Raw genomic sequence first — 72,089 nt, forward strand, 5'->3', positions numbered from 1 at the left:
TATGAAGCAAAAAAAAAGCCTAGCCAGCTCACTTCCTACTTAAATCAACAGAACTCACAGATCAGCAGAGCTTTAAATATTTTGTATGCTTCTTCTGATCTGTGTTTTTTTTAATAGTTAACCCCCGACTTGCTTTGAAAAAGATTATAGCTTAAACATTGCTTGTTATCCACTACCTAACAGAAAAAAAGACTTATGAACAAGTAACATGAAACAATCCACAGACACCCCATTGCAATTGTACATTAAATTAGCTCAAGCCATATTTACTTCCTATGCACACAGCAGGTTACATTAATTAAGTTATACTTTTAAGTGTAAAACAAGCTATAAAACAGCATACAGGATATTTCTGCAAACCTCTAATTCGTGAAAACTGCTGTTGAGACAAAGGGCTGCCTTTAATTAATACTTGTTTCTTCCCTACAAAAAGAAACAAAATCCCTAAACACCATTGTTTTTATTTTTAGGGTTTTTCCCTACTATTTACTCTTGAGTCTCAAACTATAGTAGCACTAAGTCTTGGAGCAGGCCTTATATACCCATAGAGGGGAAGGCCCTACACGTTTTCACGTGAAATTACTGGGTTAAATTGGTTTGCTTCTACTGGGACATTTGTCTCCCTCTGGTGGCTAGAATTGGAACAGCGCCTGTTTATACAATTGGCTTTCTATGAAGCTAGAACTTTTTCATTTTGTGCTTCGAAATGCAGTACATAATTGTAAATGAATGTATTACAAAACGTATAACCTTCAGTAGGTGATAATAACATCCTACATCTTTTTTCTCACAATACTTTCATTTTAATTTTGTTGTTTATTATGTAATGCTTTGCATTGATTTATGTAATATAATTTCAGCCATATCTGCAGTATCAAAAGCACATACAAATATTTTAATATCAATAAAAAAGCAAGCTCTCAACTAGTGTGCTACAGTTTCAAAAAGTCTAAGAAAATTACTTTGTCTTTAAAATATGTGTTCCCCAATGCAGAACAGCAATTAGGCACATTTGTTTCAGGGTAAATGTGAAGGAGACAATTTTGATAACAATGACTATTTTCATGTTTTTTTAAGTATTGAACATGTTAAATTACTGATGAATAATGAATAGAGGGTGATTTGCAGAATTTGGTAAATGATTATTATCTTCCTGTTACCTCTAATACAGTTATACAGTTTCGTGATGAATGGAACCAAACAAAGCTCTCAACTAATGTGTTGTATTTCCAGAAAATTCAAAGAAAATTACTTAATTAATCTGTGAAGGAGCAGCAATTCTGCACATTTGTATCAGAGTAAATGTGAAAGAGACAATTTTGATTATTAAGGGCTCTTTCAATAAAATATTGAAAATGTTACATTTCTGACTTCTTCAAGAATAGAAGGTGATTTGTAGGAGATATTGTCTTCCTTTGAACAATAGACTCAGGTCTAATAAAAATATTTTCATAACATAAGGCAAAGAATTCCAGGAAGTGGAATTTCTAAACGTGGTACATGGTAAACATTTTTATTCATTTTAAATGATCAACAACAGGACAAAGCAAGAAGACAGCAGTTTAACAGAATAAAGAAGGTGGTAAATTAAGGAATGTGGTTATACAGAACTATTACTGGCAATGTACAGATGCAGCCATTCAAAACGCGTGAGGTACACCACGGTACCATCCAGTGGGCGTGTCGCACCCTAACGCGGCATGACGCAGTATCACGCGTCATATGACGTCATATCCGGAATCACCGTGTAAAACCTCCAGGAGGTGCCAATAAAGCTTAACCTCTCATGTACAGCATTTGAGCTTTTAAATTTAAACTGTGTATTACAGCATGTTAATCATCAGTCAATTAAAAGTTGGTATATTTTATGAAAGCATTATTGCTCAGTTGGGCAAAAGTGCACAACCTACCTTTATCATAAATATTTTAATTATGCAGAAATATTTTATGCATCAAAGCCTTTACCGAAGATATTACTAATAGTATTAATAATGAATGACCTTGGACAAGCATTACGCTTTTCCACATTATTTGTAATCGTCATTTTAAATGAAAATACTTTATTTTTTCATCGACAAAAAGTAACACCACAGCATTTCGTTGATCTAACTAACAAGGATGGGACATAAGCTAGACAATAGGATAAAGGAATAACTTACTTTTTTTGTTTATTTCATTAGCACATTTATTTGAACATTTCCATCGATTGTACAAGCACTGAAAAACTGTCCAATCTCTAGTTCGTCGGGCATTTTCTTTTAGTATAACAGACATAAAAACTCCTTTGCTTTAATCATTCAACCAGAGCTAAAAAAATCACATGGATCCTCAAGAGCACACCAAAGACTGTATTAAAAGATACTTGTATCAGATACATTAGAATCCAAGCTTTTTTATCTACGCTTTCTTATCTACGCTAAGAATTAGTCTTTAAAATTTATCACACAGTAAAAAGTCAAATTTCAGGGGCGTCCATATACCAGAGATTATGGTACCGCTTCAGAACTGTGCCAGCTAGTCGGATTCCAGGACCAGAATTATCTGTTTTATAATCGAGAATATGTAATCACGTATCTAAAGAAATTAATAATGATATTAATTTAAGGATCTAAATATCTAAATATATGTATCTATATAGCTGGTAGTATTACTGTATTTCACTTTCTTTGTAAACACGTTTTGTTAACACCTGAATTGCAGGTGGATTCTGTTTTTTGGTCTGTTATGGTCTGTAGCTCAAATCCTGCTTAACTAAAAATTAGACACAAGAAGAGTATTATTGGACAATGTTGTGAGGCTCCGGCGGAATTTCTCTGTAAACTGAAGAGTTATAGAGGAGACAGGTTGTGTATCGCTTCTTTTGATACTTGTAAAAAAAACAATCCAATGTTAATGCGACACGGAAGATAATGTGGTGTATTGGTCATTAGTGAAAAGATTTTATCATTTAATCTCTTTACTGTGCACATTTTAATCTGCTTAGTATTGAATATTTATATGGAATTTTACCACTAAAGGGAAATTTTAGTAGTTAAGCATAAAATGCAGAGGAGCATAACGAAGATCATAAAGGTCATAAACGATATTAATTTAGGAACATAAACATAGTATGTAAACTGTATGTTGCTGTTATTGGTATTTTAAAGAAAAATACACACCAATACTCAATTTCTCCTACAGTATATTGACATTTTTTATATTTCAAAATAACACGTTCGTACTGTACTGTATGTACAGTACCCAGCGGTACCGCAGGTTGAACTGTAGGGCGCAAATCCACCTGAACCCAAAAGCCCAACATATTAATGTGCATTCGCCTGGCGCTGCGCGGTTTTCATCACTCTCTGCAGGAGTGCTGGCTGTGACGAATTAAACCGGTTTCACAGGTATTTTCAAAGTAGAAGGCATTTCCAGCGAAAGACACCTCCCCCCCCCTCCAAAACTCATTTTTTTTTGCTTACAGTACTAGTACTTAAGTACAGTACTTACGGTAGTACTTCTCGCTTTAAGAAAGCTAGGTGTTAGCATAAACTGTTAGTAATCAATAATATTAAATTTAGCACTGTTACAAATTGTGCTAATAATAAATTCTATTCTACTCTGAGAATCTAGGGGGGAGGAAGAATGCCTGTGGTCTTTTCACTGGTAAACTTGTGTCAAACTGTCAACAAAAACCAGCTGTCAAAAAAAAGTTTTTTTTTTAAAGTCAATTGTTTGTCCATAATATTGCTATTTTGATATTGCTAATTGCTATTGCTACTGAGTCTCTGTGTAATGTAAATACATTTTGTCTCCAAATCCACCACCACTTGTTTGAATCATAGCCCTGCCAAACGATGCAAATTCCGCTGCAATGGTTGTGTGCAGGAATTATTCAGTATGGCATCTCCATGTTCAAGTAAACACTGCTCTGTGTGCAATGCAAATGCATTTAAAAAAAGTTTTTTTTTAAAAAAAGCCACCTTTAAAGGCTCTATGTAAAATAAAGTTTATTATTATTTATAATATCGATGATATTCTTCCTCCTAGGACTTGTAAAATTGTTGTTGTTATTGTTGTTATCCCGTAAAGCACTTTGAGAAGCATACTGTCCAGCATATTGTATTTCATTGCACTTTGACAGATCGTCTTATAATCACTTGTTGTTAGAATATCCCCCAAGAGGACATTCCCCCCAAGAGGATATAGATGATATCCCCCAAGAGGTATCCAGGTAACAGTGAAACGGGCATACAGTCTGGGAAGATCGCCCATTTTCAATGTAAATAGTTCCCTGGTTACGCACCCCTTGGTGTCTCTCTCTCTCTCTGTCTCTCTCTCTGTCTTTCTCTGTCTGTCTCTCTCGTCTGTCTCTCTCTCTTGGTCCTGCGTTCTTGGCGGGCTTGTCTTGTGTCTCTCTCTCGTCTGGGCGCGGGAGTGCTGCTGGCGGGTGATGACAGAGAAGAAATAAAGCGCAGTTTTCAACTCCTCAACGAACCCAAATTTATTACATTGGTGTCAGAGCAAGAGGATGGACAGTGAACGGCCGATGATGTCGGAGTCAGAGAAGCTCTGATTCCCCCAGCAGTTGAGTGACCCCCTAAAGTGCCTTTTGGGGGCGAGCAGCAGCCGCCAGGGGCCGGGATGCCATACTGAATAATTCCTGCACACAACCATTGCAGCGGAATTTGCATTGTTTGGCAAGCTATGATTCATACAAGTGGTGGTGGATTTGGAGACAAAATGTATTTACATTGGGTTGCTGTAAGTGGAGCACTAATAAGCCCAAAGCTCTACTTATTATTTTAAGAGAATGCACCTGATAAGCTGGACAGTATACTTCTCAAAGCGCAACAACAATAACAACAACAATTTACAAGTTCTGACAGGAAAAATATGATCAATATTAAAAATAATAATAATAATAATAATAATAATAATAATAAACTTTATTTTATATAGCACCTTTAAAGGTGGCTCCTCAAAGCGCTTTACAGAATAACAACTGATGAAACAACAGTGGCTGGGAGTTGAAAATTCCTGTGAAACCGGTTTGTTTAAAATGTACTGTAGACACAGAGTGTTACACCAATGCATTAGCATGTTAAAGCGATTCCATTGATGAGCCAGGCACGATAATTGTTTTGTTCCTTGATATCTGATCTGCAAGGCCATTTGGCTGCAGCGAATGTGAATTCTGTCTGAAAAAATAAAAGTATTTTAATCAAGATTCCCTTATAAAATTAACGTGAAACAAAACAAAAATAATAATTATAATAAGATACAATCTACAGATATTCACAACATAAACATATCTTAAAACATTTACATATATTGTTAAATTATTACTTTAAATATATACTTTAAGTTACTGAAACAGCGAGTTATTTTGTTCTTGTTTGGAGGTGGGGATATTCTGAAAACAATTGATTTAAAGACTCTGTCAAAGTGCAATGAAATACAATATTACGGGGGTACCTTTAAAGTGGAGATGACGAAAATAAAGTTTATTATTAATTTGCTGGACAGAGAGGTGAACATTATTATGCAGACAAAGATAACAATTTACATTGCATTGCCAGATTGTGAATCAATAAAAATATTAAATTAAACACGGATGTGCGATTTATAGTGGACATAAAAACAAGAGTTTGCTGCGGCGTTATTGGAAACACAATTTTAACACAAATCGCCGGCATTATACCCTAGAAGACACAGAAAGAAAATGCAGATGAACTAGGGATTGGACAGTTTCCAAGTGCTTGTACAATCGATGGAAATGTTCGAATAAATGTGCAAAAGAAATTAAAAACATCATTTATTCCTTTATCATATTGGCTAGCTAATGTCCTCTCTTTGCTAGTTACCCGTGGCTGTGTTTCTGCGTTGCGTAGCATCGAGTGACTATATTCTCAGGCGGAGGAACGTAAACAGGTTAATTTTCGTGTTAAATATTTTTTTTAATTAAAATTCAATCTATACAGCAATCGCATATGTGGGCACCGTTTCATAAAACTTTGATGCTTATATTGTTTAGGGAGAAATTGAAGACTGCTGTGTATTTTTTCTTTAAACTACCAAGACCAGCCATATACAGTACAGTTTACATACAGTAATATGTTTATGTTCCTAAATTAATATCGTTTTTGACCTTCAGATGTGTTATGCTCCTCTTCTTTTTATGCTCAGCTACTAAAATTTCCCTTTAGTGGTAAAATTCCATATAAATATTCAATACTAAGCGGATTAAAACGTGAACAGTAAAGAGATTAAATGATTAAATCTTTTCACTACCGACCAATGCACCACGAGTGCCCCTGTCGGTCATTTTGGCCAGCCAATCACTTACTGCGGTAGACTACGGTGGCTTGTGGGTAGTTGCCCGCAGTACGGGTTTGTACCGTGCATTTTGAATGGCTGCATCTGTATTAATCTCCCATATTCTACAAAAGACTTTTCTTGTAGAATATGGGAGATTAACTCTTTGCCAGCACCTGTATTACAGGATGAAATGATCTGCGACAGGGGGAAGGATTTGGACAAAACATGCTGCTTTATAAAAACAGATCATGTTTATAATAAAGAGCTGATTATTAACAGTCCTTATGCAAGAAAAGAAAGTATTCAGTCAATATTGTATATACTGTGTGTATGATTTACACAATACTGTTATACAATTGATCATAAAGAAACATTGGACTATACTAGCTATTGATCCAGAACTGATTTTATTAGTATCCTCTTTTCAAATATAGTGTAGCGGCAAGGCTTATTAAAAATACAGGAATTAAGTTTGCTGCTCCCTTGCCAGTCTCTCTCTCCCTCATCTCAGTGGTGCTGGATATAGAGAGGCCATTCCATTTGGTTCACGTTAAAGGTGTTTTTCTATCTGATAGAGTTTCCTGATAAGAAACAGCTCCCAAAGCTGAGACTCACCAGCCACCCTAATAAATGGTCATCTCTGGCGCCTTACTGTCTGGGAGATTCCAAGGGACAGTCTTATCCCAAGATTTACAACCCTAAAGTCAGAGTGCATTGTTACTCATCATCAGCCAATCAGGAACTGGTAGGGCAGGTTAACCGCACGTGGGTCTCAGATGCCCATGAAACTTTCAACCAATGAACAACCGTAGTTCCTCCAGGTAAAACAGGCAGCACAGGGCTTCCTTGGTGCGCCTCCTGGACATTCTCGACTCAGCGCCTCCTGTACATCCTCAGCCTCAGCTCAGACCACCACATAACGGCCAGTGTGTCCGAGTGCCAGGACTTTCCTTTGTTCTAAGAGTCGAGAACAGAGGTCGCCAGCGCGTAACCAAAGGATCCACCCGAGGTTAGCCCAGCAGCAAGCCTCGTGAACCCACCGCGAAAGCTCACCTGATCATCGGGTGAGTTTTGGTTGGAACTGTCGATAGCTGATTCTCAGTATTCAGGACTAGCGCTACATTGGGAACGAACCGGTCTTCTTCCCGTCTAAAGAATAGGACTTGCTTGGACCCGCAGTCACTTTCCATGTGCATAAACTCTCACTAGTTCAGCCAGGACTAACTAGCCGGTCTTTAGAGAGCCCACTGCCAGCGCATCGCAGCAGAAATCTCTCCCTCCTTCTCCCCCACTCCACGCCGAACCAGGACTGCCTGGCACCGGGCCAGAGGACGCCAATTGGACGCAGCAACAGCCTGTCTCTTGTGTCCACGGGAGATCTGAATCCACACAGATTGGATGAGTATTCAACATTCTGCATTACAGCTCGAGAATTCAATTATTACCTCAACCTCAGTTGATATCAATTTAATTCCTATTAGTGATGTACTTGCCTTTGAGAATCTAGTGTAGATGGAATCAAAGTTCATTTACGAAACAGTATAAATGAATGGTATACTGAATGTATGTCCCTCTTGGTTTGTAACTCTTCGTGATTGAATATATACCTTTTGTATTCTGCTAACCCTCACTCTTAAGATCTGTTATGTTTATATGCACATTTTATGTATTAATAAATGTATTCTCGTGTATTAGTATCCGTGCGTGTGCGTTGCTGAGTTATCCCGCAAGGTCGGTTTTCTAAAAGCCATCAAAGAATCATTTTGTGACTTACTGCTACGATTAATAATTGTCCCAGTAAATGCACAAAACCCCTACAATAGTAATTTGAGGGAATAACGACTTCATGGTAATTTGATCCATGAGCTGTAAATTGAATTTACTATACAGTAATATTGTTCTTTTGTGTAGTTCAGGCAAAACAAACAACAGCATTCAAATAAATTCAGCTGTGAAATGCCTTCGTGCATTAAAATGGAAAAATCATATGGTTTAAAGCCAGTTCCATTTAAACTGTTCTCTATGTTTGTGTCACTATGTCAGTGGAAATACACACAAGAGAAAGCAATAATAGTCTAAATGCCCTGATCAAATGTATATACATATATTCTGCATTTTAAGTAAACCTCATATGCTTTTTCAATAAAGTAAATTGAAAGGAAACCAATAACTAAATGTGTGGCCTATACCTGTCATATTGACAATATTTAGGCACCTAAGAGGTCTAGACGAGATTTTTAATTCATCATATCCCACTGAAGAAAACAGGTAGTGTGCATAACACACAGATTTCGGTTGTTCAGATTCATCAGCAAACTTGCCCATGTTCAGTGTCTGTATGAAATGCCACCAGGTCAAGCAAAAGGAGACTAGAAAGCCTGCAGAACTGCACAGCTTCTCAAACTGTATGTGCTGGAACAGACAGAACAGAAGAGAAAGTATATATAGTTCTCATTTCCCCTGTTAGCATCACTGAGTCAGGGGAGTGTGAAATGCTTGCCAGTTACATAATCTTGGAATGTGCCTGTGTACACTATTACATGCATCACCGAGTCAGGTTATGTAATTAATGTGCCTGTGAAATATGTACAATGCCAAATAAATTCCACATTTGAAGTACAGGCTGTCTTTTTAAAATGGCCACAGCATAGTGAAGAAAATATTGTGTTTGGTACTTACAGAACCATTGGAATTTTGTTATAAAATTAGGGAGGGGAAAGTGACCGAGTCCAAGATGTTGATATAGAAAATGTTTATGAAGAAGGTGAAATACTGTACCATGTTTTTTTATATTTTAGCTACCACTATCTACTATATATGTACACTATTTTTCTTTATTTATTATTCATACATTAATATTATATTGTTAATGATATACAGAGACATTATACTTCTGTTGTTTTGATTTTTATCTACGAAAAAGTCCCTTTAGTTACAAAATTCTATATTAATATTCCAAGTTAAGTGGATTTAAAGATGATCAACAGTAGGGAAACAGATTACACGACGCAATCGTTTCACTAACAATAGTCCCAATACCATTGCTGTTCTCCAGAAACCACTCATTGTTTCCTTCCACCACAGCAAAGAAACTCTGTTGTCCTTCAGTGGTCTTAAGGACTTGCTGTCCGAAACAAAGTAGTTGATCTGGTTTTGGGTAGGATGGAAGAAGAAGATGCCGGGGCCTTCCTCCACTACTCTCTGAGGAGTCCCTGGTACTGGAGTCCTCTTCTGGGTCCATCACAGCTATCTATTTCTCCCTCAATTCTTCCCTCTCAGATCCTCTTCCAAAGCCTCTTGACTGGGGCTTATGAAGGACCCCTAGCTAGGGTTCAGAACCAGTTTTAGGATGTACAGTACAGTATGGAGGTGACCCATTGATATTGTGGGTGTGAGCAGCGCTAACTTCTTGATCCTCATTAATAAACTTCTGTATGCAGATGGTCAGGTCTAACAATGCATTGTCTTACTGATCAAGGGGAAGCTTGAAGAACAAAAATGAATGCACCAGACCTAAGGAAACACTGGCCATTCTATGACTTAAAGTCAGCTGAGTCCCTGACACCTGTTGCGCACACAGACTTATGTTTTTTTTAATTCTGTGACCCAGATTTGACCCAGATAATAGATATCAGGTATTAGATCAGGTAAGGAAACTCGTTGTGTTTAATGTATTATTACAAAATTCCAGATCACTGGCTCCAGAATTGGCTGCCAATTCAATATGATCACCCACATCCTGAATGTTCAAAATCTCCACGGTTTGAGTTAAATGATGAGAAAGTACTTGCTTTTGTTCCTCATTTTTTTGTTTTTCTTATAATGATAAATTATCACAGGCATCCGTTGCCTGTTTCTGCACCGTAATGTCTCTGTAGCAGACTTTTTTATTGTATTAAGTAGTGGAATTTCACATAAATATTGAATTCTCTTAATATATTCATAGATATATTCATATATGTCAGCTTTGGCTTCATTTTCATATTACAAAATATAATTTTAAACAGTTTTATATAGTTTTCAATAACTTTGAAAAATGAAAAAAATCCCCTCCAGCCATTAGGCTAAAGCAGTTATGTAAGGTTAAATTTATCACCATAATTTTTCTAACACTAAATACATCTTTATGTGTATTTCACTGTTACGTGCTATTTAATATATTGTGTCATTCAGTTTTATATTATTTGTTCATAAAAATGTCTTGACAAATATGACTCCAACTTTACTAGTATTTCTCTAGCACTATGCACAATATTGAAGGACTCACATGCCTCAAAACCAGGTTTATTCATTTCCTGCTGCTCCCTCCTTACATTTGTATCAATATTTTAATGGTAGGTAACAAACACATTTTTTCTTCAATGTGCTGTGACCATTTTCTTCAGAGCTGTTTAAAGAAAGATCAATATGAAAAATATATTAGACATTGATTTTTCAATGGACAAGTCCCACAGAGGGTTAAAGAAACAGAAAAATAATAAATTGCATTACATAAAAACACCTAAATTGCATTGAAAATATACTATTTTTTTCATTATGTTTGCACTATTTTGGAACTTATGAGAACATATTGCAATTCTAATATCCTAAATGGATTTAGGATATTATTGTACTAAGTATCACCTATATTTTGAATTTTCTTAATGTATTTCATTTTTCTGAATGGAATTCATCAATTCCAGCTTTGGGTTATTCATTTTCCTATACACTTTATTAACATTTAAACAGTTTAAATAGTTTAATAAATTGACTAAATTTGCAAAACAAAGAATCACAACTTTACACCTTCCACCCACTAGGCTAAATCAGTGTGAAATGAAATGTATCAGCATAATTGTTCCAACAGTGAAACACACATAAACACGTGTAGAGGTTTGATGGGTTTACTGAGACAATTATTAATTGTAGCAGTAATCACGAGGTGGTTCGTTGTGGCTTTTAGAAAATCAATCGTCAGAACAACTAACAACGCACACACACGGGTTCAATACACGAGATACCTTTATTAATATAAATTGTGCACCAAACATATACTAGTCTGCCTGGATACAAGCGGCAGACCTTACTGTGAGGGTTATCAATATTCAAGGTATATAATCTTGAAGAGATGCAAACACAAAGAGATACACAACAGAGAATATATGTCAATATATATCGTTCGGTTACCAAATCGCTAATCAGTGTTATTACCCACTGTTACTCTAAACTCGGAAGTAAATACATTACTCATGAATTAAATTGATAACAACTTGTGTTGAGGTACAATTGAATTCTCGAGACGCAATGTAGAACATGGGGTTTACTTATCCACTGTCTATGGATTTGGAATTTCCCGGCACGAACACCAAACCAGCTGACAGGCTCTGTTGCAGCCTCTGTTCCAGCGGTTGTCCAATGGGTGCTGTCCCGGCGTCCTCTGGCTACCGGCCAACCAGTCGAGGTGCAGCTCGGAGTAGGACGGGCGGAGGAATCTAACTGCGGCGCGCAGGGCAGACGTTGCTCTGAGGGGATCTACCAGCAGTCTGGCTGGCTAGTAGAAAGTCTCTATGCACAGAGTGTGAACGCGGGTCCTCGCAAGTCACTCTTTTGCCCGGGAAGAAGCTGGTTCGTTCCCGGTCCAGCGCTGCTTCTGACTAAGCTATTCAGGTTGTCGACGAGGGTCCAACTGTAGGCTGCCGTTGATCAAGCGGAGCATTCATGTTGGTAGAATTCTGAGTACGTACGGGATCCTCGGCCTCGCGCTTAGAACAAAGTCCAAGTCCCAGTGCAGACAACAGCAGTTGTCACGTGATTGTCTCTGAGGATGCGCGAAAATGGCCAAGGAGAGCCCCGATCTGAGCTTGCGCTCCCTTTTTGACCAAGACACAGATGTGTGCTGATTGGTTGAGAGTTTGGCGGGCATTGGAGACCCACGTGGTGTTCCCACACCCTGCCAGTCCCTGATTGGTTGATCAAGGTGAGATATGAGTCACTTACACCTGACACTTAGGAATGCAGTCCAGATGTCCATTTGGCACTCCATAGACAGATAGGCGCCAATGGATGACCGTTGATCGTGATAGCCAGGCTTAGCTAAGTGCATCCCCGTTTGGGAGCTGTCCCTTATCAAAAGAAAACATCTTAAATCAGCCTGCATGAATACTTTCTCTGTGGCTGCACCACAGGGATGGAGAGTGAGATGGGGCCTCATTTAGGAAAGCACAGCAACGCTTAATTCTGTCTTATTAACAAGCATTCCTGCTACACATGTATTTATTTAAAGCAAATCAGTAAGGTTTCCTATTACATCTCCTGCTGCATGGAGTTCTGAAGTTCTGTTTCAGAGGTTATTGTTATTCTGTTCCTGTTCCTGTTGGTAGATCCGTCTATAGCTATTGTAGTGGTTAATGTAGAGAGATATCAAATAGTTGATCCATCCATCATCTAAAAACGTCTTCCAATACGGGGTCATGAGGAAGTTGGACTCTATCCCAGCAATGGGCGTAAGGCAAGATATCCTGGAAGAGATTGAAGTAAGATGTGAAGACGGGGTAAATTTTAAGTACTTTCTGCATGAAGATTAGACTTCTATGGCTGGAGTTTATGGCAGGAAGGGGGTTAACTGATAAGGATTCCAGATGCAAGCTAGGAGAACTAGGGAACCCCCTAGAAACTAATCGCTGACCATTTGGCCAAAAAGCTGTAAACTGGTCAAACACTTGACCTCCCCCCTTTACCATAATAATGAATGACGAATCAGAGCATCAAGGAAGGACTATATAAACTTAAGTTTGTACCTGCACTTTGAACAATACTTCGGTTTTGTTGTTTCTTGCGGGAAACAAGATTTCGGCTTTATTGTTCCTTGCATTCAACAAACTCATCTGTTTAACTTCATCTCGGGATCCAGAACCTTATTGTTTCTGTTACTACAAGATGCAAGTACATAGTAAGACACACACACGCCGATACAAAGACAGACACACACTCACACCAGGGCCAATTTTCCCAGGAGCCCAATTAAGTAACCAGTATGTTTTTGGGTATGGCAGGAAACCAGACTGGGAGCACAAATCCACACAAACAGCACCCCAAGTCTGGAATTGGACCTAGGGTCCCAGCATTGCAAGTCACCAATGTTAACCAGTACACCTCCATGCTGCCCAGTTCAGTGTGCTTGAATTACCCCTCAGGGTGTAAGCAAGCTATGTCTATCAGTGTTTAAACTGGATAACTTTTTTTCATAGGGTGACAGATTGGGTGGAGCCAGAGGAATAAAAACAGTGACAGCTGTTTCCTCCTAAGTCATTCTTAAGCACTTGTTGAAGGTGAAGGTTGAGGTGAGTTTTGTCTGTGTGTGTGTCCTGTATTCATTATGTATTTACTTCAAAAGTTGGTTCATGAGGAGAGTTTATGCCTTACAAATCTGATTTTTTTTTCTGTAGTTTCTAATGTTTACACACAGATTGTAAAAGATTGTATGTATATTTTAACACACAAGCTCATATGTTTACCACATATACAATGTGTACACATGAGCTTGTGTGTCCTGATGTACATTCAATGTTATATTGTTCTAATACATAAGGTAAACTAATGTTACACACTAATCAGCTAGGGTTTTTATTATCTTTTCTTTGTGTTATCTGAATATATTGCTAAAACACAAACACCTTGCTAGGTGAGCAAAGTTTCTCTTTCTGTTTTTGTGTTTGTGATTTTACAGTGCCTGGTTAAAAACTTGTGTCTGACATACTGCAGGTTCAGTTCATAGAACTGGCTTTCTGTCATGAAAGACCAGCCTGCTTCTCCACTTGTGACATTTTAGGTTGAGATTTGTTTTTTTTTAATTATCCAAGGCACTCTGGCAAAGAAAGTGGTTGCAGATACACTAGAATTTGAGTCCAAAACATTAACGTAGTACATTTTCTTTTTAACGTTGAAGTTTCCTTTTAATGTTGAACTTATTTTCAGTTCTAGCTTGTAAGAATAATCTGTAATGCTGTCCATATCTGAAGTTTAGAGACTAGACTGTAACAAGAGACATGTATATTTTAAAATTTTAAATATTTCCTGTGTTTATGTCAGCACTACTCAAAAGATGAGTCACTTCTTATACAGTTTGAGTCACCAAAACTAAAGGCTGTAAATCACAATACACACAATACTAAATAGCCTTTAGAGCACAGCCAGTGAATCTACCACATGAAACTGGGTATTACAATACAAATAATTAAATGAAAAAACAGTGGGCACTAAATATATATAATATATATAAAAAATTAATATATAAATAAAAAAAACTAAACAATAACTAATGGTTACATAGTTTCAAAATAACAAATCCACAAATAGATCAACAAAGTATTTTTTTTTTAATTTTAAAAATAATAAAAACAGAAAAACAAATGATTGTAGATCACAAGTGATGTTTTGGTATGTTGCTGAGCATCAGGGATGAACCTGTTCCTTTGCAGTCTATGCATACTGATGCAGTTCCCTGCTTGAACATTTTCCATAAAAAAGATTGCACCGTAGAAAATTGAAGAAAATTGAAGATAAAGCTTGAGAGCTACGAGTGAAAACCTTTTTTAATCTTCCTTTTTATAACTCATTGTCCAGTGAATGTGCTGATGCTGTATTTCAGCCAGGTATAGCCTACCTGTAATGGATACATTGCTTGGTCCGTTGCTTTTAAATCTTTGTTCCTAGCACTGTAGAACACTTGCAACTTGCAAACAATATTGTTTTTTTTCTCTCATTAGATAAAAGAAGGCAGCACACAGCATTGCAGTTTGTTACTATAAAAGGGCAACTTGGATCATAATTAAAAATTATTTAAAAATTAATTTAAAAATATTTAATGGCAGGTCCCCTTATGCTTGACAAAACCTTTCTTTTCTTTGGTATGACCTGCTTTTGCACTTCCCAAGAACTGAAGATATTATTAACTTAATGTAATCAGGTTCTCTTCGAGCTCAGTAAAACTTTCCTGAAATGTTTATGGAAAACATACACTCCTTTTTCCCATCTGGAATAGTCTTGTAGATTAAGCCGACTCAGGGACGCCAAATAATGTAGTGAAAAGTGGCTCTCTGAAGGCACCAGTTCTGTAGGGTTTGGGCATTTACTGAGACAATTATTAGTTGTAGCAGTAAATCACAAAGTTGATTCTTTTGATGGCTTTAGAATCCAACCATGCGACATAACTCAAACAACGCGCACACACAGGTACTAATACACGAGGATACATTTATTAATACATAGAATATGCATATAAACCTAACAGATCTTAGCGAGAGGGTTATCAGAATACAAAAGATATATATTCAATCAGTTACAAAGAGTTACACATATCAAGAGGACATACGTTCAGTATATCATTCATTAAGACCGTTTCGTAAAGTGAACTTGGTTACAACTTCTACATTAGATACTCAAACAAGTACATAACTCTTAGGAATTAAATTGATATCAACTGGTTGGGATAACAATTGAATTCTCGAGCTGTAATGCATTGAAGTTGAATACTCATCCAATCTCTGGGGATTCAGATCTCCTGCGGGCACAAAGGAACAGTTGCAGGCTGTTGCTGTCCAATCCGCGCTCTCTGGCTGTGTGCCAGGCTGTGCTGTGCGGCTTGCGACGGTGCGCTGCTGATGCTCACTGTTGGCTTTAACTAGCAAAGTTTGTGCACAGGAGAAAAGATGACTGTGGGTCCCAGCAAGTCAGGAAGAGGACCGGTTCGTTCCTGATGAAGAGCTAGTTCTGAATAGTAATTCAGTTGTCCACAGTTCCGACCGGTTCACGAGGCCTGCTGCTGGTTACTCTCTGGCAACCTCCACTCTAGACTCTTAGAACAAAGGAAAGTTCTGGCACTCGGACACACTGGCCGTTCCGTGGTTGTCCGGGCTGAGTCTCAGGATGGTCAGGAGGCGCGCTGCGAGAATGTCCTGCCCTTGGGATTCTCCTTTGAATTCCCTTTAGAATTGTTGAATCTGAATCTCAATCTCAATCTCCCAGGCTCTCTGTGTTGCCTGTTTTTACCTGGAGGAACTTTAGCTCATTGATTGGCTGAAAGTTCCATGGGCATCAGAGTCCCACGTGGGTTACTCGGCCCTACCGGTCCCTGATTGGTTGATCAAGGTGAGATATGAGTCACTTACTCCTGACACTTAGTAATGCAGTCCAGATGTCCAACTGGCACTCCCTAGACAGATAGGCGCCAATGGGTGACCATTGATCATGATAGCCAGGCTTAGCTAAGTGCATCCCCCTTTGGGAGCTGTCCTTGGACCTTAAATCACCTTGCATGAATGGTTTCTCTGTGGCTGCACCACAGAGATGAACAGAGAAATGAGGCCTAATTTGGGAAAGCTCAGAAACACTTAATTCTGCCTTATTATTAAGCCTCGCCGCTACATATCCCCCCTTTTTGAAGGTCACGAGGTCCTGAGGCGTTGTTGCCTTCAAAACAAACAGAGTTAAGTGATGTCCCTTGTCATTAGAACATTAATCTTAAATGTCTACATTACTCCTCGAGAATTCATACCAGAACCAGCATTGGGAACAAAGAGGATGAATAACATCTGGAGTATGTATAAACACGGTAGGAGACATTATCTCAGTCTAGGAATTACACATGAGGAAGTTCACTGTCAATATCTGATACCTCTGTAGTAGATATTTGGGGAGAAGTCACTTCCTTTCTTTTGACATGCTACCTTTGACTCATTCATGCTACCCAGAGTACATCTTGATGTGAGACTACATCATTCAGAGTACACTGTCAGTCATGATCCGGCTACTCGACAGTAGTGTTACAATAACAACAGTTCCTGTTCCCAGCCGCCGATAAACCACAACACCTGTGTTGGGTATCTGCTAGGGTGGTTTGGAGGTTTGTTCCATTAAAGCAAACTCAACTACCTGTACCTCTTCAGGGCTTACTGTTTCTTGGATTTCTATCCAATTCAATAGTGTGGCACCTGAAGGCATCCAAGACCTCAAATTTGGTCTTATATTGTCTGGTTCCAGACCGTACAGTGTTAAGTTACCATGCTGTACTATGGCCTCCTCAGGAACTTACAGGAAAACTATTGGTTAGGTAGCTGCATTGTGGTAGCTGTATCATGCCCGTCACAAGTCATAGTGTCAGTTAAATGTGGTGTGCTGACCAGCCATTTACTTCCCACCTGCTCTTCATGGGGTTCATTAACCTCCCTCTGCCCATTAGTAGCTTTACACCCTTCATTGGTGAATCGTTTAGACACAGCCAATGGATAGCTTTGGTAGCCATACCCATCTCAAGATTTGGAACCGAATTCAATCTCGGATTGCCTTCTGGGTGAGCTATGAGCGATGGGGTTAATGTCACACACCCCTCTACTGAGAAGAGTGGAATCAAGTGGGTTGGGATTTGTGCCGTGGTTAGACTGGCTACAGTGGCACTAAACTCCCTTAACAGGTCTTGTGTCAACATTCTGGCCTGTTGCACACAAGCATAAACCCACTGTATAACACCAACAATCATGTCCACTGTTTGGGGAATAAGGTTTAACCCTGTTGCATAGGAAGTTGCCTGTAGGGTTTTCCCTAAGCTTTCCAACTTTTGCTGCTGTTGATACAGTCTGTCACTACCCTCTGGCATCTCTGACACCTGCCTTCTTGGGGCAGTCAGGGTGAGAGTGCCAGTAGCACACAAACCTACCAGAAATAGCAAATGCACAACAGTGGCGGCAGCAATCAGTCCTCCCAAAAGTCTTTTCGGGTGGCTGATCCCAGTCATCTCCTTCTGGGTGACTGTTGCCTTTCTAAGCTGGCGCAGCGTGTACATGGTGTCTTTCTCAGTATGCCATGTGGCATCTTGGGCACCAACATCCTGGAAATCTGGGGAAATCTGACGCAGCGGCTGATGCTGCTCCTCCGTTCACTGCAGGGGGCGGTGCAGCGGTGGAGCATGCCTAACCCTCGGCTGAGTGGTCATCTGGAGCACCTGAGTGATCTGGGATTGTTATCCCATTCTCACTGTTCAGGTCCACCGTGCACACTTCCTGATTGAGGAATCCCTCTATTGGCATGTTTACAATCGTTCGCTGGGCGTGGGTGTAGGACACCTGCTCGCTCCCCCCTTCCCTCGCTAGGGGTTCAGGGAGCTGCCCCAGCACTGGGATAGCTAGTTCACTGTCTTTGAACTCACTATCACTCACCAGGCCCATGTCAGTGCAGGCGGGGATTCTGACACCTCTCTTTGCGATGTCCTGCACTGGCAGGCGGGTGGCTTGACCATCCAGCTCCAGTCTGGGTGAACCACTGTTGGTCAGACTCAGACTGACAGACTGAGCTGGTGGCTGTAAGAAAACCGGCTCGGCTTTCATTCCCTGTCCCTTCTGGGGGACTGGGTGTGTTGGCAACCCTGCCGTTGAGGCAGGACCAATCAGGTCAGTCTCACTCACTACCTGGTAGTTGTGAGAAATAATGTTACCTGCCTGCAGGTTCCCTGGGTCACAGCAGAGGGAATCGGCATCTGGGATCAGGTGTGTCCACAGTGCAGTAGTCTCAGCGTCCAGCTGGACCTCCTGTCTAACCTGTGAATGTTGCACTAGGGGCACCTGGCGGTGGCCCTGTGACAGCTGCTCAAGCAGATCCTCACTAATAGAGGACCTCTCAGGGCTAAGGGTGAGGGCTACATCACCAACCTGCTCTCCTGCCATCTGGATCCCTTCCACCACTGCAGGGTGGTGGTCCTGACCCCTCTTGGGTGCCAGGGTGCACAGGGAAAGCTCCTTTTCATCGCCAGGTGGGGAGATCTGCTCCTCTTTAGGGACGTAAAAGGTGTGTGCTTTACCTGGTGGATCAGGCGGCTGCTTGGAGCACCGCTTCTGTGGCAGGGAGGCTGTTGGAACCTCAGCCGGGACACGACTTCCCTGTATATCTGGGGAACAAGGAAATATTTTTATTTCTTGTCCAGAGGGAACAGAAGGAATCTTCACATAGGCTTCTGTGTTCGGTGGGCACTGTGTGAGCACAGTCTGCCTCTTGGCCCCCCTTTCCTTCTGTACAGAAGGCTTAGGAGCCTTGACCTGTTTCCACACCTTGCCTTTCTGGTGATCCACCAAAGGTTCCTCTCTGAGTCGCATGCCCTTTTCTTTTTCTACCCGTTTGAGCTTGCCGTGTGACATCAAACACCTTTCAACCACAGTGTCAATCAGTGTCTCACTGGGTAACACATATCCCATGGCAGCCTTGAGGTAAAAGCTTCTTGCTTTTCCTCTGCGTTTTACTGCCTGCTCTTTGACTTCAGGGGTGGAGTCAGTCAGATAGACTAAGGGAGGGAGAGGTGGCGGGTCTCCGCCTCCTCCAGTGGAGAGTATCAGCTCATTCATGCTTCCGGCAGCCTTGGGGAGCGGTTGTCCCTGTCCTAATAAAGCTTGTTCAAGCCTGGCCAGGCGGGCGGCTACTGAATCCTTTTGTTCAGCTTTTTCTAGCCCTTTCCCTCCCCCGGTGTTCTCATGGCACTTAGGACGCTGGGTGCGGTCCTGTGTGAGTGCTTTGGAACGGGGCTTAGCCAGCTCAGGAGCCTGTGCTCCTTCGAGCAGGGGGGAATTAACCCTGCTGGCTCTGACGGCGGACGCAGTCGCTTTAGCAACTTTTTGCTCAGAGCGACTTTGGACATCATACTCCCAGGCTTTCTGCACGAATCTCTTGATATCAGTCATTTTCATGGTCTGTGCATCTGTATGCATTAAGATCATCTTTCTGACTGACGGGTGGAGATTCGCAATGAATAAACCCTTGAAATGTGTGTTCTCTTCGCACCCCTCATCATTTCGCCCTGCAAAATAAGTTCGTCTAAGTCTCTCGTAATATTTGCGAGGGGACTCTGCTCTCTCGTGCTTAATGTTAAGAGCGGCGGCTATCGCGACAGTCGGGTCAATAAACGCACTGTATTCTTCGATAAGTGCTTGACAAAGCTGCTCAAAGTCATTACAGACTTTCTTCATCTGCCTAGCCATCCACTCATGTACAGCTCTGCTGGTAGTTTTCCTGACCAGAAACACTTTCTCCTGTTCTGTGGCGTTTGGCAGGTACTGCAGGTTATACCTGAGGTCCTGAATATAACTCTCGATATTATTCTCTGACACTGCGGGGTCAAATCTCTCTATGTCCTTCGCTAGCTCTCTCAGAGAATGGAGGTTTATTCTCCTAGCTTCTCCGCTGACGGAGATATGGAAGAGATCGTGGTCAGACCTGTCGCTGCTAGAGAGAGTGCTTAATAGCGACTCGAATTCAGACCTTTTAGCAACCATCGTTAAACTTAAAGAGTATTACTTTTAAGTACGAAATCACAGTTTTACCACAGAAAACCACAAGATCAAGTATGCAATCAACCCGGTAGATCGCAAAAGATCACAAAACAATCAAGCACTGCTTAAAGAGCAAGGGGAACTTTTTTTCCTTTCGGCTTTCAGCACACTGTATTGTCGTGTATGAAACCCCCGGCGTTTTATATGAATTATTCCGCTTGGTTGACTCATTTCAGTCTTGCCACGCCCGTGCCAGGGACGCCAAATAATGTAGATTAAGCCGACTCAGGGACGCCAAATAATGTAGTGAAAAGTGGCTCTCTGAAGGCACCAGTTCTGTAGGGTTTGGGCATTTACTGAGACAATTATTAGTTGTAGCAGTAAATCACAAAGTTGATTCTTTTGATGGCTTTAGAATCCAACCATGCGACATAACTCAAACAACGCGCACACACAGGTACTAATACACGAGGATACATTTATTAATACATAGAATGTGCATATAAACCTAACAGATCTTAGCGAGAGGGTTATCAGAATACAAAAGATATATATTCAATCAGTTACAAAGAGTTACACATATCAAGAGGACATACGTTCAGTATATCATTCATTAAGACCGTTTCGTAAAGTGAACTTGGTTACAACTTCTACATTAGATACTCAAACAAGTACATAACTCTTAGGAATTAAATTGATATCAACTGGTTGGGATAACAATTGAATTCTCGAGCTGTAATGCATTGAAGTTGAATACTCATCCAATCTCTGGGGATTCAGATCTCCTGCGGGCACAAAGGAACAGTTGCAGGCTGTTGCTGTCCAATCCGCGCTCTCTGGCTGTGTGCCAGGCTGTGCTGTGCGGCTTGCGACGGTGCGCTGCTGATGCTCACTGTTGGCTTTAACTAGCAAAGTTTGTGCACAGGAGAAAAGATGACTGTGGGTCCCAGCAAGTCAGGAAGAGGACCGGTTCGTTCCTGATGAAGAGCTAGTTCTGAATAGTGATTCAGCTTTCCACAGTTCCGACCTGTTCACGAGGCCTGCTGCTGGTTACTCTCTGGCAACCTCCACTCTAGACTCTTAGAACAAAGGAAAGTTCTGGCACTCGGACACACTGGCCGTTCCGTGGTTGTCCGGGCTGAGTCTCAGGATGGTCAGGAGGCGCGCTGCGAGAATGTCCTGCCCTTGGGATTCTCCTTTGAATTCCCTTTAGAATTGTTGAATCTGAATCTGAATCTGAATCTCAATCTCAATCTCCCAGGCTCTCTGTGTTGCCTGTTTTTACCTGGAGGAACTTTAGCTCATTGATTGGCTGAAAGTTCCATGGGCATCAGAGTCCCACGTGGGTTACTCGGCCCTACCGGTCCCTGATTGGTTGATCAAGGTGAGATATGAGTCACTTACTCCTGACACTTAGTAATGCAGTCCAGATGTCCAACTGGCACTCCCTAGACAGATAGGCGCCAATGGGTGACCATTGATCATGATAGCCAGGCTTAGCTAAGTGCATCCCCCTTTGGGAGCTGTCCTTGGACCTTAAATCACCTTGCATGAATGGTTTCTCTGTGGCTGCACCACAGAGATGAACAGAGAAATGAGGCCTAATTTGGGAAAGCTCAGAAACACTTAATTCTGCCTTATTATTAAGCCTCGCCGCTACAGTCTACTGCTTAATAATGTAGCCCAACCAGTATCAGAGCCTTCAAACTTCAGGTCCTTGCAAATCTGCCTTAAAATGTCAATTTGTCCAAAGCAAGCTAGAGCACAGTGACACGGGTGATAATACTGGGGTTCTGCAGATGATCGGCAGGCCATAGTGGCTGCAGATTACTGGATGGCAAACCAAGGCTGACTTGGGTGAATACTTGCATGCTGACACTAGGGGCATCACGGGTAAAGCTTGCTAAAGATGAAGCTCAGATTGTTGGGCTTATAGGGCTTAGCCTGTACTTTGAATGTCACTAAGGCACTAGGATCCTCTTGAAAGTTAAAGTGTATGCACAACTCTCATGTTTGTGGATACCATAACAGGATACAGTAAAGCACTTGAATACTTGCTTTTCCAAAGATGCCCTTGGTTTGTTGAATAACAAATCATGTCTACCCATATTTGTTAAGTGTCAATAAAAACTACAGAGAGAAGGCCTTCTGCCCATGTAAGGAACTCCTCCAGCTATTTCTGGAAGGCTGTCTGAGCAGGAAATCTGAGTATCCTATCCTAAATCTCATATACCCTCCCTGTGTGTTTGTCTGTGTCCTCTGGTTAGTGTTCCGTTTTAACAGTTTGGATTACCACATGTATCCTTATGGGCCTCCCCACTTATGACTGTGAAGCAGTGAAGGCAGGATGGCCTAAAGTGTCTTTCTGCATGAATAATCTAAAATAATATCCTCTGGAAATACCAGGAAAAATTGAAGATATAGGATTATAGTATGAGACTTCAGCCACCATTATATCAGACAGCCTGTGTGTGTCTGTGCAGTACATCTTAAGTGTGATGTCTTATTATGCTGCATCAGGGAGTTCTTCTGAAGTTACAACCACCATTTTCCAATATGAAGACTGCCGACTGGATTCATTTCAAAAGTGGCCTGATGGGACAAACACAGAGCCCCAAATGCTTGCAGAAGCAGGGTTTTTCTACACAGGTAACCTTGTTTTTTTTAAAGAAAAACAACATGACAATCACTAGCAGGAAAGATCTTTCATTATTGTTCATTATTTTTCAAGCAGATCCCACAACAAATAATATTTTACTAATTTGTTTGTCTAATGCTGTTATCCAAAGCACCTTATATTTGCATCATATACAACGAAATTGGAGCCATTCAGGTGAAGTACTTCTTTCAGGGATAGAGCTGGAGTATTTTACTTGGGATTTAAATGGACAATCCTCTTGTTACAAGTCCATAAGACTAGCCACTGCACCACACTACTACTCTTTATATGAGCCATTTATCTCAACAGTATCTTATTACTTTATTTAAGAAGCATTCTGATGTAGTGCCCAACTATCTCATTATTCAGTGCTCATGCAGTACATTTCTTTGAAGTACTATTATATGCAATTGAAGGGTTTCAGGAAAGCAGAGAAATGAGAGATTAAAAGTGTTATGAATGAATAACTCAAGTGAGAAAGCATAAATGAGGACTGTAAGAAACCAGACAGAAGGAACAAGTTTCTTTGAGTATCAAAACATTATTCAGAGAAGCAATGTCAGAGACACTGGAAAATTACAGAACGTGCCTCCTCCCTTAACTAACCCGAGAAACATAGCTGTGGAAAACTTGCAATCTCCTGCGTTGTCTTAAAGTCCTTGTGAAGTGGTCAAGTTTGAGAGCAATTCTACTGAGCCATCATCTCTCCAGGGCGAAAAGCCAGTTGAACTGTCTCTGAAATACTGTAGGTGTAGTATATAAAATAAAACCTGTTCCTGATTCCTGTTGTCCCTTTTACCACTACAGTAATAAGCAAGTTTCGTTATACTGTAGGTATCGCAGATGCCGTCCAGTGTTTCAAATGTGGCATAGTCTTAAGTCACTGGAAGCCAGGTGATGTTCCCTGGGTGGAACATGCCAAACATAATCCTAGGTCAGTACTTTGAACTTATATCATCCTTGAGATATATTCTGAAGACTTCCCTTCCTTCTTCTTAACACATTGGGCACCTAACCTTTGGAAAGGGCCTCACTGTTGTTTAACAGTGTGTTAACAAAGCGGTATGGACATTGTGTTCCTTCGAAAAGAAAAAATACATCTTTTAATCACACAACAATATCAAGTGCTTTGAGAGGTCACCTTTAAAGGTGCTATATAAAATAAAATGTATAATTGTTATCTGCTAGTTATTTTTGCAACTTGCCTTTATCAACTTCACCATTCACTTTTCCCACTTAAGATTTAACTGGGCCAATTTAACTATCCTGAACAGATCTGAAGAAATTATGATTTAAGGAGACCCTGCTGGACTGCTGCCCTCCATAGTTAAAATTAGGAAGCCCTGCTTTGGTGGGGTTCCCTTAACATAAAAACACAAGAACAGCAACAAATAGAGGAGGTCATTCAGCACATCCAGGGCATTTGGTAGCTAGTAGTTAATTCATCCAACCTTTCCTTAAAAGAAACCAGGTGATCTGCTTTAACAACTTGTTCGGGCAGCTTCTTCCATATTCCTACCACTCTTTGGGTAAAGACGTGTCTCCAAGATTTCAGCTATTGAGGGAAGGATCTTTTTGAAGCTACTGGTTGAGTAAATTCATGCTACAGTTTGCCAAGTAATATAAACTTTCTCTTTCAATTCCAGTTGTCCTTTAGTCATACCTATGAAAAACAGAACTGAGTCCCCAAAAGATGAAACACCAGTGAATAATGTAAGAGTGAGCCCATCACTGACTTTCTCTAGATAACAGTATTTTGGGTGATTTAAATATTAATGTATTAATGTAATACTTTGGCATTAGGAGCAAGTCTGATCATTAATCACATTATTTGTTATAATATTCTATTATCACATTTCACATATGCACTCTATAATAATGTTCTAAATTAATTTTCTTTATAAAACATTCATGAATACCATTTTTGAGTGACAAACAAATATCTACGGTCCCAACCTGTATTTTACAGCCCCTGCAGTGAATGATTGTCACTGTTCATTGAGTTACAAATATAAATTCTAAACACCAGAGCAGGCTATCAATGTTGCCATGACATAACTTTAGGACAGACAGACATTTGAGTATCAATGAACATTAAATAGGGATGAAGTAGTTCAATTAGGTAACTGCGTCAGCATGCGTGGGCTGCAAACGAACAAGTAATAGGTTTATTCCATACTGAAAAGAGAAGAAAGGAAAAACCCAAAAGGAGGCTCCACAGCCAAAACATTGTGTTTCCTTTCTTCTTTTTTCACCATGGAATAAACTTTTACTTGTTCCTTAAATAAGGATGTGATGTCACTCCTGTGTACCAGGAAGGCTATGCAGCTCCAATTTTGTTCACATACACATGCTTTACAGTACAAGTTAACACCCAACACCTTTTCATTTTTTCAAATAATCTGATGCAGGTCTGCACTACTTTGTAATACCGCCGGGTTGTGCAGTGAATGCTTAGCATGGCATGTCTAACATATTGTACATTAAATCTTATTCTACAAATAAAACTTAAATGGGTATTAACTCATTAGTGCTTTCCTGAACTAGTAATTCTGTACATAACACTAATAGATGTATTTTTACTTTTTAGGATAAATACAGTATCTAGTATGTGTAGAGATATAGTAATTAGAAAACATAATTTTATTTAAAATTTTGATTGTAAAATATATGGAGTTTTTAATGAAAGTTCGGGAGGAATGAAGGCAGCCGCGCTCATTCGACACAGCTGCTGCAATTCTCACTAATCCCGACGTAAGCAACCGGTCTCCATAAATATCAAACGTCACCCTCTCCTCTTCCTCGTTCGTTTTCTGCATGGTTTGTTTTTGCCTAGTTCGAATCCGTGCTCCCTTCTCATGGATCTACAAATCCGCCGCTCCGATGAAGACCTTTTCTGCAGCGCAGGAGACTCTCCTACCCTTCTCGTCCAGTCCACCCCCCACAGCTCCCCTCACCTCCGTCTCATCGCCTCCTTCAGCCGCCGTGCCACATCAGCGCCGCTCATCTCCCAGCCAGTCCTCACAAGATCCAGCTCCTCGTCGAAGACCGCGTTCCGCCGTCGTAGTCCCTCTCTCATTACAAACCCAGCCTTCCCGTTCCTCCACGGCGAAATCTCCAAATAACCCCCGCTTCTCTTGAGGATGTCCCTGCCGCCGCGCTTCATGCACATCGGCTCCCCCTTCTCCTGGATCATCTCTCGCGATTTCCAACCGGACCGTAGCAAGCCTCCAGAGGATACTTCGAAAACATGGCGTCCATTTTAAAAGAAACGCTTCCAAAAAAAAAAAACTTAACCGCAGTCTACACAAGGAAACATCAACTCCCCAGCTTCCCCCCTTCTCCGCTTAATCTAATTTCTGCACTCTCCTGTCTCTACCTCCGGCGTCCAACATGGCTCAAGCTCCGCCAGCTTGGTGCCTTCGGCCCCGGTTTCTTTTCTTTTGGCCCATGCTGCTGTCTCCACGGCCCGAAGGCCAGCTAGTAAACGACCCCCAGCTCAGCTAGCAGGCGGCCCCTTACCCTCCCCCACCCCCTGGCGTCCAAGACGACTCGGCAGCCTCCTCAGTCCTTAACGCAGCCTTCGCTCCTGCTTCAATTCCCAGCAGTCTTCGGCTTCCATATCCCAAGCCACCGAGCTTCAGGCCCCAGATCCGTCAAACCCCTCCTACCACAATCTGCTTTCCGCTCTTCTTCTCTCCTCATCTTCTCCCTTCCCCGGTGTCCAACACGGCATCCGTCATCCCATGCCTTCGGCCCTGGATTCCAATCTCCCCTTTACTAAGGACTTTTTGTCTGAACAGCCGTTCCTCTCCCAGCTCCTCCTAACACACTAAAGTTTAGTCCTCCTCCCATTCCCTTTCCACTCCGGCAGCAAATTCTGAGGTGCGGACGTCAATCTAGCTCACTTTCTCTCTTCCTCCACTTACAACTCCGATTCTAGAACAGTCGACTGCGGCTCGATTTCCATTACTCAAATCTTCTGACCCTCACTCTGCTTCAGTCCTTCGAATTTCCGACTTCTGCTTGGCTTTCAGCATTTTCCACGACATCACGTGCTCCGCCTTTCCCCAACGTCGTCAGGAACTCGACGATTACATGCACAGCATCCCCGATCTATCCGTCCTTTTCGAGGGCTCCCTGTCCTACGATTACCATAAGCAGTTCTTGGCCGAGGCCGCTGCCCGCCTACTCCAACGGAACCAGCGCACCTACTGGGGAGCCCTGGACATTGAGCTTTACTGTCGCACTTTCACTGGTGTCCAAGCTCTTTCCTGCGACTTCTGTTCCTCTTGGACACATTCATCAAATCTTTGCCCAGGTACCGTCCGCAAGCCCAACCTTGACTCCGCCCCTTCTCCCCCACAGCATCTATTCTCCCGCCAGGTCTTCTTCAAACCTTCCCGGTCCAAAGATGTTCGCAGTCGCCCCATCGTGATGATCAGAGGCCAACAAATTCCCAACATCTTCAATTCCTCTACACGTACCTCTCCCCTTCGTCGCTTCCTTCACATTCGCAGCTTCTGCGGCGAAGCTCATGCTCGCTCCACCTTCAGCGTTCCCAAAAGACTACTGGCTTTTCTGTCTACCCCAATTGACATCCCCGCTCTTGTTTTTCGGCCTGCTCCATCACCCCGACCCCTCTTCCACCCACATCTTACTCGACGGCCTTTCCTTCAGATTTTCACCAGGCCCGTGCACACTTCCTTCTTCCTTTGTCTTTTGCAAAAAAAAAAATTTTGCAATCTGCCACCGCCGATCCCCAGTCCGTTGATTCCTTGCTAGCATCCAAAGTCGAGAATGGTTTCACGATTTGCCCACTTGACTCTTCCCCATTCCCTGCATACCACATCAATCCCATTGGTATAGCGGTTCGTCTGGGCGCCTGGCTCGCTAAGGCCAACATCTCCAGTGCCGTTAAAATTATGCCTCCTGACCCAGACCTCTGGCACCTCTTCGGAGTTCATTGGCAGAACAAGTTCTTTGCAGTCCGCCTTACCTTCGGACGTAGGAGTAGCCCAAAAACATTTTCGGTACCTTAGCCAAAGCTCTCGGCTGGATCCCCTCGAATAACTATAAGCTTCCTTTTCTCGTCCACCTTCTCAACGATTTCCTTACCATAGACTTTCCTCACACCCCACTTGCAAGAGCCTCCACCACACTTCTTTCCGTTTTTAGGAAACTAGGGGTACCCCTTGCCATGGACAAAACAACTGGCCCCTCTCATATAATCCAATTCCTCGGGATCACCCTCAATTCCATCAATTTCTCCGCTTCCCTGCCTCGCGACAAAATCGACAGGATCCAGATGTATATTTCTATCTATTCTTCTGCCAAATTTCGCACAAAGAGGGAACTTCTCTCTCCGCTCGGCCACCTCAATTACGCCATGCGTATCATCCCTCAAGGACGGTCTACCTTCTCGACCTCGCCTCTTCCGTGCCCTCTCTTTACCACCACGTAAGCCCTTCAGCCAACTGCAAATCCGAGCCCAGGCTTTGGCAGCTTTTTTTTGGCCAACTCGAATGGCATATCTCTTTTCTACGATGACCTCCTCTCTGACACTGAAGATATCCAGTTTTTCACAGACGCAGCCCCCTCAGTCGGTTTCGGAGGCTATTACAAAGGCCAATGGTTTGCGGCCCCTTGGCCTCCTGATTTCTCTCCAATCCCTCTCGCCAACCAGTCATCAGCCTTGTTAGAAATATTTCCAATTGTCGTTGCTGCTTCTCTTTGGGGCCACAATTGGAAACATAAACCATCCTCATCCATTCGGCCATCCATGCAGTAGTTCATATAATCAACAAAGGAAGGTCTTCGTCCCAATCCATCATGAAATTCCTCTGCCGCCTTAAATGGATTTCTCTCACACATCAATTCATTCGCGTAGCTGCTCACATTCCAGGTCACCTTAATGAGATAGCTGACTCTCTCTCTCGCTTCAGGAACTTGGCACCAGATGCAAGACCGAACCCGTGCACAGTATCTCCCTATTCGGAACTCACGTTCCTCCGAATTATCCTTTCCATCGCTATCTCCAGCCGGCCCAGCAAACTATCGCCCCTTGAACTATCGATTCTTACTGCACTGCCTGAAAGGGCTTCCAATCCTTCCACCTCTCTGCGAACATAAAATTCTGTTCTTTCGACATTCTCACCGCATCATCCTTCGTTCGCTATCGTAGAAACTCACTCAAGGTACGAGCGTCCACCACCAAAGTATACCTGTGCGGCATCCACTCCTTTTCGGCACGATCCGTCCATCCCTTATCCACCCTCGAATCACTCTCCTTAAAGGCTTTTCAGTGGCTTGAAAATCACTTCCGAACCTACGCGCACCACTTACCTCAGACATCCTCGAATCCTGCATCAACGTCGTCCGGTTACCACTCACCCTGGGTCGACCGCCCTCTTGAATCTTTATTCTTGTTAGCCTTCTTTATCTTCCTAAGGTGCTCTGAAATTACCGCTAATTCCACATCCTTCGATCCTTCTCCTCAACCCTGCTTATCCAACATCTCCATCTCATCTTCCGAGACACTGACCTTCTATCTCAAGAAAAGCAAAACCAACCAACTCAGATCTGCCACTCATCTATTATTTCACACTCTGTTCCTACATAAGCCCTTACGAGCCTCTATCCCATTACGCACATCTTCGCACCTCTGCCGGAGCTTTGCCTACTGCCCCTCTGTTCGCAAATGAGAAGGGCCGTATCATGATACCCTCCTAAACAATTCTCCGGGCACTCCTTTAGATCAGGGGCCGCATCCTCCGCCGCTCGCCAAGGCATACCTGAGTATCTCATCAAGCAACTCGGCCGTTGATCCTCCGAGGCTTACCATGCATACATTAAAACTAACCCCGGTATCCTCAAGCAGGCACTTTCTCCCCTCAGCTGAATTGGTCCAATAATCTTTTGTTTTTGTTTTTTCTGCACTGGTGACTGGGGGTCCCGCTTGGTTCTTTTGGGGGTCCTATCCTCCCCGTCCAACGGCCGGGAGGTTGGCCCTCAGCCAAGCGGGTTACGCCAAATCTCCACATCACAATAAATGATTCTAATTTCTCCCAAGCTTTCAGCTGCTGTCATTCCTCGTGAAATAATATTGTATTGTGTTGTCCCTGTTTGGGATGAAACGGAACTTGGCAGACTTCATATGCAATTCATTTTGGACTTGCATCTGCTGTGTTTATTTGCCTGTCCACAGTGGGCCTTCCACTATTTGGCAAGACACATCTCTTCCACAAACGGCAACTGTTACAGGGCCATCAAGCTAATTCAACTCCAAACCTTGTGGGTGTCATTAAAGATAGCTCTCACATGGCAAAATGGTGCTCCTGAGTGAACCAAATTGGTTGCTGGATCACCATTTTTTTCAGACTTCAAACTACCATTTTCTTGCAACTATTGCACCAAATTGCCTGGAAACTTGCAAAGAAACAGGTCTCACTTCGGCTCCAGAAACTTCACATGGTGCATTTTATAGTAGGTCATAGCAAACTTGGCAAAATGTGCCCTGTAACCCTTGATCTCTTCTTTAAAAACTCCATCATTTAAAAGTATCAACCTAATAAATCTGTGAGCTAATGGAGAACTTGTTTAAGAGAACTTGGTCACTTGATCATCATTTTTATTTTCTTTTTTGTTGATGTAACAAAATCTTAAAGAACCAAAAATTTAACACCTGTTGTTTTAGAAAGTGTTTATTCTCTAAACTTGATGGAAATAAATTTTACATTTCAATTTAGTTAACTTAAGTTCATTCACACTAAAAAACTACTTACTTAGAAGCTTTAAACACTGCTTTTGGGTTTTCAAGTTTATTTTTCACACATACGCTATCTCATACTATATATTCTAAAGTTCACAAATGAAGACAAAAAGCCTAAATGCATCAGTGTTACATGGACTTCATTCTTTTTAGGCACAATTCTATGAGGCTGAGAAGATAATAAAGTCTTCTTCTATTTAAGATTCAGATTTCCCGTGTTTTTATAGGGACGAAGCAGGGATGAAGACAATATCATCTCAAATGTTCCCGAAGAAAGGAGCTGTTCATGTACGTACATTTGTAACTCAGAAGAACTCAATCTTTTCTCATAAGTCAGTTAACTATCCAGTACATCTTTGGACTGCGAGAGGAAAACAAACACAGGGAGAGGGTACAAACTCCACACAAGTAGCACCCCAGGAACTGAACCCAGGGCTCCAGCGCTGCGAGGCAACAATGCTAAACACTGCAATTACCAATTACAATATTTTGTAATATTTCATAATTTTATAATATTTTGTTTCTGTCTAAAATAGATTTTTCTGGCTAAAATATCTATTTAACCCAGGTGTTTACCGCAGATCATTAAATAAAAGAGGTAAACTTACAGGTAAAAGGAAGTGTCTGCATTACATTCAGACTTCGGAATTTGCTCAGATAAATGAATTGTCTACTGCTAAATAACACCTCATGTGGGGAAACAGATATGATTTTTCTCATAAAGCATGAGAATACTGAATGTAAAAGGCATTTCAGTTCCACAGGATGTTCGTCCAGTGTTAATGTCTGTAGCAGGTCGCATGGTTCACGTGCCTTTAAAGTATGGATTGACATTTTTTATTGTTGAAAATGGTAGACAAAGATTATTTGGAGTCTTTGTTCACCTTCTTTCATTTTTGTTTTTTCCAGTACCAAGCAGGAATGTGGAGCAAAGAGATTGGATCTCTGAAGCAAGACATTTGTCCTCGTGGTTGAGAAAGGCATATCGTGCCTTAGACTTCAGGAGAATTCCTTCATTTTCCCACACAGCACATGCTGCAGTGGACTTGCATTCTACCTTCGCATGTCTGGCTTTGTCTTTCCAGAACAGGAACAATGAACCAGAGCGAGCAATTTCTCTGCCATCACTACTAAGACAACTTGGTAAAATTACTGTCATCGAAGGAGAAATAGGCAGTGGGAAAACAGCCCTGCTCAGGAAAATCACAATCTTGTGGGCTTCTGGAGGTTGCCCTGTGTTGCAGAGATTCAAGCTGGTATTTTATGTTTCCCTTAAGACTGTGAAGACAGACCAGTCCTTGGCAGAAATGATTGTAGAATCACTGCAAGACTCTAACATGTGTCTCAATGAAGAGTCATTCAGGAAAATGATCTATGGTCTGAGAAACCAAGTTTTGTTCCTGTGGGATGATTACGGCATAACAGGATCGCCTCCAGGTTCTGTCAATGAACTGGTCTTGAAAAATCACATGAGCCAAACTGCTGTTATTGGGGTCCAGATGAACAGAACTGCACAAGTGCGTCGGTGTGCCTCATTGGTTGTTACCGTCAAAACCTTTCCTGTATACAGCACTGTATTTCTTTTGAAGAATCTTTTCTCTCACAACAAGGAGCTGGTGAAGAACTTCTTTATCAACCTGGGCCTTTCACAGGAACTGGAAGGCATTTTTAAAACACCACTTTTTGCCTTAACTCTGTGTGCTCTCTGGGTGCAGGACCCCAGTGCCAATATGGATGAGAGGAAGATTTTTGAAGCATACCTCCATTACACTCTACAAAAGCCAAGGCAGGAGTCTGTTAAGGTGGCAGCTGTCATGTTATCTTGTGGAGACCTTGCCTTAGAGGGTCTTTTTACCAAGCAGTTTGAGTTCACTGAGGAGAGCCTCCGGGATGCAGGGATTGACAGTGGAGACGTTCTTGCTCTGGGGCTGATGAGCAAGTTCACCACTCAAATGCTCTTTCCTGTCTACAAGTTCTTTCACGTTTCCTTTCAAGAGTACCTGGCAGCCAAGCGTCTGAGTGACCACTTTGAATCTGATACTGAGGAGCAGCTGAAAAGAGGCTGGTGCTATCTGGCTCAAATTAACACGTACTTCAAAGTAATGTTTGACTATCAATCCTTTTTGAGCTATGCATGTAGTTTCTCTGCAACAACCACAGAAAAGATTGTCCGCCACTTGTTTTCCGCCTCAGAAAGTCAAGACTTTTTTGAATCCAGGACAGAAAATATGAAACTCTTAGAGAAACATCCACAACATCTACACAATGCACAAATGGTTAGAAAGTTTCTACACACAAGCGCTTCAAGAGAAATTTGGAGGGAACATTTTTTGGAGTTTACAATAAAGATATCTCTTCACAGCAGTTGTTTGCCCAGCTGTGCTCCCCATATCCTCCAATACCTTTCTGGGAAAAGTCTGCAATTTGCAGAAATGGGAGGTGGGAATGCAATAGAAATGTTTTTCAATTTATACCCACAATCCCTTTCTTTGCTGAGTGATGTAGTCATTTTAATTACAGGGTTTGAAAAAACTGATGCAAACCATTTTTTGAAAATTGAAAATGCCCTAAAGTCTCCCTGCCAGCCTTCGGTTGAGGAAGACTATGCTCCAGCTTTCCAGCTACTGAGAGATGTGGCAGAAATGAATATCGCAAATGAACGGAAAATCGATCATATTCAATCAATGAGGCTCTGTCATCTGAGTGAAACCACAGTTAGCACCCTTGTGAGGGTGGGACAGGGACATACTCTCCCTCTACTTAAAATAAAAGTTTCGTACCTGCACAGACTGGCAGATGGAGATCGAGTAAAGTTACAGTGCTTGTTCACTGTTTTTCACAGTGTTGAACTCATTTTGGAAAGTGCTGAAGGTTTCCTGGAGAGTATTCAAGACATAATTGAACAAAATTGGGCTAACTTTAGAAGACTTGCGTTTTCTGGAAGTCACTTAACCAGACAAGAGGAAGATCTTGTGATATCAATGTCATCCCTGGAGCACCTCGATTTATTCTCTAAGAAAACCCCAGGTATGCAAAAGTACTAGTTAATTGTTGCTTTAACATTTGATTGGTTCCATTTCATAGAGTGAGAATTAGTAGATTCTAGATGAATGTTACAAATGAACAGGGTTACAAATGAATTCTGAAAAAAAGGGTTTTGCTTCTTTTGTGATGAGATGCATGTCCTCTGGGAATGTAAAGCCAGCAGCATTAAGGTTATACTGCATGTTGCCTCACAAAATATTTCCATTGACCATTTTGTCTTTATTTTGTCTTCTTTTTGGGGAACCTAGGGTATCTCTTTACAATTACTATTTTAGATGCTGAGGTTATGATGCTATTTATGATGCTTGGCAAAACACAAACACTCCTTTTGTATTTCCTTTGTTATCCAGAAAGTAGCCTTGGAAGTGGCTTTCTGTCTTTTCCCCATTACAACATTAATAGAGTTTTTAAACAGAAGTCTGAGAGACCAAATCCCTCCTCCCAAGCTCCCCTTTCTTGTAATCTTTTCTACACACCTCCCTCCACCCCAACTTCATTTTTTACTGCTGCCTCTCTGGTTTATTCCTCATAAGTGAGCAGGATTTTGGCAAATTTGACTTTTCACGCAGGGCTGTCATCTCTTCAGGCAGGCAAATTAAAGCAAAATAATAAAACTAAAACACAAATCCCTTTTTATTAATTGCCTTATCTCAATTAAAATGTGACCAAGCTATTGGATTATTGTTTGATTGGTTTATTGAAGTTTACATTCTAGGTGACTATACAACACCTAGAATAAAAGCTCTATCCTTTGAAAGCGAATCATAAAAGAATCCTTTTTTTTTCCTGTTGCCAAAGAGCTCTGATCTCTAATAATTGATTTTGGTTTGATGTTGTACAATGCAGGGAGTGGGTGAGTGGCAATCAATATACATTAATGAGACACTTTTTTTGCCTCTAGAGTTTTTGATCTCAAATCTGGACAAGCTATCTCGTCTCAAAGAACTGAAAGTCACAAGTGAGTCAAAAGTACTTGATAGCATATTAGATGGATTCAAACATCTTCAGAATTTGGATGCATTCACTCTTAAACTTTTTGATTCTGAAGATGACACAAGCAAACTTGGTATGTCTGGTTTTTTTATTTCTAACTTTTAAACACATCAGATTCTCTCATTCTTTCATCAGAGCATTCTAAAAAAGTCTTAACAATACTGTGTCCATTGTCACTTACTTTTCATGATAACATGTATCCTTGCAGCTTTATAAGAACTTTTGTGTTCTGCAAAAAAAACATACACACAAGTCCATGGTTTAGAAAAATCTCTGTCACTGCAGAGCTCTTTTATTTTCAAAAAGTTAAACAAAGTGAAATCCAAAATGATTCTCAAAATATTAGTCATCAGCATCCTAGCTGCTTCAATAGCTTGTTGTTGCTTTGTTCACCTTTATACTATAGCTCTTTCATCTTCTCTCAGTCATCTGCTTCTTGTAAGCCTGTGTTGGCTCACTGTCAGAGCTCCAGTGTGTGTTATACTTCTAGTTAGACCTCATGTACTAACTACAGACAAATACTAGCTGATGGTCTATCACATTATTATTAATTTGTAAGCTTATTAGAAGGGAAGCATAGTAGCATGGCTGTTAGAATTGCTACCTCATAGTTGCAGAGACTTGTATCGCATTCTGGCATTGGGCTTCTGTCTGTGTGAAGATTGCATGTATATCTTTGTATCCATTGAGGTTTTTATGAGGAGCCCCCGTTTGTCTACAATAGCAAAGAATTTTAAGCTGGATGGCCTATTTTAAAATTCCCTTTAATCCAATAGCCCTGCGATCAACTGAAGTCCTGTCCACTAGAAGAGAACACGTGCAATCTCAGCTGTTTTTCTAGTTCTGTGCTTCCAGGATATGTTCCAGCTTGTCACGACATCAGGATAAGCACTTTCATAATGTATACAAATACTCAAGAAAAATGTTCTTTTGTTAATAGACATGTGTTGGTATGTAGCTGGATCCTTTAAAAAAATCTCAATTAATAAAGCTTCTCGCATTGGAAACCATACAGTATTTTATGCACACACTAGTCTACAAAAACAAAACTTTTATGCCATTTAATTACCCAAATGGAAGGTATTGTTGATACATTGTTATTGAGGTCTGTGTTATTTATTAAAAGTCCATTCTGTTTTGCATAAACATATCTAAACCTACAGCTAGACCTCCTGTTGCTGTTGCTGATATTGTTTTTATTTCCAGCCTTCCTTCTGTGACATTTTCCCAATCTCAAACACATAAGTCTCAGGTTGCCCAGGTGTCCGAATTTCAATGAAGTCACCGCAGTGCTTTCCACCTGTAGAAAACTTGAACATATTCACTTTGAGCACTTCCTTCATTTTGACAGAGGTGTATCAGAATTAGGTAAGCATGTTGAACTGTCCATAGAAACCGTGAAAGCTTAGAACTCTTGGTCACCCTTTTGTTTACGTATCCTTTGTAACTGTAGAGGTTCAAGTGGTGTCAGCTTGAACTGTGTCTGTGTGTGCTGTCTGCTAAGGAGCAAGTAAAGGCTAATTCCACACTGAAACATAGCAAGGCAAAATCCAGCATTCTGGCTGATGAGCCTTCTTCAGGTGTGAGAAAGAGAGGAAGATAGCAGTAATACAAAGCACACAAGAACAAAGAGCATAGTAGGTGAGAATAGGTACACAGGTGAGAGGTGAGGTGTATATGAACCCCAGTGTGTAGTTGATGAGTGTCAGCCCTGCTCTGAGTGTGTGAAGTTTGTGTGAACATGAAAGTGTCAGTGATGAGTGTCAGCTTTGCTCTGACTGTCTGTACTTGTTTCCAAGTATTGTGTCACTTTGTTTCCAAGTGACATTTAGTATGGATTGACACTCTGCAATGTTGCTCACGTCATTCTGTCCAGTGTGGATGCACCTTCACTCAAAAAAATCAGATGATTTCAAAGAAAACTGTCCTGAAACAGAATAGTGGTTATTGGACTATTGCTCGACTGAGTTAATGTTGTTTTATTTCATAACAGCATCTGCACTGCCCAAATTTGAAAACATGAAAGTCTTAAATCTAGAAACCCAGGATATTCAGGATAAAGGATCTACCCAGATATTTGGTAAGGCTCTTTTTTCTTCCATTCCTCACAATAACATATTGCTGTGCCTCACTATCAGAAGTGAATTTATTGCATATACGAACACCTTGTGAAACTGCCTTCCTCCCTGTTTCAAGCTCAGGCCCTAGAATCACTGGTGAATTTGAAAGAGCTGCATCTTCCTTTAGGCAACGGAATGAAAGCCGCCTTGCCCACTGTGCTAGAGCAGCTACAACATATCAGGCAGCTGCAAGTTCTGACCATTGGGGTCATACTGGAGGATCACAGCCTTTACCAGTTGGGTAAGTGTGCAGGGGTCGTCCCCAAGGGAGGTGGGATGGAGCAGGAGGTCACAACAGTGCCAGAGAATAACAATTGGGAATGGCTGAATTTAGAAATGCAATAAACAATATCGAGGTTACTTGAAATGCACGCAACTCTGTGAAATATGGGTCTGTTTGTGCCCTGTGATGGACTAGTGTCCTGTCCAGGGTATATTCAGGCTCACACTGGTTCCTTGCCACCGTGACCTTGTATTGGGAAAAGCTGTTTGAAAATGGATGGAAAAACATTAGAAAGTCCCAGATCATAGTGAGTCTGAATATCTATTAATATACAAATTTTACTTATTCTCCCTCTTAATACATGTACTTTTTATTTTCAGCCAAACTGTCAAAAGAGAGCTTTCTTCAGTCCGTTCAGAAACTGGACCTCGAGATCAATCATGGGGTCACCGACGCAGGCTGGAGGGATTTTTTCCAAACCCTGGACAACCTGCCCCATTTAAAAGACCTCCTTGTTTCCCGACACTACAGTAAGACCCTGAAACCCCACGCCTCCACGGTCAGGGCCTTTGTGCAGTGTGTGTCCCGGCTGCCCAGCCTGATGCTCATTGTCATGTATGGTTGGCTGCTGGACTCCGAAGACCTGAACATGTTTAACCAGATGAAAAGGCAACACCCTCAATCTCAATGTTTAAAACTCATTTGGCAGTGGGTGCTGCCCTTCTCACCGCAGATCCTGAGAGAAACATTTTAACATAGGGAGTAAAAAGTTTAGGAAAGGAGCTCCGGTATCTTAAGGGATGTTTGCTTGTGGTGCTTAGTTCTTTTAAGATGTTTAGTTTGTCTTAATAAGGTGGGTAGATTTGTTCAATCCATGACTTACCTTATCTTTTGACACAATGACGGTTTACAACTAAAGGAAGATTGTTTGGCATGAATAGATAAATAGACACATAAACAGTGTTTTATTGTTTTCAGATTCTGTTTCATAAGGTGCAATCATGCCTGCCTGGAGGCTTCTATATGGTTATTTTTTTAGTGATGACTAAATGATTAGTTTAAGAGTAACAGGTCTTGTTAAATGTGTTGTATTTTTGCCGATATTACTGCTATAAAGGCAAAATTACCAAGAAATTCTGAACTCTGTGTTCTTTGTTAAGTTTTAGGTAATAAACTCTCAGTAATGTTATGAGGTGGAACTGTCTGAACTTGATTTTTTTGGTGTTTGAGGTTGGTGATTGTGATTGGGGATAGTATAAACAAGGCACTATAATATTAAATATACTCATACTCCAGATACTCATACCCATGATGAAATAGAAACAAAATCATCATACAGTAGCAGAATATATCCAATCCAATTATGAATTTGATAAGGTGTGTTAGTGTTCAGTTTAAAGCTAAAAATCTTATGCTGTTCAGTAGTTGTAATAGCATTTCACAAAGTCATGTCTGTCCTAAATATTTATTTGGATTCCAAAAAACATAAGGGACACATTTATTCCTTTTAATACAAATCCCAAAAATAAATCTACATTATATTTCAGGTTTTTGTAAGATGGAAACCACTGGAATTATCTAGAGCAGTGGTTCTCAAACTGTGGTACGCGTACCGGCAGTGGTACGCTGCGTGCCGCCAGGTGGTACGCCAAATGACCCTGGAACTGTGTCGTGTGCGCTGAAAAATCAGGACGGGTTTTCATATTTTGTATTTTAATACGTGTCGAATAAGCAGCCTACGTACTACGATACAGTGCGCGCTAATACTTCAGTGGACACAAGAGATACTCTGTAATTCTATACCACTCTATAGGAATGCGTGCTACGGATGCCCAATTGTATTTAAAAAAAGCTACTGTATCTCCAGCAAATAGGGAGAAAGGAGAATGTGCGTGATTTTGGAACAATGCCAACGTTGTAAACACAGGAATGCATAGAAATACGTGCTACGAATGCAGGTAATCTTGTGAGCACACGAAAGCGTGATAGAAAAATATTTAAGAACTGTTCTAATTTGAGAAAAATACACCGAGCGCCTCTGTGTTTCGCTCCCATGCGCATGAAATAAAAACTTTAAATAAAAACGGAAACGCGGAAAAATGCAAACTTGCGGATTGCTAAAGCAGGTAAGCTACACTATTTTTGAAGAACCTTATTTACCGTTGGCAAAAGAGCTGACACGTATTATGTGTAGAGAAAAAACTGCTAAACAGCTCGACCTGCTGCCCCCCTCCCCCTGAAAGACACAGTCATTCATAGAATTATTGAAATGAAGGATTATATCAAAAGTACACTGATAGAGCGCGTTAAGATGAGCAGATGTTTTTCACTACAATTAGATGAGTCTGTAGTCGATTTGGCCAATTTGCTCGTTTACGTTAGATACGAGTTTGAGGGTATGTCCCATGAGGACTTTCTGTTCTGTAAACCACTACCAACAGGAACTACAGGTGAACACATTTCAGCTCCTGAATGAATTTATCGAAGAGAATGGCCTCGACTGGATAAAATGCGTCTGAGTTTGTACAGACGGTGGTAGACCAATGACAAGCCGACATAACAGTGTAGTTGCACGAATTATATTGCTCCAGAAATTAATATACGCATTACAACATCCACCGAGAGATCTTTGCCGTCAAGAAAATGCCTGACGATTTAATATCGTTGTTGTGAATTGTATCAAGGCTCGAAAAATTAATTCACATCTGCTTTGCTCAACTAAACAGGCTCACCCCTCTCACTGAAATTGTGTTTTTTATTAGTTGTTGTTAATGTTTTTTTTTTCTGTAAAACACTTTGAGAAGCCACCTTTAAAGGCGCTATATCAAATCAAGTTTATTATTATAACATTTATTATATGTGTGTGTGCACGCGCGCTCATGTTGGTCATTGAGAATTTCTGGGGTTCCTATGAGATGATGACTTGTAGGTGGTATTTGGATGCTTTGGTTGGGTTAGGGGTGGTACTTGGTCCAAAAAGTTTGAGAACCACTGATCTAGAGGCTTCTGAAGGTGTCTTATTACCCTGGGGTAACAAAAGGGGTAACATACACAAGGGACTGTCAGCAATTATCGTATCATCATGGTTGTCAGCTCTCTGAAGACTGCAGGCACAAGGTCACTGACCTCCACGTGTTTGAAGATGGCTGTAAAAGAATCCACCAACGTTCTTCTAAACTTCTAAACTCTTGATCCAATACAGGGTGAATAATAATAATATCCCTGGCACTATACTGGGGCATTAGGACCCACATAGACCACAGGGTGAGTGCCCCTTGCTGGCCCCACTAACACCTCTTCCAGCCTCTAAAGGCACAGATGGGTCTTCAGGAGGTACCTTCTGATGCCAGAGCTGGAGGTGAGTATTTGAATCGACCACAGGGAACCTGTGGTGTTTGCTGCTTCCCTTTGAAGTGGAGCGTCTTTCTCTCACTGTCTTCATCTATGCAATAGATATTGCCATAGTAATATTGTAAATACAGTAGAGTAGGAAAATTAAAGTTGACTGTATTACATATAACCTCCCCTAAATACACATGCAGCTTTTCAGGCTCAGAAGCTCAGTTGTACACAGTTTCCCAATCAGGCACTGAATCCATGTTAACACCCCTTCCCCCTTTTCAGGCTCTCGTGCTGTGCCGAGTTAATGAAATATGAATGGAGAATTCTATTTATATCAAATACATGTAGCATTCAGACAAGCAGAGTGCTGCAGCTACAAAAGCTCTAGCTGACTTGACCGGCATGCTTTTTTCAGAAAAGTGTGAGTGAAGATTTTTCACAGTTGTATTTTGTGAGTGTTATTTGAGTTTCAATTAGCAGTGTATTCATATCATATTGGACAAAAATTGGCCTTTCGTTAAGCATTATTCTTTTTGTGCAGCAACATGAAGATTTTATGTTGTACACAAGGATAGAGTGATTAAAATTAAAAATATGTTTCAGTATTTTAAAGTGTTTAAAACATGTCAATCTCTTTGCTATTTTTTGGTATCTATTTCTCTGACTCTGTGAATCTCTGTTAATTTACAGTAGCTATCCATCCCCTTATTTCTGTTTTATCTCTCTTTTTATCTCTCTATTGCCTTATCCACCCCATCTCCCTGTAAATCTAGATCTATCCTCTCTATCTCTATAAATCTCTTCATCTCTCTATCCCTGTTTCTGTCTGTCTATCTCTATCTTTATCTTTCCCTCTATTCCCTCTTTCTCCCTCTGTCTCTCCATCTCTCTTCCTCCTTTCTCTCTGTCGTTCTGGATTTGATCTCTCTATCCCCCTATCCTTTTCTATATCTTAATCTTTCTCTTTATACAGCCCTCTATCTAGCTCCTATTTCTCTATTTGTCTATTTCTCCATCTCTATTCCCCCTTCGTTCTCTGTCAGACTGGATCTTTATCTCTCTATCTAGCTCTCTCTATCCCCTCTTTCTCTCCCTCTATCTCTCCATCTCTCTCCCCCCTTTCTCTCTAGCAGTCTGACTGTCTCTGTACCCCATATCCTTCTATCTGTATCAATCTATATCTTTATCTTTCTCTCTATCCAAATATCCATCTCCACATCCCATCTCTAGTTCTCTCTCTATCCCCTATGACTCTATCAATCTAGCTCTTTATCTCTTTATCTCTCATCTCTCTATCTCTACCTACAGTAGCTCTTTCTCTCTATATAGCTCTCTGTCTTCCTACAGTATCTCTATCTCTCTCTATCATTATCTCCATCTCTATGTGATAAAAATGAACAGCTCCCCTCCCCCCCCCCAGCTCCTTCTCTCTCACACATGTGCTCTGTACTCCCGAGTGAATCCTGGTGAATTTTAAGCACACATCATCACCCCTTGCTCCCCCTCCCTCTGTGTGCTTAGTCTCTGCAAGCTGCTTCATCTTTTCTTCATCTTTTCTTCCATACATTCCATCTGTCAGCTCTCTCGATGATTTGTTTCCTCTTTCTGTTCATTTAACTCATATGCCACACACATACGTATATTGGGCTGATTTTCTGTCGTGCGTGCCTTTTCTGGGATGGATTGCTCACAAAGAAGTTTAATACTCCTTCTTTTTGGTAAGTACCATGATGGATCTGTCCACCCACCTGCCTGTCTTTCTGTCAGTGTTTCATTGTGTTCTCCACACATCCTATTTCCATGTGTCGGTCTGTATTGCTTTGTGATTATACAGCTAGTTCTTAATGGTTGTCTACAAAATAAATATGTGAGAGAGACACACTTTGGACAATTAACACAGAACAGCATTACTTTATCACAGGGAATGAATAAAGCAACACTAATTCTCCAACAATAATATCTCCTTGTATAACAGTCCCTCTTAATTACACTGGTACTTTCCCATTGCAACCTTTTTTATGGGTGCTCCAAGCACACCAATCCACCTCTGCTAAGTCCTTAGTTTTCTCTTTCTGGCTTAGGGATTGTAAAAAGGCTGTGCCATTGTAAAAAAGTATTTGAGTGGTTGTAATATTATTGCAGTTAGGCATTGCAGGACAGGGGACTAAGTGAAAGCCAATCTGTGTGCTGTTCATCAGCCCCAGTATAGACGCAAATGTTCTTTCTCTCAGATTCTGGGCTTTGCTAATGTTCTGGTGTGGTATCATTTGTACAGTCTCTACTCCCCCTCCCTCTCTCTCAACTCCCAGGCTTGATCCAATGTTAATGTGTTGGATTATTGCTTTGAATTCTCCACACTTCCCTGAGATCTGCTGTTCCTCTGGTAAACCACATTGTTTCTCATCTTCCCAGTCACGTAAGGTCTGTATTAATCCTCTCTCTTTCTCAATCTCTGTTAGCGTGCTCCGTCTTCCCATCTCTGGGTGCTTCGGTGGAGGGGCGCAGGGAGGTACACTGTAATGGCATTTACCGTGGTTTCTCTGAGTGTCTCCTGCGCCTGGGAGACAGCATGAGCCGTTACGTCGAGGAGGAGCTGGTGGAGGAGCAGGACATAGACAACGTGTGTGCGTGAGTCGCCCGGATTCTCTGCATGCATGCGCATGTGTGTGGCTTGTAGTGTATTTTCGATTGCTCATGCACCTCCTAGCTTAGCCTTCGTGAAGCATGGCTATCTAAATGGAGTTGCACACACTGTCGTTAGATTACTACAAAGGAAGTGATGGAGTTAAGCGAATGTGAATAAAGAACAGAGAAGATGGCTTCCTGCATTGCGTGTGCTCCATATTACTTCTATTACTGTATTGCTAAATGCATACTATACAGTATGTGTAGAGGTACTATAGAACATGGCTGTGTACTTTTCAAGACTGATAATAATAATAATAATAATAATAATAAACTTTATTTTATATAGCGCCTTTAAATGTGGCTTCTCAAAGCGCTTTACAGGATGACAACAATAATAAATAAGAAGAATACACAAGATAAAACACAATTACAATATATAGAGGAGACCGTGGATGGTGGTACTAAGAAAAGCAGAGGGGTGAAGAATGGAACCAGTTAAGTAAAGACTTTTCTGAAGAAGAGGATTTTGAGTCTGGATTTGAAGGAGTTTAGAGAAGGTGACTCTCTGATATCCTTGAGGAGAGAGTTCCACAGCTTGGGGGCATAACAGGAGAAGGCCCTGTCACCCATACAATGTAGACGGGCTTGGGGGACAGTAAGGAGAGCAATTAGAAGAGCGAAGGTTGCGAGGTGGGGAGTAGGGCGATAATAGCTCAAACAGGTACTGAGGTGCCAAGCCATGCAGAGCCTTGTAGGTGAGGATTTTAAAGTCTACACGGAATTTGACCAGAAACCAGTGCAAGGACTCCAGGATAGGAGTAATGTGAACATTTGCACTAGACCTGGTCAGGATTCTGGCTGCTCAATTTTGGACATACTGCAGTTTGTTCAGAGTAGATTTAGATACCACAGCAAGTAGAGCATTACACTAGTCAATTCGAGAGAACACAAATGTGTTGATCAGCTTTTCAGCCACAGTTAGTGATGGCATAGGACGTAGTCTAGTGATATTTCTGAGGTGAAAAAAAGATGTTTTGACAGTATGCTGCACATGTTAAACCAGAATAGAATATAACTCCAAGGTTTTTCAATTTTGATTGAAGCTCAAGTACAGAACCATCTACAGTGATACAGTGACTTCTTTGCCTCCAGTATCTCTCTCTTTAAATACTACTGCAGAAGCTCTTTACTCAAAGGAGGATCTGATTATCTACATGTGTTTTATTGCCTTAATAATATCTTGCAGTTTTTACATTGATCAATACTACTTCCTTTATTAATTGTGTTGGAAATGTGATCACACAGGTTTGCCTACCCTGTCTAGAGCCTTGTAGCTCCTGATTTTGCCCTTGTGTGAAATGAGGAGACATGACAATTCTATCTTCACAAGTTGCTTGTTGGTAGTTCTTATTATTGTTAATAATGAAGGTGGTTAAAATCCTGAGATGGGAGAGGGAAAGGAAAAGGGAGAGTTGAGATACTTGTGGCATGATTAGTCTTATTATTAATAGACATGAAATGTCAGAATTGAGAGAGAAAGAGAAAAGTGACTCTTTATTAACCCTTTTCTCTCTCTGTCTGCCTAGCATATTCTGTCAATATGCTTTGTGTTGAGGTCGCATAATTTAATTTGTCTTACAACCACCTAACCTGTGCTATCATGGTTATCGTTTGATTATAGTACTGTATTTGTTTAAATTTACCATTACTTCCCACAGAATTTCCCCTGTGTTTCAGTATGTACTGCAATTGTAATGTGTTTAACTACGCTTTACTCCGCTAATCAGTATGTTTTCACCAATTCCTAACTCATCAAGAAGCGGTTAATCTTTTTCCTTTATGTTCATAGCTCAGGCATGCGATCCCTGAACACTGGATGACATGTCATGGTAAATGCCTCTAAGGCACCTTAATTTACTCATGGAGCAGTGCAGTAAAGCACAGCAATAGCGTGTTAAAAATGTTGGAACCATGACTCAAACAGTAAAGACACTTGCTTGAGTGCAGTTTGTGGGTTCAAGCTTGGGTCATGTCACTAGCTGACTGTGACTGGATTTCACACAGTTACCTGAATGTCGATGAAAGTAGGATGAGTTGGCTAGGGAGTTCTTGGTTCTCAGCAACACAGCACCCCCAGCAGGCTACAAGACAGTGCTATGCTGTGGCTAAGGGATGTGCCCCTCATCCAATCAGTTGTTATCTCCCAGCAGGGGGCTGGGGTTGACATGTTATGAGTCTGTCCTAACTTCCTCCCTCATATATGGTCACACAATGGGCAGGTATAACAGACAAGATGGTGATTCTAAATTTACAAGAAAAGAAAAAAAATATTGGAAATCTCACTTATAATAAATTAAATGCATACAATTCAGGTCAGTTTGTATTAATTATTTTCTGTCTCTGTTGCACACTGATGGGTTAAGTCGGTTTGGTGTGGTTCAGTCAGTACATCAGTATGACTCCTCTCTTTTTCATGCCCAGCCCATTACAGCATGATTAACCCTCCTGTCTCTCTTGTAGTCACTGGGACGAGTTCCACGCCTGTGGGATGGCAGTGATTTCGGAGTGCCGTGTGGAAGTCCAGGCTGTGTGGGACTCCCTGCGCCTCCAGTCCGAGAACCTGCGTTTCCACGGCAACCTCTACGAGGTGTGCCGGGCCCGGGAGCAGTCCAGCCAGCACCGACTCACCGGATCGAGTGCAACCCGAGTCCAGACAAAGACGGGGTGCATCGCTCTCGCATTAGTCATAGGGGGCACTCTCATTGTGAGAGCCGAATTGTAGAGGAGAAGGGGAGGCGACTCTGTCTGAAACACATACAGACAGAGATGGGGAGAGAGAACAACACAAACGTAGCCACTTGCACACTTTTTTACTGTGCTTTCATCCAATGAGGCACACTGAGAAAGGGAGAAAGATTGTAAGAGTGCAGAAAGACAAGTCAAAGTGAACGTGAGACAGACAGAGAAACACAGGATTGTTATGGACACACTCTCAGGACACAGTTGAAACTTCTGTGTACCCAATTGAAGCCATCAGCCACCTCATTGGCGTCACTCCATGATCAAACTGATCAATGGCTCTGTTTATCTCTGAGACAACTTAGAGGTGCGCAATCTCTAATTGGCGATGCAATCAATGTGTGCAATACAGATATCAAAACTGGTAATGTGAAGATTATGTGTCTAAATGGTATCTATCGAACCGCTCAATACACTGCCTGCAACACAGGAACTTTAATAAATACACACTCTAAAACACATTGCATGATCTACACCACAAAGACACACTGATCAATACACCACATGAGGTGCAACTGTCTGTGCACAGCTCCTATCAATAAAACACACATCAGTGTATTAGAGTCGACAGGGACTTCAGTATTTCTGTAAAGACAAACCTTTTGTCTCAGCCCAAATTGTGATGGGACCATCGCATTTTCAATATTCCATATTGACATACAGTAAGCCTTTGTGCATAAAGTGTACATGCACCTTATCTCCAATAATTGGCTTTTGAATTTTTAAAAGTGGATATATGATAAGACCTTTGATTTCAGAAAAGCTATGTAAAACATTCTGATTCATTTTGTTTTTCTAAAATAAATGTCTGCGCGGTTTGAAAACTGGCAGTATGGGTTTGACAGTTGGATCAATAAGGATTCCTAATGGAAAATTAAGTGATAATTTCAAGTTCTATTTAATAACCGCCCCCCCAAAAAAACAAATATTGCTAATGAGTAATGAGAAAGAAATTAGTAGCCTGAATTCTCATGTGCCAAAAGGTAATAGAATATAAACAATTTTGCAATTCCAGAAATGTAACACATACTGTATGATTTAAACATTACATAAATATGTGTTTTAAAATTTGTTTCAACATGGTAATGTTTGGATGGGTTCTGCACTGTCAAGGTTCTGTACCATTGTTAATAATCCTGGAAACGCATACCTCTTCGTTTAACAGCTACACTGCAGTTCTGAGAACCACCCACTGTGTAGCTGCTGTACTGTTTGATTTCTTACTGTTTTGCAGATGAGACAATTGTGGAATATTACTGACATTACTGGAAAGCTCAGCACCATCATCCTATGCATTTCCTTTACTCTGTATTTTCTAAACCTGCAATTCTGTTTTGTTATCTTTTTTTATAAAGATGGAAAAGATCCTAAAACTGTTTCTGATTTGTTTTCAGATTTGACTTTCTCAAGCCTTAAGTAACTAATTATCCAAGGCAGCAGTGCAGGGTGACATTAAATTGGGCTCTGGCAAAGCACATTCAAAACTACTAAGCACTTTTCATGTAATGCATCCATCCATTCTCTTACACTAACTCTAGCCTATCCTGGCAAGCAACAGGCACAAGGCAGGATACACTGAGGGTGGGACACCAGTCTATCACAGGGCACACACAGACACAAGCATGCATATACTCACAGCACTCTAATTTTCCCAGAGGCCAATTAAATTACCAGAATGGCTATGGAAGATTGGAGCACCCTGAGGAATCCCACACAAACATGAGAAGAACATACAGCACCTATGCAGGTAGCACTCCACGAATAGAACACAGCTCTGCTCGTCACTGTTCCACTGTGTCATTTAATACAGCACCTTTCATACACGAGACTCTTAATTCCTACAGAGGCCACGTAAGAGATGAGCTGCCTTCTAACTAAATACAATGCAACCTGCAGTTAAATCTCTCTCTCTGCACCCTGGATGCCACAAAATAAATGGGAGCCTGTATCCCTATCCATAAAAATGCGACCTAAGCATTTCTAACTGAAGTATCTTTTACCCAGCAAACCCTAGTTGCCTAAAAACACAGAATAGCAAGCTCTCTATAACAAGGTTCAAATACTTAGCTCCAGTCAGGTTTTGTTTGGATGATCATGAAGTAGGGGTACTTGCCTTCAAGTCCCAACTCCTGAGGACTCCTCTATCTTCTCTGCTTCTTCTCTCATTCCTTTCTTCTTGTCTTTGTTCTTCTTGTCTCTCTGTGCTCTTAATGTGATCTTATATTGATTGTGTATACTGCTCCTTTGCAATCATTAACCCCCAACTTACCTAGGTGTACTAAGATAAACTTTACAATTGTTTCTGCTCAGGGAACCCTCCCAGACCTCAGCAAACATCCTCTTTGCTTTGAAGCTAGAAGTGTTTACTCTTGCAAGTGTCACAAACTTTATCTAAGAGACGCTTCTCAGTCACCTAATGCTGTAACTTGAACTTGAACTTTATTGCCATACTGTATGTAACCGGCACATGTAGGTATACAATGGAATTCTTACTTACAGAAAGTATCTCGATTGTTAAAAAAAGTGTAGAACACAAAGTGCAGACAGTGTATCAAGACAATATACAAACAGAAGACAATGTATAAGTAAACAATTCAAATGTAAACAATGCATACATGTAAACAATGACTGCAGATGTGCAATAAATAAAATTATAATGAGGTAGATGGTGTAGGAGGGGCATGGCCAAATGTGTTAGCCAATTACACTGCTTTAGGGTAGAGGCTATTGAGGAATCTGGTGGTACTGTAAGATAAGATAACTTTATTAGCCCTATACAATTTCTTGCATTAGGAATTTATCTTTTCACATACCCCAGCTTGCTCTCCATGAGACACACAGACAAGGAGAGAGAAGCCTGGGGTTAGAGCACAGGGTCAACCATTGTACAGTGCCCCTGGAGTCGGGATTAAGGGCTTAGCTCAGGGGCCCAGTGGAGTAGGATTTCTCTGCCAGCTGTGGGATTTGAACTGGCACCCTTCCACAGGTCACAGGCCCAGATCCTTAGCCACAGATCCACCGCTCCGCCCCAATAAGTGTCCGTATGCTCTTGTATCTCTTGCCTGAGGTCAGGGGGGTGAAGAGCTCCTCTGTGATGGCCAGAATTCTACCTTGGCAGCGGTCCTCATAGAGCTGTTTAATCTCTGTGAGACCACAGCCAATGATCTTCTGCGCCACATTCACTGTTCTCTGCAGTGCCTTTCTTAACAATATTATATATAAGAGGACGTGTTTTAAAATCTGATGGACTAAGATTGGCAATAATTAAGTCGGGACCCAGTGACTCAGAAGAATATGTGCTTTTAGGATGGAGAATAACTACATTGTTGATTGCTTTTAATCTTTCAAACAATGCCTGGATGTGATCCTCTGATCCATAGGTGTCATGGGATCTGTGTCAGCTTCTCATTGAGTGTGCTGTTAAGACCCTATGTGTGATGGTTTAATCTGGAAGAGGCAGGAGACAGACTTCAAGGGAAGACACACCAGGGTTTATTCAGTGATGACAGACAATGAGTGTTGGCAGTAGTGATCCAGTGCACAGGGAAAAGCAAAGGCAACCAAGTCTAGGCAGGTCAAAAAGGGGTAGTCAGGGCACAGTCCATATTCCATGAGCCGGGAGATCCATCCGAGACAACGACGATTACAATTCCCGGGAAAAAGGAAAAAGATTAACCAGGAACACAGAGAGATAAAAGCATTACAGGACCAGGCGCTCCGAGCCCCGGGCTCAGAGGTCAGGATGTCTGGGATGAAGGCATCTGCCCTCAGGCTTCCTCCAATCCTGGTCGTAGGTGGGCCTTCAGACGTCCGTCTTCCAAAGCTCAGCCAGGAGCTACGGAGATGCTAGGCTTATAAAGCCAAACATAAACAAGACACACCAGGAAATAATTGAACTAAAATGAACAGAAAGAGGTAGGAGTGCCCTCTAGAGGACAGATTTCAACCGTGACAGTAACCAAAATGTGCAAAATAGTCTCCTGTCTGTAACCTCCTAATACTCTCAAGTTGAATCAGGATTTTCAAATTCCAATTGACTCATAGTCTTGAAAGTCTGGGAGTGTAAGTGTCCAGTTTTGCGTATAGTCTGGATTTGGGACAACACAGCCCCCAACACTTTGTGTTTCTTTGAAAGGAATATATGATAGAAGATGATCTGTAAAGTGAAAAGCAAGTACAGTAAGAAAGGCTGCAAACGGTTCAGCTCATCTCACTTGTTTGGTGTCAGTAGCTAACTGATCCAAGGAGCTCATCCAGACTTTTAATTAAAGAAACCAGGGTGTTAACGATAATAAGTAGTTGTGGGCAGCTTGTCTCAGGTTCCCACAACTCTTTGTGTTAAGACGCACCTCCTGCTTTGAGTTTTAAATGCACTTCCCAGAGTTTCTATGTTAGCTCTCTGGTTTGTGCAGTCCAGATTAATCACACCAGGCAATTTGTTTGCTGGCAAAATTGGCTAGCAATGACTGCAGGAACAGATATTGAGCAGTTTTCAGCCATTGATGGTTTTAAGGGGGCTATTCTAGCACCCTGGCTGTTCTCTGAGACTACTTACTTCTTCTACTGAACCTCTTGGGGATGCTCTGACACCATCCCTCTAGCCTCCTGGTATTCCTGGATCTCAGCAAGTGAATGAGCCGCTGTGTTGTACAGTTCTGTTGACAGATGGGCTGCTTAACTGATCTGCAGAGATGCAGAACGTGCTTGAGCAGCTAAGCTTTTAAAGCTGGCTGAGAGAGACATGAAAAGATCAGGCAACTGGGTTTTAACATGAGGAGCTGGCAGGAGACTCTTCTGTCATATACTGGATATACTAACAGCAGCCAGTTTTCTGAGAGAATGAGCTGCAGCTTCTGACACTGGTAGGCCAATACTGGCACAAATTGTCAATGTCATGTTAAGGGCTCTGTGATGTCGGCTAGGTCTTTCACCATCACCCATCATAATTGGTGTCTTCTGTCCCTACCTTCTCTTCGATCCCTTTGTTTCATGATTTGGTTCCTCATAAATAAATACGCAGGTCTAATCTAGTGCTGTGGGATTGCTCCCTCTAATTATCTTCTCCAGATTTTGCACAATTTACCTTAAAGTTGCTCAGAAAAAAACCGACACATCTTAGCACAAAACAGAATAAATACGCCAAGTATTTATTAAACTGGCCCACCGCCACTGTCTCAGAAGCAGATGAAACTTGTCATGTCTCAAAATGTTGAAACTTGCTCAGCATGGTTGTTTTGGGCCTTCCAGCACTCCCTAAAGCAATCAAGATCCATGCTCTTGTGTTCCCATTCTTCCTGTGTACACAGAAGTGAATTAAATAAAAAATAACAGGATCATTCAGTACTGATCCTGCTTCAGAAGGTGACATCGCCACTGTGTATTCTGGAGTCCTGTGTTGTTTGACAAGCGCTCCGAAGTGGTTCTGAAGCTAGAGGTGCACGTGGGGAAGAGCTGCGCTTGTTACATTATCAAGTGCATTAACACATGAAAAAGAAGAGAGCCAGCACAGGTATGTATCTGAGGAGATGATGAACATTACAGTAAAGGATCATGTTGAGGAGACAACTCCCTCCTCCTATTTTCCACTAGCAGAGAAAAGGTACAGTATTCCTCTCTTAAGCTCCACGGTAAAAAAAAACACTTTTGCGTTAAGCATTTAAGATGAGAAGACACTGATAGGTGGTACTGCCAGCTGTGCTAAGTCAGTAGCTAAAGCCTCCAGTAATGACAAACAGTTAAAGCTTCTGCCCTGTGTGCAGTTTGGGTCCTACAGTCCAGAGATGAAAGACCAGTGAGTCCAGTCAGAGCTAAATATCCAGCTTACTGCAATTCCCCATAGGATGAAGTGGTCAAAGATCAGCCAGTGATTTCACAGTGTCCTGCACAAGCTCTAACAATGAGGCATTAGGGAACCTGCACTATTTTTATCTAAGGCAAAATTATATTTAAATGTAAGCAAATTTAAGAATGCATGAAGGAAAGCGGGCTTGGAGTTTTGAATTTTAATGCTTGTTGTTATCATTGATCTTTTTAGGAGTATACCGCAATATTTTGAATATCAGAGAACTTAATTTTGCTGAATACTACCTCTCATATTAATTCACATATTGCACATGCTGTCATGCCAAAATAATTTCCCTATTTCTTCTGTCCCAAAAGAGCGGTATCACACCATACAACATACTTACTTTATACTAGTTCACCACACCACCAACAAGTATTGTAAAACCTGTGAGCTGTGCATTTGTGATTTTAATGAAAATCAAATAAAACTTTTGTTTCATTTAATTAAACAAGTACATTTCAAGGTGAGAAAAATGGTTTGTAACAAAACTGAAAAAAAACATCTTAGCACAGATATACAGTAAAAAAAATAATGGCAGAAATAGGAAGTTTTATTGTTTATATATCTAGATATTTTTCCACAAAAGTAATTTCTTGGTCATTATAACCAGTATATTCCCCATGCCTTTGACCATAAATTAGCATCTCTATAGCATGGTCTCTGCGTGGAGCTTGCGTGTTCTCTTTAGGCCAATGTGAGTTTCCTACAGCTGCTGGGGTTCCAACACTCAGTCCAAGGATGTGCTGTCATTGGTTAGCTGGTGTTCTAAATTGTCACCTGTATACATGAGTGATGTGCGTCTGTGTGTTCCAGACTTGAAAGAGTTATACCAGTGTGTAAGTTTTGTTGTGTGTGTAGGTGTGTGTTGATGAAATACCATTATTTGCATACAGGGAGTAAAGGAGAGCTGAGGAACACCTGTGCTGAGGTTGAGAGGCTTAGAGAGGGTATGCTTTAGCTTCGCTACCTGCTTCATATCAGAAAGGAAATCCGGTAGCCAGTAACACAGAGGCTGATTAATACCCCTCACTGCTAGCTTATCAAAAATTTTGAGAGGGATGATTGTGTTAAAAGCAGAATTATAGTCACTAAAGAGGATCCGAGCACATGTTCTGGGTGATATATATGTTGAAATATATCATGGAGCCCCAGGGAGACTGCATCTTCCACTAACCTGTTTGCTCTATAGCTAAGCTAACATAACAGCTGACCATTGTTTAAGAGTTCTATAAGTGGTTTATGTGCTTTGAATCTCTGTCTATATCTTGGGACAAGAAATACTACATAATGGTCTAAATGGCTGAGAGGGGCATACACCGACACCTGGTTTCCTCAGAGTTAGTGCAGTAGCAAAAGTCCAGAGATTTTTGCCGCTAATTGTTGGGTAGCAAAAGCTGATGAAATATAAACAGCCACTAGTACAACTGAGGCAAATACTCTGGGCAGCTATGCAATTTATGATAAGGTTTCTAACTCTGGAGAGGAGTATTTTAAAAGTACTGTACCTTAGGATCTGAACAACATTAATTCATATTCATGTAAAACCAGACACCTCCATTTCTAAGCTTAAGTGAATGATCTGCTGTCCGGTCTGCCCACCATAGTCGAAAGAATGCTCCTGCACACTGTGACCTTGGATTGGCCTGAGCAGTTATTTAAAATGGATGGCTAGTCCTATGCTCTATTTCTAAGCACAGCAGTTTCAGCTGAAATAAAGCCCTTAACAGCACACCTTTGAAACTGACAAGTGCAGAATCCTGTCTTTCAACAGATAGAACAAAGGCTGAATGCTGCTGCTGAGATCCATGCAGGCGAAAGACATGAGACTGACATAACACTTGAACATAGTGGTCGAGAAATACGCCTGGAATGGGAAAAGAGCCACAGGGGGGAGGTAATTAAACACTGTAACGGTCAGAATCAAAAGAACCATCTTGAAGGCCTTCTTCTTCATGGGGTGCAACTCGTCTTTCCCCGGTCCAGATCTCCTCAGAGCCCAAAGGATTGAGGTGTTACAGAAGACCATGAATGAAAAGGAAGCCAGGATGGTGACATTGAATATCTTCTCAAGGTTTTCAATCCCCCCGATAGCTTTGGCTATGGCATAGGCTAAGGTGATCCCCCACATTGCTGCAGATAAAGCGATGCGCTGTTTGCGACCCTTGAATTTCAAGAATGCGATGGGATGCATCACTGCCATGTACCGGTCCAAGCAAATACTTGAGAGAAAGAGAGGAGAACAGTCCTTTATGCCATAGACAAAAAGCTGGACGTGCAAAATGCTCTGGTTATTCAGAAATAATATGTTACTCAGATCAAGGGGGGCCATTAGACAAAAAAAAGCATCCAAGAAGGACAAGTTCAGTATGAAGATGTCAGAAACGGAGGAGTCGCTTGTGCTTGTCAGCAAAAGCCACAGTGCCATCATGTTAGCTGGCAGACCAAGAACGACGTTGATGCTCTGTGCTATTAGGTAAAACATTACACCACCAAATCTGCCTTCACAGTCTGCGTACACACTCCATGGCCGGGCAGTGATATTGGGCAAGCTGCTATTGAGGAGCAGAGTTGTGTTCCTGTAGGATGTACCCATCCTTACTCATGCAATGCAGGAATGCAGGTGTTGAAGGTGGTGATTCTGGATTTCTAATTTAAGGACAAAAGAAAACAGAAAAAAGTTAGTCCCATATTTTTCAAGCAAGGTAAGAGACAGAGAGTGGAAGGAAGTCTAATGTAAGCTTCTGCTGAGTGCTCATGTGTTTTGAGGGCCAGAGAAGCTGTAAGAGCTTTTTTTATTATTTTAAAATTACCTCCACAATACAAAGTCCCCTGTGGTTAATTGACCTAAATCTCTTACATAATCAGCAGAAACATGTGCGTTTTTTCATGAGCATTTGAAAATAAATACTTTGTTTCTTTTCCTGCTTCCCTAAACTTTGTAGGTATGAACCACTTCACAAGTACCCCAAAACAAATTAGACTGTGACCATCTGAGCCGTGATACGTGACAGCTGTGTTACTCTCTAAACATGAGCTCCCTTTGCAAAAGGTGTGTGATATATTCCTTGTTGTGACACCACGAACCAGGGCTCTGTGAAAGAACACAGACTGAGAGACAAGGAGAGGTGGAGACGGGAGGACAGAGGGAGCGAAAGAGGGACTGACTTGAACCTGTGACAAATAAGCCTAAAGAACATTGTGATGAAAATATCATGAGAATGAAACTGAGGAATGGTGTGAGGGATTGAAAACCTATTTGTAAAATGTAGTTATTTCCTTTTAAAATGAAAACAGTTGTGGTTACTCTGTGACCAAGCTATTAGTTGGCCCCATTTCGAGATATCATTTCTCCAGCCTGTAACACAGATGTTTAAACACAGTATGTGTTTAAACACAGTATGAAATAATGGTCTAAAGTGATGTTAATACATGTTTCAGTGAATTGAATGAATCACAATAAAGCAGAACAACCAAAAAGCTGGTTGAGAGGAGGCTATCTGGCCCAGATTGCTTGTTCACAAGCTCACATCTTAATGATTCAATTCAGTCATGGATTGACAAACATGGGTAGGAGCTTTACTCCAGACTCCTAGTGCTCTCTGCATAAAGATAAAGACATCCTATTTCCTATCCTGAATATCTTTGAATTTAATTCCCCCTCACAACATATGATATTTATTGAGGGGAAGATAAATTTAAAGACAACAAAATAATAAAAAAAATGTGTGATAGGTGTTGATGGAACGTAATCCTTTTAGTCTTGAATGAATGAGGTGGTGAGGAGACTGCAAGCAAAAGAAAATCCTAAAGGGCAAATCACCTCAAATCAAGTGGAAATGAAGAAGACGTATGTGTATATCTTCCTTGTGTTTGAAGAACATTCTCAACAATGTTCCCACCTGGACAGGGTCAGCAGCACAGTGGGGATTATGGTTTTTTACTTCTCCAGTGCTTTTTAATGCTATCTCAGCCCTTATTGTTAGGAAGGAAACTGGAAGAGATGCAAGTGGGCACCTCCATGATCTCATGGATCACTGACTATCTGATAGGCAGACCACAGTTTGTGAGGCTGCAGAACTGTGTGTCTGAACAGGTGGTGAGTAACACAGGGGCTCCTCAGGGGACGGTTCTTTCTCTGTTCCTCTTTACCCTCTATACTTCAGATTTTAAGTACAACTCGAGTCGTGCGATTATGGGATGTATTAAGGGTGGGCAGGAGGCAGAGTACGGAGGACTGGTTAACGGCTTAACCAGTCAAATTAACGTGGCAAAGACCAAGGAGTTGGTGGTGGCCTTCAGGAGGAAGAGAGTCCAACCTACTCCTGTCTATATCCATGGGAGTGATGTGGAGATGGTAGATTCATACAAGTATCTGCACGTTTACATAGACGATAGACTGGAATGGACTACCAACACTGAACCTATCTACATGAAGGCCCAGAGCCGACTTTATTTCTTGAGGAGGCTCAGGTCCTTCAATGTTTGTAGTAAGATGCTTGATATGTTCTATCAATCTGTTGTGGTGAGTGTAATTTTCTACACAGTGGTGTGCCGGGGCTCTGGGATTAGAGCAAATTTTGTCACTGGGTCTGATTTAGACCCTTTGGATGTAGTGGCTGAGGAGAATGGTATCCAAATTAATAACCATTGTGGACAACGTCTCCCACCCCCTCTATGACAAGCTTGTGAGAATGAAGAGCAGGTTCAGCAATTGGCGACAGGGAGCGCTACAGAAGGTCATTCTTGCTTTCTGCCATATGACTTTACAACTCTTCCATTGTGTGTCTGGGCTGTGGCAACTTTTACCTATTTTTGGATTAACCCTGAATCCTCTGTTTGCAACTGGTGTTTTATTTATAACTGGTGTGCAACATGTGGAAGTGAATTGGGCAAATTATCTATATTTACACTTTTGTAATATGCTTGTGGATTATGTAATATATTTATACTGTGCAATACATTTTCTTTGTGCACTCTACATTCTAGTTTATTTTGTATTGTGTGCAATTGTTTACACTGTATTTTTAATTGCATTTCTTACTGATGGTATTTTTTGTATTGTATTATTGTATTGTTGTATTATTGTATTATTACATTGTACTGTGCTGCGTTGATTTTGCCTGACTGCTGTTGCTCTGCAATTTTCCCTTACGGGATTAATAAAGTATCTATCTTTAATAGGAGACTAGATGATCACTGCAGTTCAATAAGCTACCAGTAAACCAGTAAGCAAGATGAGACAAATGAGTTCTTTGCATTGATGAATTGTTTTCAGTTCTTGTTCAAGTAGATTTTTCACTTACAGGATGGGAAACACATTAAGAAAAAGCAACAAGGCAGCTCATGTTTCCTGTGGGCACCAAATCTCAGCGCCTTCCTCTTTTTTCATTTGGATAATGCAAATACCTTGCTCATTGTGAGACTGTGAAAATGATGCCATTTTCAGATTTGGTTTGGCCTGAAACAAAGAAAACCTCAGCATGTGCTATATAATACAACTTAAAAAGATCACACTGAACCATATATTAGAGCCTCCCTAAAGTGTACAAAAGTCAGAAAAAATCACTAATTTACAACATCTTTACACACATCATGTATGACATAAGGCAATAAAGGTCACTTTAAATAAGAAGATTGAAGGTGGATAAATCTAGAGTTCTATTACAATAATATCAACATAATTATTATATTACAAACTACTGTATGTGTTTTTCAAGATTTTAGTTTGTAACATACAGCAAAATTAGTATTTCAATGATCAGTGTATAACCTTGCTCCAAACAGCAAACAGCAGAGGCTGGGAGCCACCTGCTGCCTCTCGTTTGCCCTGATTGCCAAGGAGAGACGAGACACAAGAGCACCTGTCTGTAACAAATAGCCATCTGACAGCAGGTGTTCTGGGGTCTCCTCTGCAGTTCGGCATTGACATTAAAAAAACATTCATTACTTCAGTACTGAGCCACCCTTCAGCGTTCCAGGTCTCTAGTGCTGAGATGTCTAGGGCCTCTCCAAGCTTCGTACCCAGACCTCAACAAACTACTCCTTCGGCCCGACCTACTAGTCACCTTATTCTGCCCTGAATGGTCTCTAGAGAAGACCACCTGATGAGCACTCACCCTGTTCAGCCTGGTATAGAAGCACCTTGAGGATGACCACCCCAACTAGGAGGATCCTGCCTGGCCTTAGAGCTTGGTCCTGTGCTATGCTCTGGAACCAGCACGGCACCAGCTCTTCAAGGCTCTCCCTGTCCTGCACCTGTTTTCTATACGTTCCTTCCCTGTGCTCCACTTCCTCAGCCCACCTGCCTGCATCCCAGGCAATTCCAGCTGCCCAGGAGCCCAGCTTCCAGGAGCCCAGCCTCAGGAATCCAGGCCAAACCTGATGAGTCTGACATGCCATGCAACCCTTGGCCATGGATTTCTGCAGGCAATATTGCCTCTGGCTGACTTTGTGCCAGCCTGTCTTGCACCCGGGTGCAGTGAGCCAGATAATCCCCTGGACTGTGACACCCTAGCTCTTGGGTCTTGGGTCCTCTGCGCTGTTTGGGGGCCGCGTTGAATGTAACACAAACATGTTACAATTTTGTCGATTGGTAAGGACCCACTTCCACTGGTGATGAGGAGATGTACTCCCTGAACCATGAGCTTCTCTATGACGAGTGCAGGTTACAAGTTATCAGTAAGAATAACTGTAGCCTACCACTGCTTGTGAAGCGGAACACTATCAGATTGGGCAGCTACATTTCTGTTATCACTGCTAGAGATTTTATCCATTACTTTTTATCCAGTGCAGAGTCACAGTGAGGGAGGCCAGAGCCATACAGAGCAAGCAACAGGAGCAAGGCAGGTTATACCCTGGATGGGACGTAAGTTCATTTCAGGTCAGTCACGGATACACTCATGCCAGGACCATTTCAGGAACATTTTTCCCAGAAACCAGCTAATCTAACTATGTTTTTGGGCATAGTTGGAGGAAACTTGAGCACCCAGAGGAAACCTACACAAACATAGGAAGAACATAAAAACTCCACCCTATTCACCGCTCTCAGCTGACTCTGTGCACTTGTTTGACATCCATTTCAACCACCTGAGTTCACTGAATGCACCTATAGATAGAGTGAAAAGTCTCCTCCCCTTCCCAACAGACAGTGTTCTAATATCTTGTTCAGAAAATTTTGGACCTTTTCACTGGCAAAGGAATATGGCGGCACTTCCAGATGTTGTGGCAGATTTTGTGTCAATCTCATGTGAAATTTCACCATCTGGCCTCCTGTTTAGACACACCCAGATTAATTTGATTGAAAGCAGTAAGATCCTTTAAAATCAATTAGAAAAATGAAAAGAAATTTAAATAGCATTGCCATATCTCAACACAGTCAATTAAATAATTATGTAGTATTTGCATAAAACAACTAAATGTCAACAAACATCAGTATTGATGATCCACATTCACACCTCAGTGCAAATAGACACTACAGAAATATTTTATCAAATGAGCTATCTTTGTTTGTTTCCTTTTTTTAATGTAACTATATACACCCCTAGTTGGATATGAAAACATCCAACTGGAAGTAAGAAGGAAGTATCCAAGAACAGATTGTCTTCAGATTGATCGCTTTTGAGAACAAAAAAAATCGGTTTATCTTACAAACGCAGTGGCTCAAACTTTCAATAGCAGTAGCTTTCTGAATATTTTGCAGTTAGAAAGGATGATCTACCACCTTTAAAGCACAAGTTCATATTGATTTCTGAATATTTAAAAAAAATAATGTGTGTGATTCTCCCTCCTCTTGAATCACAGAAATAAATATCTCTCTTACCAGAATAATACAGTAACGCCCTGAGAAAATCTTCACTGTATCCAGAAACAATGCCATCCAAAGAATGTGCTTTAAAAATAACATCTTACAATGCAAATGTACTCAAAACACACCCAGTGGACAACTCCCACTTTGACAGCCTTTGTTAAGTCATATGTGTAGATTTGTGTCGTGTTATCCTAGGTCATCTGCCTCATTGCCTTAATGCAAATTACTTTTCTGAATAGCAGTGAACTTCCATCTGTGTCTTTGTACTGCTTAATGTCTTTATTGCTCTTAAAAGAATAACAATTAACACATTTTAAAAATAATGCTGCAATAGTAATCTGCCTTTCATATGCATGGTATACATCTCTAGGCACTTTACAATAAAATAACCAGGAAAGGATTTGCCCTTTTCCATGCCTTCTGAGATACTGATCACCCTAAGATTGGCATAAAAGGTCCAATGGGTCATTTATTTTTGTTTGTGTTCTCTCTTTCAGCTTGTTTCCAGGGAGCTGAGATAAGTATCTGTATTTGTGCAGTGGAATGCACAATTTACACTGCAAAGGGAATAGTGATTTCATTTCTGGACCCTGCATCTTAATTCTGTCCCTCTAAAAACACTAGTGGGATCTCCAATGCATTCTCATTGCATTGAAGAGTTTTCAGGATATCACTATTCTGGGACACAGAACCCTTGTGGGCTGCTTTTTATTTGGAGGTCTTGGTAAAGATGATTACAAAAAGACAAAAAAAATGAAAAATAAAATAAAATCTAATAAAACGATAGGAAGCAAGTTTTTTATTGAATTGCATTAGTTAGACTGGAAATAACCGCTTTTTCTTTTTATGGATTGCTACAGAAGATTAATATACTATTGTTACAGACCTCTTTTTTTCCATCAGACTCTCCCCAATGAACAAAAGAGACAGACGTGCACAGATTCTTACAGCACATTGAACAAGGTGTTGGAATATAATAGTGGTGTTTAAGACAGGATTTGAAAGCCCTGACTTACAAAGATGAACAGATATGGGCTAGGACATTATTCCACAGTTTCAGAGCACAAACTTTCATTTTTCAGAGACTTATTTTGAGAACTGAAAGAAAGCCAGAGATATTTAGGAAAGCAAATGAGAGCAGCTGTAGAATTTAGCTCCTACAAGTTGACTGATGGAGTAAGTGTGACTGTCGCTGTTAAGCGCGGACTCGTGGCCTCTGCACCTGTTCCATCCCACAGCACCTGGGGCACAAACCCGGATCTCCGGCATAACGTAACAGGGAACCAGCCGCATGAGCTAAAGGAGATCTCCCTCAGCCCAGGCAGCTGAGGTCTCTGCTACGTGCAGTGAGGGCGATGACTTCACCGTATCCGAACTAGCTCCGCTACATTAGGACCCCAATTGTTCAAAACTTTAAAAGTGTGCAGAAGTATTTTGAATTTTATCCGGTGATACAATATATGTTCATGGACTTGAATGAAATTAAAAAAATATATATTTCTAAAAATGGTATAACATGGTAAGCGCATATTTGTCAACAAAAGCACGGTATTAAAACAGTCAATTAATTTTTCAGACTGGGAGAGATGCAAACTGATATGAGCAATGTTACAAAGATAAAGGAAAAGCAACTGAGTTTCATATGAACATACAGTACAACTGAATGCTGATGTCTCACCTGAGATTAATCTGTCTCAAAATTTAACTGGACCAAAAACATCCAGGTTAAAAAAAGCATGCAATATATCTTCTTACTAGTGTCGATTTGAAAACTGAATGCCTGGGTCAGGGCAAAATAAACTCATTTGGTCGAAAGGCACCAGTTAAATAACTGGTCAAAAATTTCCAGATGGATCTATCAAATGATAGCATTGAGCTCACTATCACATTGCTGTAGAGAGTGGAGATGGAAAGCCAGTGCAAACACCTGCCCCCAATGCAATTTCCTCAAGTAACTCCACTACTGCAGTTGATCTAACTGCACAGTATGGTTACAGTGCTTCATCTGGTGGTGCTGCACTTGCTGAAAGGCAATTGTGGTGATAGCCAACCCCTGTACCACAGAACAGAGCTCTAAGTCAATGTGTCACCTTAGCACTGGATGGCAAAACCCATCCGGACTCCAGGATGTACCAAAGGTCCCCTTGTGGAAAAACCTGTAGAGTCCAGTGTTCAGTTTGTTCTACATAGATGAAGTATCACAGTTACTTTAAGTCCTTTTCCACTCCTCAGATTAAGTCCTCTAAGGTAATTCAAAGCTCAGGAAGTTCAAAATGGGTGAATTCCTCTTAACCACTGCTCTCATTTACATGAAACGCAATCTTGTCTTGGGCCAAAACTGGAACACAGTGCTGCACTGGAGGGCTGGGGACCCAGGCCACATTCCTGGAGTGCTATCTGCCTGTAGTGTGTATGTTCTCTGTTTTAAATATACTTCCATATAGCTTCCTTGTGTGCTCTCTGCTTTCTGTTTCGTTGTGGTTTCATCGATGCCTTTCAGACTTTCAACACTTGTATCAGATCTATTTGCAGTCTTCTGTTCAAGATGTTTATAATAGATGTATACTGTATTATAAAGCTCTAAAAATCAAGACAGTTTTATGTTAATAAATTGTATTAAGCTATATTTTTACTTTAGACATTTAAATATTAAAACTTGATTTAATTGCTACAGTAAATAATTCTATAATACATGATTATATACTTTGTAAAGTCATTAGTCTTAAAATCAATGCATTTTAAAATATGCAAAGCTAATACACACCGCAGGCTGAACAGCCGGTTTACAGTGGCGGGCACTTATCACAAAGATATTTTAATAATTTTTCTTATGAGATGATAGCAAATTTGAATTTTCAGGAAAGTTAGAGCAGCTCACAGGCTATGTGATACTCTTTTGCAATACAATGATGAGTGAAATCCCTGTGGTTTTGTTTAATTTCTTTAAACATCACACTACATAATACATTTTTGCAAATGCCAAGAAGTAGTTTGAAAAATTCGTAGAAGACTGAAAAGTTTTGAAAGAAAGCAAATCCGCTCTTAACGCTGAAAAAGACTAATAAAAGTTAATAACTATTAATCACATTCTTTTATTCGACAGATTAGAATCACTCCTACTAGCATGACCTCCCTGCTCTGTAAAAGTGGAATAAAGTGGAACCTACATTTCATCTTGCACACGGGCAGCGTATGATATGATGAGAAATGGAATGGTGACTATTTTGTTTATTAATACAATGACCTTCAATCAAGGGCAGCACATTGACACAGTGTTAGGATTACTGCTTCACAGCCTAGGTTTTCTCTGGGTGCTCCAGTTTTCAGAATTCAAAAACATACTGGCAGGATAATTGACTTCTGGAAGAACTGGAGCACCCAGAGAAAACCTAGGCTGTGAAGCAGGATAATTGACTTCTGGAAGAACTGGGCCTAGATGTGAGTGTGTATGTGTCTGTCTGCCCTGAGGTGGCATCAGCTCCTGGAGTTCTCTCCATGTTGGCATGGCTTTCCTCCAGTTTCCTCTCACAGTCCAAATACATACTGGGAGGTTAATTGCCTAATGGGAAAATTGGGCCTGGTGTGAGTGTGTGTTTATTTCTGTATTTGTCCTGTGATGTGTATCCTGCCTTACACCTGCTGCATGCAGGGATAGGTTCTGGCTTCCCCATGACCCTGTATTGGACAAAGCAATTAGATAATGGATGGACTTTCTAACCAACAAAAAAATACAATTTAATTCTCTTAAATGGCAACAAAACATAAGATAAGATCACTTTATTGGCCATATACATTTTCTTGCATTAGGAATTTGTCTTTTCGCATACCCCAGCTTGCTCTCCATGAGACACACAAAAGCCATGAATAAGACTGAAAACAAAACAAAAATATCTTCTAGGTTTTTGTGATTAAAAAACGAGCCTATAGTATGAAAAGATGAATGGCCTAGTAACCTCAGAGCTAAGAACTGTTCTTATTCAAGGGCGGTAGATATTTTGTGAAAGTATACGATTTCAAATATTTGGCTTATTGCTGCATTGAAACAAATAACATCGAAGACACCTCGTAACAGGAAAGCACTGTGATCAAAAGCATCATTTCAGCCCTGGTTCCATTTATATATACTGTAGTAATAGTGATCTGTACACAGAGTTACTGACAGGCAGGAATGCAACTGCAGGGACTCGTCGCTCCTTGGTAGCTGGTGGTGGAAACCAAAGTTAAAGGCTCGGGACTTGAGGAGACAGCCAGAGAGGAATGGGGTTGTAGCTGAGGTATGGCAGATAGAGAGAAGTAATTGTGGAATCACCAGACTGGCAGACAGATGCGGGAAAACACTACTGGATCTGTGCTCGTTGACAGGAATACAGGCACGTTTTGGGTTTTAGGTTCCAGGTCTCAGCTTTCAGATTTCAGAATCTTTGGGGTTTTCATGTTTTTGGGCTGGTGCATCTTTAAGAATGGAATGCAGCCCTTCCTGACATAGCTCAAATGTCAGAGCTATTTGCTCTGTAGGTAATACATGCCAACCAAGTGGTATTAAACAGGGAGAATACATTGGATGATTAAGTGGGTGGATTGGATGATTGATAAGGTGTGATGTCAACAAGCAGCCCTAGGATGTTCGGCTACGATCTTTCATGAATGTTACTTTGTCCTGAGGCAGCTGTGGATTATGAGCCCACCCGGGAATGACAGTAACAATCTGGAGGAGATGTCTTAAGGCTCACAAGGATAGCTTTATTGCCCCTTCGATTTACAGTGGGGAGTGCTAATCACTGAAAGGTATCTAATGCCAGGAAGTAAGATAGCGAGAGAGACAGGTTTATCCCCTGAGAAGCACACAGGCCAAAGAGATAGAAAGGGAACTCCTCCCTGCTTTTAAAGGGGGAAAAGGTGGGAAGGGGTGATCCTAGTGGGAAAGGATAAGAGTCACTATCACAGTGCACTTCAGACAAGGGAGGAACACTACACAGCCCTCCAAGATCCCTAATCCCCAGGGGTTTAAGTTAAGGTCCTGGAGGTGGAGTGGTTGTCGTCTGGTTCTCTGGGATCAGTGGGGCTGGGAGACTGGAGTGATAAGCTGGCAGCAGGAAGGGACTTGGAACACCGTCTTGAGCTGGGGGGTCTTCTTCCTTTTCCCTTTAGTAGACTTTGTTCCATATAGAACATTTGTATTCCACATATCTTCCTCCAAAATGCTATCAGTCTCGTTATCAAGCTGTTTTTCGATACAAGTTCGGTCTGTCGGGTAATTAAAGGAAATATATATTCCCTCAAAAATAAAAATAAAAATTTTAGATTTTTGTCCCTAATTATACTACTTACATGAATTAAAATATACCTGCATTTGGTTTTCAAAGGCCATGCCTGAACACAAAGGTGGAACACATTCGCAGTGTCTTGTTTCTGTATCATATCTTAACTCAATAGCTTATCTCTGCCATTCTTTTAAAATGTATCTGCAGCACTTAGAGGAAATCTTGAGGAAGTCCTGAGACCAAAGTGTCTCATTCTATTGACATCAAAGGGGGGAAACACTGAGTTTAAAAACATATCTGAGTGTGACTCAATGATTTCAAATATGCATATCAGTTTGAGGAAGTGTTACTTTATTTATTACTTTATTTCTGAGTGGCCCTTCTGTTGTTCGGAGGATCCTTCTCAGTGCTGGAATGGAATGGAGTCCTTGAATCAGCAGGAGGAACTACAGATATTTGAGAGAGAACTGACACCAGAGAAGGAAGAGAGGCTGCACTGTGATGTTTCTTCTGCCATCACCTCTCCCTGAGATGAGTATCTAGCTGGATGGCTAGATTGATGAGGACTTCCAATGATGAAGTGAAGGGCAGCTTGTCCTTCAGATCCCTTGAGAGGGCTGCTCGAAAAAGGGAAATGAGTGCCTCTTCTCCCCACCCACATTCTAAGGCCTTAACTGGAAGGTGAAGTGAGTAACCAGTGGGCTGCCCTGCTTCTGTTAAGATGTTGAGTGAACGCAGATGCACAGCCAGGGGTGTCAAATACCTGAAGAAAGATGTCCATGAGGAGTTGGTAACTGTTACAGTTGGGCCCTCCTTTCTCTGCAATGATGAAGCCCAGGCCAGGCCTCATCCCCAGACAACAGGGAGATCACAGAAGCCACCTTAACTTGATCTGAGGGAAATTAGCAGGTTTGCATGGACTACGTTATGCCACACCCCTACAGCTTTTGGGGGCTTCAAAGCAAGGAGGTGGTAGATACATCTGAGACTCACAGAAAGCAGGCATTAGAGCAGGAGCCAAAGTGGAAAATGGAAAAGGAGATGGGACAGAAGCTTCAGCTACAATGCTTGTGCACTAATTCTTTCAGATCGGTTATACTGATGAACTGTGCTCCCAATCCAGTCTCATGCTTGCTGGATTCATTTCTGCTGACTCAATCATTTGGCAATGTTGAACTTTGTCCTGCAGGGGGCAGCAGTAGTTGGGCTGAATAGTGCATCCCAACGCAAGCCTCTGAAAAGATTGCTATCAGACAGACAAAGGTGAACCAGGAAGCACTGAGAACAATTTTTCCCTCTAAGTTGTGCAGCTGCACGTCCACACACCTTTTTTTAAACTGCCACACAGAAAACTCAGAGGCAAATGTTTTGCGTGGAAAAAAAAGTTGACTGTGACTGTGAATGTTGACCTTCACGTGTATCTACAGTTGTGGCTCTAGTCTTAGTTATTTAATGTCTTTGACATACGTTAGCACACTATATTATGCTTTCATCATTTCCTTTTTATAATGTGTAGTGTCATTGTGATGCGTTGTGTAGAGAGACAATTGTGTAATATTTGAATGGCCACCTTACTTGCATCAAGTGCAGATTGCGAACACGGATTCAGTCTGATGAACATTATAAAAACAAAGTCTCAAAAACTGCTGGAAGAGTTACATTTAGACATGCTCATGAGAATTAAATCAAACCAAAACAATGGACAGAATATTAATATTGACAAAGTGTACACGCGATGGTCGTTATTGAAACACAGACGCCAGAAATGATATCTGAACGATATGGTTGTGTACAGCACAAGTTAGATTTAGACTTCAGTTAGTAGGATAGAAGTGAAGACTTCTATAATTTTCAGTGACATATTGACTTGGTATTTTTTATAATGATTAGTGAACCGAAATTAAAGATATATAGTGCATGATTTGCATTATAGTTGCAATGTTGTGAATAAAAAAGTCCATGGTAAAACTGTTTGCATTGGCATGCACAATACTAAGTATGTAAGTAAGTGGTTTATTGCAATTCACATCAATCAACTGCTGGAACAAACATCAAATGAAATATCAGAAAATAAATATTTGCAAGTTGTAAATGGAATCTTCAAGAACTTCATAAAAGTTGTGGTTCATGCATAATTAATGACATTACTGACCAGCAAACAATCAATCAAAAATTCAGATAATGTGGCAAAACAAATAGGCCTTCATGAGAGTCGTTTAATAACACCATTTTGCAATAAATTATCGGTCAACTCAATAGGTAGTACTTGAAAACGTATCTTAAAACTACATATTGTAGGTACTTCCTTTAGATAGATAGATAAGATTTTATTGATCCCGAAGGGAAATTGATGTGTTACAGCAGAATAGACAAAAAATTAGAATACGTACAGTAATACAAAATGTAAAATAAAATAAATAAAAATAAATACATAGGTGTATGCAAAATATGCTCATATTCACTGTCAAAACAATAAAATATGTGCAAAATGTGCATAGGTATATACAGATTGAGTGTCCAAAAAAAGTGCAATGTAGCAACATGCTGTCCATAGACGAGCAAATGAAGGGCTAACAGTCCTAGTCTAGGGCAGCGTTATCCACCCTGACAGCCGCTGGGAGGAAAGACCTGCGGAAACGTTCCCTTGAACACCATAGCTGGAGCAGTCTTTTGTTAAAAGTGCTCTGCTGCCCAATAACAGTCCCCTGAAGCAGAGGAGAAGAGGCACTGTTCATGATGGCTGTGAGCTTGGTCAGCATTCTCCTCTCAGCCACCACCTCCAGGGGGTCAAGGCTCATCCCCAACACAGAGCCAGCCTTCTTGATAAGTTTATTCAGCCTATTTGCATCTCTTGTCATGATGCTGCTGCTCCAGCACACAACAGCGTAGAAGATGGCCGCTGCCATCACTGATTCATAAAAAAATGTGTAGCAGTGTTCCACACACACCAAAGGACCTGAGCCTCCTAAGAAAATAGAGTCGGCTCTGACCTTTCTTGTACAGGGTGTCAGTGTTACCAGACCACTCCAGCTTATCATCCAGGTGTACCCCTAAATACTTGTAGGACTGCACCTCCTCTATGTTCTCACCCTGGATAGAAAAAGGGTTTAGCGGAAACTTATTCCTTCAAAAGTCCATGACCATTTCTTTGGTCTTGCTGGTGTTTAGCTGGAGATGGTTTAGATGACACCATTCCACAAAGCTGGTAATCAAGCTCCTATATTCCTCCTCCCTCCCCTCTCTAATACACCCCACAATTGCAGAGTCATCCGAAAACGTCTGCAGATGACATGCCTCAGAGTTGTATCTGAAGTCAGAGGTGTAAAAGGTGAACAGGAATGGAGCAAGGACAGTCCCCTGTGGAGCCCCAGTACTGCTAACAACCTCTTCGGACACACAGCTCTGTAGCAGTACATACTGTGGCCTGCAGGTCAGATAGTCTATAATCCAGGACACCAGGGGAGTGTCCACCTGCGCCGGCCTTAGCTTATCTCTCAGTAAAGGTGGATGGATGATGTTAAAGGCTCTGGAGAAGTCAAAGAACATAACTTTCACAATGCTCCTCATCTTCTCCAGGTGAGAGTTAGCTCTGTGTAGCAGATAGATGACTGCATCCTCCACTCCCAAGTGTGATCGGTAGGCGAACTGCAGTGGGTCCAGTGCTGTACTCAACAGGGTTCTGAGGTGGTCCAGTACAAGCCTTTCCAGAGTTTTCATCAGGTGTGATGTCAGTGCCACAGGTCTATAGTCATTCAATACTTTAGGGTGCTCCTTTTTGTGTACTGGCAGCAGGCAAGATGTCTTCCAGAGCACCGGAACCCTTTCTAATCTCAGGCTGAGGTTGAAGATGTACTGCAGCACTGAACCCAGTTGGAGGGCAGGGGAAGATGGAGTAGGAGTAGGAGGGATCTCATGATGGGGTGACTGAGGACATGAAGAGGGTGTCTGGGGTGAAGGCCTGTGAGGTGAATGGACAGTGGACCCTGTATCGAATCTGTTAAAGAAAAGATTCAGCTCATTGGCCCTCTCCAGGCCTCCCTCACTCTGTTGGCCTCCGGACAGCTTGTATCCAGAGATCTTCCTCATGCCATTCCACACTTCTCTCACATTGCTCTCCATCAGCCTGTCCTCCATTTTCCTTCCATAAGCCACTTTGCTCTCCCTAACTCTCACCTTCAGCTCTTTCTGCACTCGCCTCAGCTCCTTGTCACCTGCCCGAAAAGCCCTCTTTTTCCTATTTAGGACAGCCTTCAGTTCACTGGTGACCCAGGGTTTATTATTGGAGAAGCAGCACACTTTCCTGGTACTTCCCAGTCATCTATTTGCTACAACAGAGTGAGCACTGCACTGTCAACACAGAAGTTTATGTAGTAAGTGATGCAGTGGGTAAGACCATCAATGTCATCTCCATAAGGCTCACAGAATATTTCCCAATCCGTTGTTTCAAAACAGTCCACCATTAGCCTCAGCTGACCATCTCCCCACTGTCCTGGTGGTCACTGGTTGCTGTAGGACAAGAGGGTTGTACAGAGATAGGAGATGAACAAGGTTGTGGTCAGATCTGCCAAGGGAGGGGAGTGATGAGGAGCTGTAGGCATTCTTGACATTAGCATACAGCAAGTCCAAAGTCTTATTATCTCTAGTAGGGCATTTAACAAACTGACTAAAAATAGGCAGAGTAGAGGAGAGCGAAACCAGTTAACAAGAACATGGCTTGTGGGTGACGAGTCTGTAGTCCAGCTCTAGCAGTGTGTATGACGTCACACGCTGAGGCTGTGTCAGCAGAGGGCAGAACATACACCAACACAACAATAATATGTGAGAACTCCCTAGGTAGGTAATATGGCCACAGGTTAACTGCTAGTAGCTCAATGTCCAGGGTGCAGAGATGTTCTTTTACAGTGTAAGAAAACCGGCTCAGGGACGCCAAATATGTAACATTGCCATAGCAAAATTAAATGTAGTGGCTCTCTGAAGGCACCAGTTCTGTAGGGTTTGGGCATTTACTGAGACAATTATTAATTGTAGCAGTAAATCACAAAGTTGATTCTTTTGATGGCTTTAGAGTCCAACCATGCGATATAACTCAAACAACGCACACACACACAGGTACTAATACACGAGGATACATTTATTAATACATAGAATATGCATATAAAACTAACAGATCTTATCGAGAGGGTTATCAGAATACAAAAGGTATATATTCGGTCAGTTACAAAGAGTTACACATATCAAGAGGACATACATTCAGTATATCATTCATTAAGACCGTTTCATAAATGAACTTGGTTATAACTTCTACATTAGATACTCAAAACAAGTACATAACTCTTAGGAATTAAATTGATATCAACTGGTTGGGATAACAATTGAATTCTCGAGCTGTAATGCATTAAAGTTGAATACTCATCCAATTTCTGGGGATTCAGATCTCCTGCGGGCACAAAGAAACAGTTGCAGGCTGTTGCTGTCCAATCTGCGCTCTCTGGCTCCGTGCCAGGCTGTGCTGTGCGGCTTGCGACGGTGCGCTGCTGATGCTCACTGTTGGCTTTAACTAGCAAAGTTTGTGCACAGGAGAAAAGATGACTGGGTCCCAGCAAGTCAGGAAGAGGACCGGTTCGTTCCTGATGAAGAGCTAGTTCTGAATAGTGATTCAGCTGTCCACAGTTCCGACCTGTTCACGAGGCCTGCTGCTGGTTACTCTCTGGCAACCTCCACTCTAGACATGGTTACATGGTTGTCCGGGCTGAGTCTCAGGATGGTCAGGAGGCACGCTGCGAGAATGTCCTGCCCTTGGGAGCCTTTCTGCTCCTGGGCCGTCCTGGCCTGGAATTGTCTTGCACCCCTGGAATTCTCCTTAGAATTCTCTGGAATAGTGTCCAAAATAGTCTTGGAGCTCTGTGTTGCCTGTTTTTACCTGGAGGAACTTTAGGTCGTTCATTGGCTGAAAGTTTCATGGGCATCAGAGACCCACGTGGGTTACTCGGCCCTACCAGTCCCTGGTTGATCAATGTGAGATATGAGTCACTTACTCCTGACACTTAGGAATGCAGTCCAGATGTCCATCTGGCACTCCCTAGACAGATAGGTGCCAATGGATGACCATTGATCATGATAGCCAGGCTTAGCTAAGTGCATCCCCATTTGGGAGCTGTCCCTTATCAAAAGAAAACATCTTTAAATCAGCCTGCATGAATAGCTTCTCTGTGGCTGCACCACAGAGATGAAGAGAGAGATGGGGCCTCATTTGGGAAAGCACAGCAACACTTAATTCTGTCTTATTAACAAGCATTGCCACTACAGCTGGCAAACTATTGCAAACTCTTACAAAATCAGCAAACAACAATACATGTCATTATGCCCCTTGGGCCTTGCCTTTGGTCTTTTCAGTTCTCATATGGGACCATATGAAGCGCTGTGCATCCTGCACTACAGCTTTTTTATGGCACTCCCAGGCTATTAAGTCATCCGTTCAGCAGGAACAGTGGTTCTCAGCCAGTAGCACAATAGAAAATCCAAACTCCAAGCTGAAGAAACTAACCCAAGCAGGAAGAACATAAGAAGAATCTGCGAAGGGGTACCTGAGAGAGTAAAGATGATGTGAGTGAAGGTCCAAACTCAAAGATGCAAACTAGGAAGTTTTAGGAACTGCGAGGAAGCCATCTGACTTCAAAGAAGCAGACTCAATGCCTGAGCATTAGTGTAGATAGCAGGCAGGATTTACATACCTGGAAAAAAAAGCACATCGCCTGTTAATAAAGTGAAAAGGGGTTGCAAACCTGTGGTCACAGCAACTCTGATTAAGATAAGAGATAACAAAGATAGACAAACAGACAGGGAGAGAAGCGTAGGGTCAGCCATTTATACAGCACCCCTGGAGCAGGAGGGGTAAAGTGCCTTGCTTAGGGGCCCAATGGAGTAGGATTCCTCTGCTAGCCACGGGATACAAACTAGCAACCTTCCAGCCACAGGCGCAGATCCTGAGCCACAAAGTCACTGCACCGTCCC

At 41.4% G+C, this 72,089-nt stretch overlaps 3 protein-coding genes across 3 annotated transcripts; 2 read left to right on the top strand and 1 right to left on the bottom strand.

The window, feature by feature from the left end:
• Positions 1–32,243: 32,243 nt before the first annotated feature.
• On the top strand, positions 32,244–38,517 carry LOC107075894 (baculoviral IAP repeat-containing protein 1-like). The gene is made up of 5 exons (XM_069180288.1): positions 32,244–34,042; positions 34,962–36,421; positions 37,047–37,133; positions 37,250–37,414; positions 37,777–38,517. The coding sequence occupies exons 1-2, from the start codon at positions 32,323–32,325 to the stop codon at positions 35,156–35,158; spliced, it is 1,917 nt and encodes a 638-aa protein (XP_069036389.1). The 5' UTR covers positions 32,244–32,322; the 3' UTR covers positions 35,159–36,421; positions 37,047–37,133; positions 37,250–37,414; positions 37,777–38,517.
• A 3,695-nt stretch (positions 38,518–42,212) lies between these two features.
• LOC102682208 (neuritin-like) lies at positions 42,213–46,245 on the top strand. Its single transcript, XM_015338901.2, has 3 exons — positions 42,213–42,456; positions 43,198–43,366; positions 45,887–46,245. Exons 1-3 carry the CDS (start codon positions 42,417–42,419, stop codon positions 46,146–46,148), a joined length of 471 nt encoding a protein of 156 aa, XP_015194387.1. The 5' UTR covers positions 42,213–42,416; the 3' UTR covers positions 46,149–46,245.
• A 7,485-nt stretch (positions 46,246–53,730) lies between these two features.
• Positions 53,731–54,603, bottom strand: LOC107075893 (C-C chemokine receptor type 8-like). Its single transcript, XM_015338902.1, has one exon. It carries the CDS (start codon positions 54,601–54,603, stop codon positions 53,731–53,733), a length of 873 nt encoding a protein of 290 aa, XP_015194388.1.
• Positions 54,604–72,089: the final 17,486 nt, after the last annotated feature.

The sequence above is a fragment of the Lepisosteus oculatus genome, chromosome 18 (genome assembly GCF_040954835.1).
Source record: "Lepisosteus oculatus isolate fLepOcu1 chromosome 18, fLepOcu1.hap2, whole genome shotgun sequence".
In the NCBI taxonomy this organism is placed as follows: domain Eukaryota; kingdom Metazoa; phylum Chordata; class Actinopteri; order Semionotiformes; family Lepisosteidae; genus Lepisosteus; species Lepisosteus oculatus.

Coding starts and splice junctions, on each gene's coding strand:
- LOC107075894 (XM_069180288.1), top strand. CDS start 32,323: ATGATTGTAGAATCACTGCAAGACTCTAACATGTGTCTCAATGAAGAG. Junction 34,043..34,961: donor ATTCTCTAAGAAAACCCCAG/GTATGCAAAAGT, acceptor TTTTGCCTCTAG/AGTTTTTGATCTCAAATCTG.
- LOC102682208 (XM_015338901.2), top strand. CDS start 42,417: ATGGATTGCTCACAAAGAAGTTTAATACTCCTTCTTTTTG. Junction 42,457..43,197: donor TTTAATACTCCTTCTTTTTG/GTAAGTACCATG, acceptor AATCTCTGTTAG/CGTGCTCCGTCTTCCCATCT. Junction 43,367..45,886: donor GACATAGACAACGTGTGTGC/GTGAGTCGCCCG, acceptor TCTCTCTTGTAG/TCACTGGGACGAGTTCCACG.
- LOC107075893 (XM_015338902.1), bottom strand. CDS start 54,603: ATGGGTACATCCTACAGGAACACAACTCTGCTCCTCAATAGCAGCTTG.